Here is a 72,089-nt window from a genome sequence, read left to right on the forward strand (position 1 = left end):
AGCAGGCTGACAGAATCCAAACAAACTCACAAAAACCATGATCAACTTCAGTCGAGAATGACAAAAGTCAACCCATCATAGAGCCGTGGGAAGAGGCGCAGTCAAGCAACTGATGCCCCTTCGAACATGGATAGTTGATGTGGTTTGGGCCTGCACACTAGAGATAAAATGACCTGAGTTCTAGAACTTTGAGACTAGCTTCCTCTCCTTTCCTACAGTTCTCTACTAGTGGGCAATGGAGTCTGATGAAAGGCCTCTTTACAATGTTCTCCACGCAAGTTTAAATGCAGAAGAGGAGAGCTCCAGATGTCGGAGACTAATGTTTTCCATGTGAAATACAGGTGCTTCAGCTGCTATGTCAGTTTGAGGCTGAGATCTTTCAAGATGTACTAGAAAAACACCAGCCCCTACAACTATATGTGCAATTAAAAGCTTCCCGAAAATGGGGACTGGAATGAGATGGACCTTGAACTGCTGTCGAAAAGTGAACCATGGAGCTTCCCTCTTGCCCCGCAACAAGGCCACACTAAATGGGGCTAAATGAGATGAGTCATATATATCCCCACACTCACAAGATGCTATCAGTCACTAATTGTCCTTAGGGGGTGAAAAGTAAATCCCACCAGAGAAAGAAAGTGGATGAAGGCAGCTGTCAGCAAGATCACTTCTAGAAGTTCCTAAGGAATCCGTACTGTGACTGGAAGGAGTGTGGCAGCCTTGTCGAGTGTCCCACTGCAGAACAGGTCTGCTGTGCACTTTGCACAGGACTTTCCCAGTAGGCCAGCTGAGCTTTGTTGGGGCTGATTGCACTCTGTGGCTCCCTCTGCCCAACCTTTCTTCTATATAGGTTATAAGTAATGAGATAAGTAACCAATATGGGCACCTGTGAACAAATCTGCAGTTTGGGCCTTGGATCTATTCCCCTGACTTACTGATTTCATGCAAGCATCAGTACCTCATGATGTCTAGCTTTAACTGCCAACCTGACACAGCTTGAAGTCACTTGAGAAGAGGGTGTCAGTAGAGGGACTGCCAGAGCAGATCGGCCTGTAGGTACATCTGGATTATTAATTGATGTTGGAGGGCCCAGGCCATAGTCGGTAGGCCCATTCCCAGGGCAGGTGGTCCTGGGCTGGATAGTAATTCCAGCTAAGCATGAGCCATCAAGAAGAATTCCTCCGTTGCTTCTGCTGTACCTCCTTGCCTATGCTGAGTTCCCTGACTAGAGGCAATGCTGTGTGGAATCACAGACAGGCCTGGCTTTAAGATCCTGCTTGAGTGCCTTCCCTGGCTTCCCTCAAGGAGGGACTAGGTCTTGGAAGTGTGAGCTACACAAACCCTTTCCTCCCCTAAGTAGCTTAGGCTGAGGTGTTTTATCATAGCAACAGGACGAAACTAGAATAATCCTCAACCAACTCTGGAACCTCAGACTCTGGGTTATCACCGACTTCCAAAGAACAATGGACCTGATACCAATACCCACTCTGAGAACTGTAATGCCAGAACAGAAGATTCTGGACAAGGCAAAAGAGTTTATGTTCTTCTTCGTGGTAGAGCTCCTGAGTGGGAAAGTAGAACAAGGAACAGCAATCGGCTAACCAGAAGAAAGAAGCAGAATCACAATCACAGCTGAGAGAGGAGCCCCTGTGGATAGACCCTGCAGGCTGAGAGATCTGAGATAGAATACAAGGGCCCACATTTCTCTCAGCAGGTGACATCAATTAGAAACATAATCGGAAAGGAGATCAGGCCACATGGCAACACACCAAATAAAGGGACTGACCATAAGCATGGCAAAGGAACATTTACGGGGAAAAATTAGCTCTAATAATAATATAAAATTCTGCTTTAATATCAGAGACACCAATCTCAACACAGTACACCTATACACTTGTGCAAGCCCAAGGGGGTGGGGCGAGCTACCGAACCCAGTTAGAATAGGAGAGGTTAGTACAGTGCTCTGGAAGGGCCTAGCCTCACTGACATGCAATAATGATAAAATCATGAGATACTGATGCTGGCTTGAAGTCAGTAAACCAGGGGGATAGATCTGAGGCCCAAAAATGCAGATTTGTCCACAGGTGCTGGTATTGATCAGTTATCTCATTACTGTTACTAAATGTCTGACATGATCAGCTTAAGAAGTTATGGTTTGTGTGGTTCACAGCTTGAGGGTGCAGTCCATCATGGCAGGTAGATCATGGCTGCAGGAACATGAGGCACCTGGTCACATTGTGTCCACAGCTGGGAAGCAGAGGTGGACCCTGGTGCTTAGCTGCTATTGTCCAGGACGCCAGTCAACAGAGTGAGGAAGCCCACATTTAAAGTGGATCTTTCCATGGAAATTTACCTGATCTAGAAACAGTTGTGTCCAGAGGCTTGTCTCCATGGTGACCCTAGATCCCTTCAGGTTGAGAACAGAGATTAACGATCAGAGGGGCCAATAAGGAGAGGAGAAGTCATGGGGAGAGAAGAACCAGTTCAGTGAGTGGTTCAGAGACAACCAGCCAATAAGCTCCAGGTAAGCGAAAGACTAAGGGTGAGAAGCAAAACTTCAAACATATGACTTAAAGTAAAAAATTGTAAATAAAGCTCAAAGAGAAAAATAACTTTTGAAAAAGAATAATTAAGTTCTGTCAAAACCTTTAAAGTCCTGCACTGGAAAAAATGACAGGCTATGCATTCAAGCCCATGGGGTAAAAGAATTCATGAAGATCACTTATACATATCAATATGTGTCTACACAGAGAGAACCAACCTAATGGGAAGACAGACAAGAGTATGGAAGAAAGAATTATGTGAAAGGAAACCCAAAGCCTTAGCAACATAAGATGATTCTGTCGATCATTAATGATCAGAGAAAAAGAAAGGTAAAGCTGAAAGGAATTAGCCTGGCATCAGATTGGCAGGTTCTAATACCCAACTGTGCTAAATATTGATGAGATCCTAAAGCAATGTTGGTAGCTGGATCTTAAATTGTTGTAATCGATTGGGCAATATCTAACAAAGTTAAAGATGTAATTTCTGTCTAGCCTGGAGTTTCACCCTTAGGAGAATATCCCAGGGCTAGAAAGTTGCTCTGCAGAGGACCCAAGCTCAGTCTCAGCACCCACATTAGGAGATTCACAGCTACCTATAACCCCAGCGCCACCTCTGGCCACCACAGGTACTGCACTCATGAGCACAAGACCAAGCACAGACATATGGGCACACACAACACTAAAAGTAAAGTGAATCTTTTAAAAAGATTATTTTTAAAAACTATATTCTCTATGGAAAATGGTGGTGCATGCCTTTAATTCCAGCACTTAGGAGGGAGAGGCAGGTGAACTCTGTGAGTTTGAGATCAACCTGATCTACAGAGCGAGTTCCAGGACAGGCTCCAAAGCAACAGAGAAACCTTGTCTCTAAACAACACAAAACCACCACCACCAACAAAAGAGTATATTCTAATGCAATTCTTGCAAACCCCAGAAGTTCGTAGAGAAGGATACTTGGACCACCGTCATGTGAAAGAAAGTTTGCTCAAGCCCAGCATTCATTAGAAGGGGGAAACATATTCTACACCTGGGGCACTGTATGGTGTGTAAGCTCTGGTCTTTGCATGTCCAGGTAAAGGAGAATGATGTCTGGAACTTGACTGATTTCCAGAACATACTCTGTCCTGCAGGAAGAAACCCTGAGATTTAACTAATTAGGTATGAAGCAGAATGGTGACATTTTCTTATCTCTGAGAATCTTCCTAGTAGGGAAGTGAAGAATTGTCCACCCTGAAAATTCTGCTAAATTCCTGTTAGAACAGCGAGAGTCTCTGGACTTTGAGTTGCGCTCACCTGGCTGCTCCCTTCTCTTCCCTATCTCAGCATGACCAGGTTCTACTGGAGGGTATACAATTGAGAAGGACCGACTGAACCACAAGATGGTATTAGGTTTCCTGTTGCTGAAAAAGATTATAAAGAGTAAATGATTTCACCAGATTAGGTAATTTGGATGAGTCAGAGGTGTGCCTGGAGGGGCTTGGACTTCCCAGCTAACTGGGCAAAGAATGAGAAACTTTGCAGTCTTGGAAGGTCAAAGAATTGAATTAGCAGCAGAAAGCCATCTCTAACATAAAGCCTAGGTCAGCCACCTCTCTGTTCAGTTTCTTCCAACAATTAAAGAAGACTCATTATTTACTCTTTTCAGAGTAGAAAGGAAGTTACTTCTCCTAAGCCAATCCTTAGGTCAAACCAGACTAAGGAATCAAAAGTATGTAGTCTCGTGCCTTATGGCCCTCAATGCCAGAGTCTCCAGGGAAGGGACAGAAAACAGTCCATCCATACACAAGACTAGATACCATGACTGAGTCGGATTCTTGAGTGGAATTCAAGGCTGGCTTGGAAACCCCTCTGGCTTTCCTTAAAACCTCAACTAGCCAGTAAGCACAGGACCTTGCAGTCCACACTAGGACAACTTAGACACACATGGCAATGTGCACATGAGCATCCACTGCCCCGTTAGTCACAGGTGCCAAAGGTTGGAAAGAACCCAAGAGGCTGGGGGGAGTGAGGCTATGCAATGTGCCCATACACGATGGAGCTATCAGCAGTGAAGAAGAATGAGGGAAGAGTATAGAGACATTCCAACCCAGAAAGCAAATATCTAACCTCTGGTTTGAAGTGACACCCACATGGGTGTCCCACATCCCCAAATAGATCTCCAATCTCTCCAGGCTCCTGAATGAGCTCACAGCACTAGGGGTGCCAGGGAGGACCCAGTTGAAGTCCTCACGCTATGTGGCTCATATTGAACCTTGGTGGCTTGTGTGCTGGAGAAGCAGTCACTGAGAACCATGCGTTCACAGACTCAGCCTCATGTCCAGTAACACTGCTCCTCTCTACCCATCACTGAACCTTCACAGAGGCAGAATTCCTGGAGGCTTTGGTTAATGCCAAGTCAGTCTATGGAATGTTCTCCCCTGTTCCAGGACAATTGTGAATACATCTGCAGAGTGGGTCCCAACAAAATGAGGAGCTACGGCTCCAGGAAATGGGATAGCGGACAGTGACCGAGGTGACATGAGGACAGTGGTTGGAGACTAATGCTACTTCAACTGGGCAGTGCTTCACTGTGCTCCTGCAGACCTCGCTGTGTGTGCCCTGGTCTGGGAACTGGCAGACGGTCTCTAATGCCCTCCCGCCCTGCTTTTAATGGACATTTAGTTCCCAGACTGCAGAAGTTGCCCTGTAGATGTGCCTGCACTCTCTGGGGCATTTGTACAAATGCATGAACATCTCAGCTGCTACAAAGAATATCCCCAAGTCCTCAAACCCACATACTCTTTTCTGTACAGACCTTGCCCCCCAACCCCAGTGACCACTGATCTAACTGCTGTCCCCACAATATGTCTTGTGTAGAAACATTGATAATGTCCCTCAATGTGTGTGTGTGTGTGTGTGTGTGCCTTTATTCTTCCCAGGATCACATTTTAAGATTCAATAACAGGTCATCCATCGGAAGACTTTTTCTTTTTATTGCAGAATACTATTCCATTGTGGGGCCACTCAATGCTGCTGTTTGCTCATCCCTTTCTTATTGCTAGGATTTGGGTGGCTTCCAGTTTTTAACTGTTGTGAACAAAGCTGCCACGGGATCTACAAACAGGTCTGGGGGAAGCATCTGTTTGATTTCTTCTGGATAACAAACCCATAGAAGTGAGGCTGATGAACTGTATGATATATACATGTGCATAGAGGGGTGCTCAACACATTTAGATTTATATATACAACAGCTTTCTTAAAGCTTAGACTATCTACAATAAAATGCAACAGAGTGAGTTTAAATGTATTTTACTCAAATGTTTGGAACAGACAGCCACTGCCAAAACCCCCATTTAGCACATTTTCATCCCAACAAACTCCCTGGTGCTCATTTCTAAATTCTAAACTTACCTCTCTTTGTCCCAAAGCCACAGGCAGTCACTGGTCCACTGTCTGTGCCTATCCATCCATTCACCTTTCCTGAGTACGCACTGTGTGGTTCTTACTTCTGGTGTCTTTGGCTCAATGTGTTCAGAGCTTTGCCCATATTTAGCTCATGTCCACAGATTCCTTTGGCCTGCTGAACTGAGTTTCATGTTGTAGACATGAGCTATTTCCCTGTTCAGCATCCAGCAAAATGGACCGGTGGCTTTCCAGTCCTGAGATCTGGAAGAAATGGGTGGCCATGGAATCTCTGTGTGTTTCATATTTCTTGGATAGAGAACAAGGCGTGGAGAGTTTGCATTGTACGTTCAGCATGGCTTTAAATTAGTTTCCTCTAATGGGCAGTGCTTCATGCTGTTTCTGCAGACCTCATTGTATGTGCCCCGACCTGGGATCCTTTGGGGGTTCTGTTTGGTTTAGTCACAAGCCACAGGTGTCAGGGACCGAGTAAATATCCTGACTCCCTCAAGACAAGTGGTGGTGTTGTCTCTGGAAACTGTCTCTGTTCTGCCACTGAGACCGGTGTCCCTATCTATCCCTTTCTAAGGGAATCTAAGGGGTCTTCACCAACCCTCCCAATCAAGCCCATGGCAGACTAGAGTTCTTAGGCTTCTCAGCAGGTATATCAGGAACCTTGCAGCAGCGTTAGAGTGAAGCTTTTACTCTTGTCTGCTCAGAGCTCAGTCAAACCCCAATCTTTTTGCCTTTGTTTCCCTGGGCACAGCTAGACCTTATATCCACACAAAAATCAGGAGAGACCTTCTGCTCAAACAAGTGTTCATCCACAGTGAGGGCAGATTTTACGCAGAGATGCACCAAAAGAAACACCAGTCCAGCACCAGACCTGTGACCAGGGACACTCTCTGTAACCCAGAAGAGGAGAGGCACCTTCTCATTTGGTGGTCTTGAGACAAAGGTCTGAAGAAATGGCTGGCTCCTCGGGGCCTCAGCTTCAGATTCCCACTGCTGGTGTCACTCCAGCAGCTGAAGCTTTGACTCAGAATAAGTGCAGTGCCATCCCTTGATGGAACACTGGGATAAGAGAACCAGGAATTCTCTGCAGAGCTACAGGTTTCTCTCATGACTTCATAGAGGAGAGCCCCAAAGTAATCCACAACCTGGAGTTCTGAGTAAGAATTTCAACTCCAGAGGTTTTGGGGAGCTATTCGTTACTACAGTGTGACAGGTTCTTCCCTGACTGATGCACACACTATTTACAACGTCACTAAGAAAGTAATATTTCACCAAAGAAGTGACTCATGTCTTATGAGAAAATTATTACACTTCATTGAAGGCATTAGATGAGGCAGAATTAAGTGGAGAGAGATGTCAGGCTCATGAACCATAAAACTAAATATTGCAAACCCGAGAATGCTCCCCAAATTGGTCTAATTCTTCAATATAACTCTAATCAAAATCTCAACAGGGATTTTCATGAAACTTTACAATATAAATCTAAAGTTAATATGGAAAAACAAAAGGCTAAGAATCGCTAATCTACTGTTGAGAAAGAACCAAGTACAGAAAAGCGCTCAAGTCACATAACAAGGAAACATAGTCATTGTCTCCAGTGCAGGCAAGGACACTGCTCCAGCGGGAGGACAGCACAACACCAGCCCTGTGTCCAGGGGCAGGCTCTGAAGCATGGGGCTGGGGTGCAGGGGTGCAGGGAGGACACCCTCTTCTGGTGTCTGGGGAGGGAGGCAAAGCAGAACCCTCTGCAGCATGTAGGGGACAGGGGACAACCTCTACAACTTGCAGGGGAAGGGGACAACCTTTGCAGCGTGAATGGGCTGGAAGACACCTGCAGCATTCTGGGTGGGGGCAGGAGACACTCTTTGCAGAATAGGGGAGGGGAACACTCTCAGCAGCATGCAGGGAGCATGCAATGGGGAATTCTTACTCAGTGGTCTCCAGGTCTCGGGTTTTCTACAGAGTCGACATGGTCTGAGACTGGTTCTTTATTCAATGTTATTTTAAACCACAAAATAACCAATGCTGTTCTACTTGCAGACATGTGTAGGGGATTACATGAGAATGTCCCCCATAGGCTCACGTATCTCAATACTTGGTCTCAAGTTGTTGGTGCTGTGTGTGGCGGTTCTGGAAGTGTGACCTTGTTGGAGGGAGTATGTCACTAGAACCAGGGTGTGGGGCTTTGAGAATGTAAAATCTTATGTTCATTCTGCTTTGTGTTTATGATAAAGGATGTATGCACTCATCCTTGTGCCTGATGCCACGTCTCCCTACCATGATGGACACTTATCTCTCTGGAACCAGAAGCCGAGGTAACTTAGTGGTGTTGGTTGGGATTTTTATCTCAGCAACAGAAAAGTATACAACACATATGTAAGAAAGCCAAGGGGCCGGAGGGAGGGAGAATATGTCAAGGATAGGAAACCTTAGTGGCACCTGAACTTCTAACCGAGGTCATCTATGGCGCTGGTTTTTACAATGCTCTTGATCTGACATTTTCAGTGTAATGTCTTGAATGTGTGTGGTATCTGAAGGTAAGAATGCTAAAGCAGAAACCCAGTGTCCACACTGTAGGGAAGCTTTGTGTCTACAGGCAGTTCTGGTTGAGAAATGACAGGGCAAGAAGACAGCTCCAAGAAGTGGCAGCCCGATGGCTCCCACACTATTCAGTCCTTCCCACAGTACTTCGTATGCATACTGAAGGATGGAGGGGATGCTGGAATTGTCATGTACATAGCCACATGCACGTACACACATACACATACACACACTCACGAAGGGAGAGAAAGAGGAGAGCTGCATGAGCGTGCGTGTTCACAGGTGTATATGCATATGGAGGCCAAAGGAGGGTGTTGGGTATGTTCCTTGATGGTTCTCCACCTTATTCCTCGAGGCAGGATCTTGTGTTTTTCAGCTAGGCTGGCAGCCAGTAACTTCAATAGTCCTCCTGTTTCCCTTTCTTCAGTCCTGAGGGCACAGACATGCCCAGATCCTAACTCCCTTGTTCCATGGATGCTGAGATTTGAACTCCAATCCTCACGCTTGGGCAACATGTGCTTTCGCATGCTGAGCCATTCCTGTAGTCTCCATAATTATATTTCCAAAACAGGAAAATTGTTCTTAAATGTGATTTAAATAAAGTCAAGCCAATTTTTTGTCATCAGCAATAGCTGTCTGAGCGACACAGACTCATACTAACTTGCTTTTCCACAATGTGTACATTTCAAACTCTCCCATCTTGGACATACAAGGCAAGCAATGGGTCTACTACGAGGTTTCACTGATGAAGGGTATTGGGATGGAGTTAAGTGGTATCATAAAAATGTCTACATGCTTCGTTCAGGATTCCAGTTCATCAGGCAATGGCTGCCATTTGATCAGATCACTAGATAAATTGATTACATGTGTGAAAGGAGATGTTCAAAAGAAGGTTGTAACTATTTTAGTTCAGCACAATAATCTTCTTCAGGTCTTTTGGAGTCTAAGAGACTAACAATAAAGGCCAAAAGAATGACATGACCCAGGAATTTGGCTTGAGAGCAGATGAAGTAAGGCTGGACCATGAATTCAGATGCAGTGGATCATGTTTTTAGGTTCAACCAGAGCAACAATATGAAATGACACTTGAAAGATGGGGTACATACAGGAGTTGCTTCAATCTATAGAGGGTGACACCATCCTCATAGCTTGCAGTCGATTTAATCAAGCCATCTCCAATTCTCTCAGTGACTCCACACATAAGAGGAGACCAGGGAAAATCCTTCTAAAACACCTCTTCCAGGGAATCCACTGGACCTGGGCATGACCTTCATCAGTCAACATCCACCTGCCCAGTCCAAGCCGCCTCATCGAAGGATGTGAATCCCTCCTTTGGTGGCACATCTCTATCATTGGGCCAAAAATTGAACAGGAAGGGCTGTGTCAAGTAACACAGTAATGGTGAATAGAGAAAAGACTTGGTTACTTGGATTTCAGGGAGGGAGAAGGGAAGTCAGCCTGTAAAGATCCCTGAGATGGGACATAGATCTGGGGACACCTGGGGTGTGATGGTGGGTTCCTCAGAGGGTATTTGAGGTGCCCACAAGTTTCCTCACAGTGTGGCGTGAGCTTCAAGCCATTTCTTCAGATGTTCTCTGGGCCAGGCAGGAACTGGGAACAGGCACTCCTCAACTAGGCACTCCAGCACAGGAAGCTGTGTCCCATCTCAGCACCGTCATCCCCCCCCCCCCACAAACTCAGTCACACATTTGCATCTGCTGCTTGAGAAAGGAGGCAAACCAGTTTCCTTCCAGACCCACTGTGGGGAACATCCCTTGACACTGAAGAAAATAGATAATGTCCTGCTGATTTATTTCTGTCTCCTTCTGGGCCTGGCCAGCCTAGGGGAAACAGCAACAGACCCGTTCAAATGACAAACACATCACAAAGATGACGCGCCCGTGGTGGCATATCTGGCATCCCGGCGCATCAGCTCAGCTGTGAAATAAATTCTTCCTTGAGATTATGTGAGCTCATTGCAGTGATGTGGCTGAGATTTCCAAATGTGTGTGGCTGCTTTTCTTCTGTGTTACTGCTTACTGAAGCATCCCTGACATGGAACAGCCACACCAGAACATCTGGATGGTGATACAGTGACGTGTGGTCCTCTGACTCTCCATGTGTCCCTCAGCCTGGCCGTGAATGCACAGGAACGAATCATGTGTGGGGGCTGTGGCTCCTTTGCAAGTGGTCCTTTGCTGCCTTTCCTTCTCCTGGACTTTCAGGAGGGCTTTCAGACAACAGGGTACACTTCACTGGAGGTTTGTCAGCTGACAGTGCGTACCTCACTGTACCCACATTGAGCTGACTTACAAAGGTATCGGTCACCCTAGAGACATGTGGCGACACATATGCAGGCATTCTGCTGTTTCTCTGATGCAAGCAGAGAATCAGTTGGAGGGACCTCAGGTCTAGGCTCCTGTTTTAGTACCATCATGCTGGCTTCTTGTAAGCAGATTTCTGCCACCAAGAATAGAGGATCCCATTTTGAACAAGGGACTGACTGATGAACAAATGCTTACTTCTGATTTAGAATGTGCAGAACTTGGTACCTGGTTAATCTTGGGTGTGTGCGGGAAGGGCATGATGCAGGTCATATTGAACTTTGAGTTCTGAACAACTCTCTGGATGGAGGGAGCTCCTCAGGCGAGGAACACTAGAGGAGGAGGGTAAGCAACGGCTGTAGGGATAGGCAGAGACGAGGGAAGAAGACAGAATGGGCAGGGCTCTGGGCTCTAGTCTTGATGGGTTTTAACTCTTTGCAGCTGTCAGTGAGAATCATTCACTCTAGCTAGAAGTGAAGTCTGATCACACTGACTCCCCAACACTCACTCCCAATACCTCCAGCAGCCAGCAATTTTGGGTTTCAATAGGAGGGGGCTTGCTGAACATACCACACCAGCTGACCTACTGATGGCGAATGCCTATGTTCAGAAGGGGCCTTGCTCATTCCTGGCTTTTTCGAAAATGGCCAAGCCTGGGATCCCTGACCGCTCCTCATGCCTTCCAGCCTCTTGCCTTAGACTACAGCCCAGGAAAACAGACATGGGGGTTTCAATGTCTTCTGATGCCCTGACAAGGGCAGCATGTGTGCTCATAGACACATACATACAGATTAGCACATTTGCCAGTGTTCAATAATTGTTATAGTAGAGAATTTCTCCTTCCCACTCTAATTGGACATTAGTACAATTCTTGTCCTTTGACCTGGGTTCCTTGAGTCTGACTCCTGTGTAAAAATGTGCTATAAAACCCCCATAACTATAGGGACTGAAACCCTCTTCATCTCTCTAAAGAAAATTACCAATTGCTTATTTACTGTCATCCCAGACAGAACCATCCAGTGCCATTCCCAGATGGTGCCCCGGGAAAGAAGACGAACCCCCAGCAGGCCTGCTATCCATCACTCCCAGCTTCTCACTCAGGATCCAGTTGATAAGCAAGCAGGCGTGGGCTGATGGGAGCTGCTGCAGGTCCCTCGCTAATGACCTAGTTAGCAACTTAATGGGGAAATGGAGGGCTAGAATTAGAAGGAGGAGCCCTTGCCTGGTACATTTAGATGTTCCCTGAATTTATGGGCCTAGAGTTACTAACCTTTGTAAAATAGTCATTGTTCTTATTACAGAAAACATTCTATTTTTAAAAGCTACAGAATCCTCCTTGAATACAAAACAGCTCTTGCAATTTTCTTTTGACTGATTTGTTTATAAGCGAATGTGTCTTTTTCTTGCTTCAGGTTGTTGTGGTGGGTACCGTAAAGCTTCTAGGGCACGCCTGTGGAGCGCCGAGTGGCTCCTGGAGCATCATGTGGCTCGTGAAGTTGAACTTTGGGCACAATCCACATTTAGCACTGATTACAAATTGCTCAGATATGGTATTCAAGTGAGAAGCAGCTTTGGGAACTGTGTGGGATGCTGAATATGGCTGCCACCCCTAGCCTGGAAGACTGAAGATTTCTCCATCACCTATGTTAGCATCCCACTCTTAACAGTGCTGTGCTCGGCCTAAAGACTGGTTTAATGCTAGGATCCCAGATCAATGGCCCTTGCAGGCCACTGCTCACTGGTTTATACAGCCAAACACTGTCTCACCGGTTTGGTTCATTCTACACATCCATACGGAACAGCCTTTCTGCCCGGCTCAGCAGCTGAAACTGTTGTGATCCAGCCTGGTGATGGGACTTTATGGACAGAGAGTGGGAACCAGAATCTGTCCATGAGATATCAGCATGTCTGAAGCTGAAGAGAAAATCTGAATGACTTACGGAGGATAGATGAGAGAGAGAGAGAGAGAGAGAGAGAGAGAGAGAGAGAGAGAGAGAGAGAGAGAGAGATTCTCTGGTTCCTTGAGTCTGGTTTGTGCTTGTTGGTTATCTGATTGGCTGCTTTGTTGAGAATGGCTAGGGCTCAGGCCTGAGTAGCTGCAGTGAAGAGAATCACTTAGAGAGTGGGGGTCCTAGAATTGCTCATGGAACTCCCACTAGCTTGGTATGTAACCTGACGGCCAACCCATCTTCTGACTTGTTCCTAGACCCAAAGTGGGCGCTACACCCAAGGTATGGTCGCTAGGGCTCTCAACTTCTCTTGGTCATCAGGATGTTCTAAAGTTCGAGATCATGGCTCACCTCATTCACATTTTTAATAGTACAAATAGTGGAGACTGAACTGAGATGCTCCATACATCACCGCTGGGAACACCCCCCCCACACACACACACACATACATCACCGCTGGGAACACCCCCCCACACACACATCACCGCTGGGAACACCCCCCCACACACATACATCACCGCTGGGAACACCCCACACACACATACATCACCGCTGGGAACACCCCCCCACACACACAGCTCACCTGACCTAGCAATTCTTCCTGTAAGTATTTGTGTATGAACTAAAATCAAATGGTCCATTTTCAAGACAAAAGTGAGTTAAGTCCAGTTACAAATACACAGGAACTCCTCTGCTGCTGGCAGCTTGATCAACTAGCCGACTCTGCTGGTTCCCTCCTCCACTGAAAATAAAAGCTCAGAGTTGGAAATGACTGCTAGCCATGTTTGCCTGATGACCTGCAGATGTGACAAGGCCGTGTGCTGGAAAAGCTTTGAAATAAACAGGATGTAAAACAGAGAAAACTCCTAAGTAGTCTTTGTAGTGAAATGGACAAATGTTAAGTGGCAAAGAGAAAGACAAAGCCCAGAAGGCTTGCAAGAGTTCACCCTCCTGATTACTTAGCCAGCCAGGAAAGGGAAGAAGCAGCCTGCGTTCAGCTTATACAATGTCTCTGTGCCTGGTAGGAGCACCAGCTGCTCTGGGCTGACGGCGGACTTTGACGTTGGGGGTTGCTGATGCTTTCAAGGGGCTCATTCTCCTCTAAGTCTGGAAAAGGCCTGCTGGTCTCCATGGCTCCACTATGCTGCTGCCCGCATGAATATCCTGGCAAACCCCATGCATAAGGAAGCTTGGAAGGGCTGGGAAAATGGAGAAGCCAGCCAGACACTGTCCTCCTGGTCTTTAATCAAGAAAGTAACAAAGCTGTGATTTTTTTCCGTGACCTTTGCATACAGTTGTGTTTTATCTTTTCATTTCATTTGTATTGCTGTTAATCATTTGACAACATTAAAACAAAATGCAAACCTCAATTAAAACAAACATTGGGCTCTTGTATCAGACTTATTTATAAAACCTGATCTTCAGCATAAATGTGCCACATGAAGTCTCTGGTGCAGTTCTTTACTGTTAAAAGGCGGAACTCTCAGGAAGGAAGTTGTTTGGGGATCCCATGTGACTACAAATGTCTTCTCTAAGACATTTAGAAGCTTTAGAAAAGTCACCTTGATCTGTGGCCAGAGTCATAACAATGGGGTGGCCCAACAAGCAAGCTTTTTAGCTAATTGGTGCTGGAAATAGCCCCTACACATAGCCTATCTCAACTGTTGTACCTTGCTGTCTTTGGTCAGCAGGCATGAGAAACCAGCCGTCTAAGGGGTGTCCCACTCCTAGGTCCCCTTCCATCTCTTAGGACTTATTCCTGAGGTCATTCACTGCTACAGAGGTTGAAGGCGTTGTGAGGCTGGAAAGTAGTTTCTCTATAACGGTACCTAGCAGCTTCACCCTCACAGGGGCAGTTTAACTGGCTTCCTGGCTCTAGCTTGTTTCGACACCACTGGGTTGTTAAGTATACTGTAATTGTGTGTTGGGCAAAGCATTCTAGGATGTAATTTTCTCATCACAGGCTCAAGGCTTGCCTTCTAGCTGCTCATTAGCCCCGAAAGCTTCCTTTGTGTGGAAATGTGACGGTCTCTGGGAGGTGTTCTATGTTGGGCAGGAACTGAGGGCAGTGTGTACATATAGCGTGACTGGGGACAGCGTTTGCCGGTGCCACTTCTTGCACCTGCCTCAGCCTCTGGGCACGCATGCGCCCTAGCTGACCGAAGCTCGCGGGTGCAGTAGCAGACATCATATGCAGAGAACAAATTCACCTTCGGGGGGCCAAGGGGTCTCTTTCATTCTGTATCTCCACAGTGACATCCCAGCCAAGGGGAGAGATACCTCCTGAAGAAGTTACATCTGACACATCTCAGAGCCGGTTCAGGAAAGGCCCCAGGTGGCTGGTAGTGCTCTTATGAGGTATGACCAGTCTCCTTCAGAGAGATATACTCTTTGACACAGGGTGTTCTCCATTTGTCATACCTTTGGAGTGTTGGCAAGACAACTGTCAGCATCCCTGACCTGGACATCCTGAGCTTGGATGTTTCCCCAGCAACATGCCTGTCCACTGCCTTCTGGGAGCCCTGGCTGAGGGCCTGGTCAGGGCATAAACCTTCCCTGTTTAAATCATCAGGTTTGGTACCCACTGAGAAGATTCAGGGATGGGATAAGCCAGAAGGGTTTTAAAAGCCCTATATGCATCGAGGGGTGTGACTCCCAGAGTAGCTGTCAACAGCTCTGCCGGCAGTCATTTCTGTTGCTTATCAAGGCTTCTTCATTACTATTCAGATCAAGGAAGCATAGCTAAATCAAGAAAAGTATGGGTCATCAAATCATGGCTCAAAAAGAGCCTGGGGGAGGGATGTTTATCTGCAGCGGTGGTCCTGGGCAAGAGAACCAAATTAAGCATGTATTCTGGCATACTTAGGAAGCAGGAGCCATTTAACTTCCCAATGTAGGGGTGATAAAATAAACCAACAAATGTGGGGCACGCCCTCCCTGGTGTTCTGTCTGGCAGTGTGAATAAATTCAATGTCATGGTCCTTTCAAGCCCCGATAGTGTTTATAACTAGGATAAAATTCCGACACGAAATAAATTTTGATCCAAGTTTGGTTTTATTTGAAAGTTATAACAGATAGCACCTCAAAATGCTGGAATTTTGGCACAGCATATTCTTTGGGTTTCCTCGCTTTATAGTTGGCTGCAACCCTGCCCCCAAAGTAAGTGGGATCCCAAGAGACCCATCCAGAGCCATCCGAGAGCACCTGAGAATGTGAATGTGTTCAGGAGACACTGTCAGACTGCATTGGGCACTGTGTTGAGGCTCTGGGCCCTTGTGACACTCTAGTAGGATGTACATACCTTTTCATACAGATTGGCTTGTGACTCCAGAGTCCCAATCAGCTGATAGGTTGCAAGAGCCCTCTCATGATGTGTGGCTCTGGAGAAAAGAAGGACCGGGCTTACAAAAAGTGAGCAGCCTATTTGCTGATACAAGCAATGCTTGAAGATTGGGTTGCTTTGGTTTCATCAACTTGACACAACCTAGAGTCTCTTGGGAAGAGTGAACCTCAGCTGAAGAATTGCCCAGATGGAAGTGAATGATGACCTTGTCTGTGAGAGAGTCTTGACTGATGATTAACACAAGGGTGGTGCCATCCATAGGCAGGCAGGCAGGCCTGGGCTGGGGAAGAGAGCCAGCTGAACGCCAACCAGTAGGCAGCATTTCTCCTCGTTGCTTCAGTTTCTCTTTAAGTTCTTATCTAAAATTCCTGCCCCGACTTCCTTCAGTCCCGAACTGTGAGTTGTAATGAGGAATAAGCCCTTTAAGTTGCTTTTGGCCATGCTGTTTGTCACAGCAAGAGAAAGTCAGCTAGAACAAAGGGCAAAGTCAAATTCAGTGTCATCATAGAACGCCGATTTATGAAATCGAGACTATTATTCTCCCAGGAGCACGCTTTATTCCCTTCATTTAGAAACAAATATGACTTTTTGATGAAGTAGTTGTGGCCAAAATCTTAAAGGAACATGTACCAAGGATGTGTGTGTATACTAACACCAGCTTGTGGCACTGTTTGAGAAAGTGAGGCCTCCTGGAAGGAGGTTCTAGCACTGGCACGTGACTTTGAAGAGGACACTGGGCCCTGGCTCCCCACCTCTTCCCTCTCTGCTTTGTGACTAGCTTGAGGCAGCAGCTTCCTCCTCCACGTGCTCCTGTCATGATGATCTGTCTTATCAAAGGCCCAAAGTGGCCATGTCATGTAATCATGCGCTAAAACTTCTGACTATGCCCAGCGTATGTTTAATAATTTTATTACAGGGCTAGAAGTCTGACTCACATAGCCATAGACTCAAACAATCCCACAGTCAAAACTCACACTGATGCCTAGGTGGAGTAGTCCTCATTCAAAAAGCTTGGCACACAACTGTTCTTATTTCGGATTCTATTTAGGATTCTGCACATAGTTTATATAATGAGACTTCTTGAGATTAATATAGAATTTATTTGGTTTTTTCTTTACATGTGTTTTAGACATATGGTGGAGGTAATTCAATACCACATTTATGTGTGTGTGTGTGTTTGTACATATGTTTTTATACATATGGTGGAGGTAACTCTATACCACATTATTTGCATATTTTGACTGTGACTTATCTCATAAGATTTGATGTGACATTTTTCATCATGGCTTTTTGTCATTGCTAAAATACTTTTAGATTTTGGAACGTTTTAGAGTTTGCATTTTCATAATATGAATAGTTAACCTGTGCTGAAGCACCTCCCTTTCTTCTGACTTTGACTAAAATGCCCTGAAGAGGGCCACTCAAGGGAAAAAGGGTTTATTTTGGCTTACAGTTCTATGGGGATACAGTCCATCATGGTGGGGAAGAAACGACAGTAGGTAGGGCAGGCATGGTGGTAAGAGCAAGAGATTGACTGGTCACACTGCATCTACATCCAGGAAGCAGAAGAAAAAAGAAAGAGAAAGGAGGGGAGGCAAGAAAACCTCAAGTCCTGCACCAATGACACAATTTTCCCACAAGGTTCCAACCTCTAAAGTCTCTACAAGCTTCTCAACGAGCACCAAGAGTTCAAATATGTGAACCTGTGGGGACATTTTACTTTCAAAGCACGGCAGGCCAACATCATGAAGGTTCTTTAAAAAGAAATACATCATTTTACTCTTACGAGAATATTTTAAGTGTACAGATGATGTTTGGATGCATGTATGCACAGTGAAGTGGTTACTACAGTCGAGCAAGTGAGTACAGCCACTATTGTACATCCAAGTTACAGTGTCTGTGTGTGCATTTGCTAACGTGTGATATGATGCCTTTATCTGCTACTTGTCAAAAGCACTCAGGCTTCTTCTGAATCTTAACTACTGAGAACAGTGCAGCAGGGTATGCAGGAGGACACCTGTCTCGGTGAGGTGCTCAAAATATATGGAGGATCTCACTCATATCTAATTTTATAAATCAGAGAAGCCGAATGAAGAATGGTGGGTACTGGATAGGGAAGAAATAGGGGTTATAGGTCAAGGTTGCAACTGTGCCTGATGGATGAGGTCAGAGGGGAAGCTGAACACTGAGAACCAGTTACGACCTGCTGTGTTCCTCACAGGAAACCTGCCCAAAGCATGAATGAATTCTGGGTGGTCTTATCTGACACACACACACACACACACACACACACACACACACACACACAGAGAGAGAGAGAGAGAGAGAGAGAGAGAGAGAGAGAGAGAGAGAGAGAGAGAGAGAGAGAGAAACACTCTATATAGGTATTCAGCTTTGTAAACCAAGGCCATCCTTCTACCTAGTACTTGCACAAGAGAACAAGGTGCAGGAAGATGAGGCCGAAGTGCCCCTCTCAGGGACCAGTATGGATACAGTGCTGTGATTTTCAGCAGCTGGGTGGGAGGAGTGCAGATGGCGAATTCAGAGTTATCCTGACAGGGAAAGTCTTTATCCAATGAGGACAGTGAGGTGCCATTTTCAGTTTGTCATAAAATAGTTACTGCAGAGTGTGAGTCTAAGAGTCCACATGGGGAAAGTTGGCCAGGCTACAACCAGGCCTATTCACATTTTTCTCATTCTCTGTTGGTGGCTTGTGAAGTCTTCCATGTGCTTAAAATTAATTCCTATTCACCTCACGTGTCATTGGCAAAGTATGAGTCCAGGTTGGTTGAACCATCTTCCTAGGAAATAGGCAGCTCCCTGCAGGTAACCTGACAGACAGGGGCCTTCCCTCCTGCGTTTGGCCTCCTGGGGTGGCAGGAAAGTCCTTGATTTCCAGAAACAGCTCTGACAGTTACTAGAAGATTCTTCCTCAAATCCAGGGTACATTCTCTTCCCTGTCATTTCTGCTCATAGTCATGGGCTCTGAAGAATAAAGCCTTCTCTCCCCTCTCAGCTATGTGGGGCTGGGAAGCAGGCTTGGGGCCTTGAATGTCTTCCCAGAGTTTCTTATCCCAGGGCCTTTAGTTCCTCCCTGGTCATTGAGGGTATTGTGCCTGATGGGCATGGCCTGGGGATAGACTTGCATGTGGGTACCGGGGACCAGGATTTTGATGGCTGCTTCCCAAACGAAAACAAACTGCATCAGATTTGGCTCATATTTGGTACCTTGGTGGACTAGACCCTTTGCTATAAGGAATTTTAAGACATTTGCTGCAGGACCAAATTCAGAATCTTCAGAAGCACAAAAATTGCTGGGACTCTCTGAGAGGCGAAGTTGGTGTGAGTAAGGCCATCGCACAATTAGTGTTCAAGTCAGGTGTTCATGACGGCTCTTCTCCAGGATGTACCTCCCTTACATGTCCTGGGGCTCCACTTAGAGTTTCCCTGTTTCTTAACTTCTCACAGCTGCGCTGGGGGTAAAGAAAGGATATGGTTTTTCCTCCAAGGCCACCAGGTTCCAAATCTCTGCTCCAGTACCTGTAGCCCTGGCCTTACTGTCTCTCCTTATAACAGGTTGTGGTAAGATGACCTTGGTGGTTGGTGAGAGTGGACTTTAAGGGAACCAGCAGGGAAGTGAGTCCCAGCCTGGTGGGGACTGTCACTGATGGTGTCGGTTTATCAGTGTGGCTTGCTGCTTGTGGGAAGGAACAATGGTTGAGACATAGGCTTGGAGATCCTTCTGCATGCCCCAGCCTCTCTCCTGCATGGGTTCTCCATCCCACCCCTCCCCTCCTGAAACCCATATGTGTCTCTGAGTGCAGCCCACACAGGACTCTTCCGTGAAGATTTACACCATGTCTCAGGGACAGACTGATGCATCTGGGTCTTCCCAGCAGTCGGGGAAGCGGCTCCTTCGAGCACTGATTAGAATCGTGCCCAGGCTGGGGCATCCTTGCCCAGCACCCATCAGAGTGACAGCATAAAAAAAGTGAAAAGGACTGAGTTTGAGGGATGAGGAGAGAGACATGTGCATAAGACATGGGCAGATGTCCCTTCCTTCCTGCAAAGAGAGGACTTGGTGAGGCAGAGGCCGGAGACGGGTGCCATCTGGTCCTTCCCTGGTTATTCTGTGTAGGTATAGAGAAAAGCCTTCCTAGTCCTGGCTACATGAGGTATAGGTGTGAGTCACCATTACTTATGATTTAGCTGTAACATGGATGGACTGTGGTAATGGTTTATGCCAATTCCTTCCCCTCACACATAAAGTAAGATGGAGCTAGTTTTGAAGAGCACGGTGTAAAAACAGGAGCTCTGCTGCTGACGGCGTGAACGAAATACATCTTCCCTAACCATGGAGGAGTTTGCATTGTCTCCTGTGTACTTCTGTCAGGCAAAGCAGTTTGCATAAATACAACCATGTAACCAGTTGATGTTTCTCAGAAACCTGGCTGTGTCTAAGGCAGTTCATTAAAGCACTTTTGATTGACAAGCATCTGTTCAAAGCCCGAGACAAAGTGTCAGCAGGAAGGGGCCCCAGGCAGAGAAATCCCAGCAAGACCAACTCTGGGTACCCGAGTATCTGCGCAGGCTTCTCAGCCAGACATGGGCTCTGTCGCTGTCTTCTTCAGTGTCTGGACTGTGAGGGAACTGCTTCTGCCATGCCTGCCCACATCTTGATGTCACCTCCCCCTGACATGGACAGCCAAAGGTGAGGGGATCAATCCAACTGCTCTCTCCTGGACCTCAGGCCTGGGATTCCTTCATGGTGAGTCTCTGCTCTGCTCTGAAGGCTGAGGTCAAGCACTGCACTCAGCAACTGCTGGTCTTCATTGTTGTTGCTGCAGCTTCCTCCCTTCCTTCCTTCCTTCCTTCCTTCCTTCCTTCCTTCCTTCCTTCCTTCCTTCCTTCCTTCCTTCCTTCCTTCCTTCCCTCCCTCCCTCCCTCCCTCCCTCCCTCCCTCCCTCCGTCCCTCCTTCCCTCCGTCCCTCGCTCTCTCCCTCTGTCCCTCGCTCCCTCCCTCTCTCTTTCTCTTTCTTTTTCTTTGAGCAAGCATCTTGCTTTCTAAACCAGGATTGCCAAAGGCTCACCACATGGCCTATGCTGTTCTTTTTTTTTGTTTTGTTTTTTGTTTTTTGTTTTTCGAGACAGGGTTTCTCTGTGGTTTTGGAGCCTGTCCTGGAACTAGCTCTTGTAGACCAGGCTGGTCTCGAACTCACAAAGATCCGCCTGCCTCTGCCTCCCAAGTGCTGGGATTAAAGGCGTGCGCCACCACCGCCCGGCATTGGCCTATGCTGTTCTTGAATTCTCAGTGATCCTCCTGCCTCCACCTCATTTATTGAGCACCTCTTCTAACATATCATCTTTGCAGCCAACTGCAGTGGCTAGTGTTCATAACCCTAGCACATGGCTAGCTAAGGCAGCAAGGCCACCTGCATTTGAATGTCTATGGCAGGAGCCTTGGGAATGACCAGAACAACTACAAAAATGGAACTGCCTAGGAAAAGGTCTGCCAGAGTGAATCTCAGACTCTGGGTGCAGAACTAAATGGAAAGAGTAAAGGGTGGGTGGAGCCATAACTCAAAGAAGGGAAGTAAGGAATAAATAAAATTTTGAAATGGCAGAAAGTGACTGAAGGCAGATTCAGAAAGTCTGACAAGATAGGCAGATGAAACATCAGCCACTTGGGTCTGGGGAGGCATTCTTTGGTGACAAGCATGGCATGCAGAGGAGTCTAAGCTCCCACGTAGGGTGTGTAACAGGTGGACACATGCATGCATGCAGAAAGAAGGGCTTAGAAAGACAACTGTAGAAGACAGCCAGGAGCAGATCCACCTGACTACCGATGATAGGTTGTTTACCAACTATCCCCTTCCCCACCATCCAGGCTCACCTTCCCAGTAGAAGCCATGTGACTCATTTCTCAGGGTTTGCACTGAATGTTTCAGGTTGACAGTGTCTGCTGGGGAGCACCTAGAGGGGGCTTCTGTGAGAACAATCTTAAAATATACAGAAATCACTCTGCTGTCTGGAAGTCCAGACCTCTGGGCAGGGGTGAATCTGATACAGGGCCCAGGGTACCTGTGATGCAGAATGGTGTCTTCAAACGGCAGTGTGTTCAGCCATCTTAGTGGAACAGAGGAATGTAATGAATAGACCATTCCAGTATGGGCTTGGACCCCTGGGGACACTTTCCAGGAGTGGTTAGCTTTTCCTTAAAAGGTCTGGTAGAGTTTGGTAGTGAATCTGGGTCTTGGCCTTTTTTCATGAGGTGACTATTTATTGCTGCTCCAATCTTACTTCCTGTTACAGATGCATATTCATTGCTTACATCCTCTTGAGTTAATTTTGGTTGGTCATATCTAGGAATTTACCCATTTCTTCGGAATTTTCCAGTGTTTTCAGTACAAGCTTTAAAAATCTACCCCCGTGATCATCTGGATTTCATTGGAATCTATTGTATTTTTCCATCTCTAGATTTATTAGTTTGGACCAGCTCTCTTTCTTTTGGTTAGCTTGGTTAGGCCTTTGTTAAGCTAATTTTTCTAAGAGGCAACTCTGTCCTATTGATTCTTTGTATTATTCTTTTGCAAACTCCAAGTCATTTATTTCTACTCAGATATTTACTGTTTCCTTCTGTAAACTTTTTCTGGTTTTGGCTAATTCTGGTTTTGGTGTGACTCTGACCCTCAGCAAAGCTACTTCTTTGAGATCTCTTTGAGTTTTTAATGTAAGCTCTCACCGCCGTGTGGAGCACCTAGCACACATGTTCTCTTGCTATTAATTTCAATTAGTTTTATTCCACAGTGGTCTTAAAAGACAAGCTAATGTTTAAATTATTTATTTATCTGTTAAGGCTTGCTTTGTGGCCTAAAATCTTTAGAGACGGTTCTATGAACTGCCAGGAAGAATGTGCATTCTACGGCCATAGCATGTAATAGTCGGAAAATGTCTGTAAATCCATTTGATCTCTGATGTAGACTACATCTGAAGTTTCTTCATTGGTCTTTCAGTCTTGACAACTGACCTATTAGTGAGGCTGAATATTGAAGACATCCACAATTATTGTATCAGGGTCCATCTGGTTCTGTGTGTGCATGTGTTTGAAGTCAGAGTTGCCAAATCTTAACACATACATGTATTCAACTGTCCCATTTTCTTGATGAATTCTTGTTGTAATAAGGAGCGGCGGGGCTGCGTCCCCAGCACCCAGCCGCCCGCATGGCTAGCTTATGCCCCGAAATAATTACACGGAAACTGTATTCTTTTAAACACTGCCTGGCCCATTAGTTCCGGCCTCTTATTGGCTAGCTCTTACATATTGATCTAACCCATTTCTAATATTCTGTGTAGTACCACAAGCTGGCTTACCAGGGAGAATCTTAACCTGCGTCTGTCTGGAGTGGGAGAATCATGGCGACTCCTGACTCGGCTTCTTTCTCCCAGCATTCTGTTCTGTTTACTCCACCCACCTAAGGGCTGGCCTATAAATGGGCCAAGGCAGTTTCTTTATTAAATGAAAGTAACTCCTCCATCATTTCCCCTTTTTTGTTTAAATAAAAAAGGAAGGCTTTCACTTTAACATAGTAAGATTACATATAGCAAAACAGTTATCAAGCAAGAATTACAGTTATAATATTTATATCTATTTTATCACAACTAAGGAAAACTATAACTATCTATCCATTCTTCAACTCCATCAAAGACTCCAGAAGGATATAATATTACCTAAGTAAACAAGAAATAAGAAACTTCAAACTTTAGAAATGACAGAGACATCTCACTGCCTGGACAGTCACCCAAAGTTCTTTTGTACTGTTGGGGCATCCATCTTCAACCTTCAGGCCCATAGTATCCAGCAGACATTTTCATCAAGCAGGAAATTCCAAAGATAGTTCAGTCACTTTTTGCTGTGTCCTGAAGAATGTCTTGCAGACTCTTTTAGGAGTCAGGAACCCCGAAAGACCATCTCACCTTTAGGCAAGTTCAGCAGTCCTCTCTGTGGGTTCTTTGTGTCCAGTTTATGCATCAGTCCAGGCAAGAGCAGTTTCTTGCCCAAATGGCTATAAAACTCCTTAAGGAGCCTCTTCGGTGCCCATCTTCCTCTTGAAGTAGATTGGTGCTGCCAGGAGCAGACGTGTCTCATTGTCATGAAAAGCCCTAAGTTATTGAAACATTTAAATGCCATATTCTGTAGCCTTTGAAAGATATGAAGAATGCCTATCTAACTGAAATATATCTATACACATCTAGAAAATCTAACTAACATGACTACAAGCTTGACTATTATTGATGATTATCCATTAACAACCTATATTCATTACATTTTTAAATGAACTATACAATCACAATACCTTAATCAAGATTAGAAATACATATACATATAACAAAATTGACCTTAAAATCTATACCAATGCAAATTCTTCATATCTATATCATATCCCCCTTTAAATGTAAAAGAATATTCATAAACAATATTTGGGAATATGGGCGCAATTTTTTTCTCTCCAAACTGCTTCCTGCTGAATGGGGGCGCTGTATTCAGATCTTTTATGGTGTAACCTGTGTGTCAGGGTCATCTCAGTCGGCAGTTGAGTGAAGTAATTTTCTGAAGGTGTTCACAGCAACCTTTCAGGAGGGCGTGGTCTATCATACCATATCGGGATAGACGCAATCCACAGAGTCTCATCCTCTGTGAAAACAAAAGAAGACCCTCTCCAAAGCATCATATCCTTAGACCCATATTCTGAAATCATAATACCCCTATATCCATTCTGGTTTAGCTTGGCAGCCCATATAATGAAATGTCTCTCTGTAGTTAGCTCCTTCACAGTCAAAAATTTTAAAGAAAACACAATAATACAAAGAATCCAGACTCTCTGTGAATTTTCCATTTTTACGTGGCTTATTTTTCTTTATTTCTTTTAATCTATAACTATCTGTACTCTGTCTCTTTAAAGAATTTACCCCCCTTTTTTAAGACATTAACTTTATTCTTTATATATTTTTTTTCTCTCTCAAGCCTATGTACATTCATCCAACAGTGTCTGAATCAGTTCTATTGTGAATCTGTAATTTTTTTACTATCCAGGAGCATTTCTTAAAATGTTAAGCACTTCTTAAAAACCTAACTTGCACCATTTAGAGGTATTACGGTACTGCCTGTGTCCTGCCCAGTCTAAACCTTAACTGCGCTGTTATTATGGTAATTACGGTAGTTCCTGCCTGAGACCAGCAGAGTTCAACATGGTGGAGCTGAGCCTCCTGCCTCAGAGCCATTTGGTGCCCCTGGCCACACACAGTTCCAGGCACACAGCAGTTCACATTGCCATCAAGCAAGCCGTAGCACTTCAAATGCTCTGTTTAAAAGCTCTGTCTCCCGCAGGAGCCAGACAGAGATCGCAATGGTGGCACAGCCCAGAAAGCTGGCATTTTAAAACAGCCAGTTTCTTCCTGCTGCTGAGTCAGGACAATTTCTTTGCAGCATGCAACCCATAAACAGCAAAAAGCTGTCTTAAATTCTCTCTCTGTCCTTTTTAAGCCCTCTCAGGTTTTACGTGGAGTTCATTAGCACGTTGGGTGCCACTCTGTTGTAATAAGGAGCGGCGGGGCTGCGTCCCCGGCACCCAGCCGCCCGCATGGCTAGCTTATGCCCCGAAATAATTACACGGAAACTGTATTCTTTTAAACACTGCCTGGCCCATTAGTTCCGGCCTCTTATTGGCTAGCTCTTACATATTGATCTAACCCATTTCTAATATTCTGTGTAGTACCACAAGCTGGCTTACCAGGGAGAATCTTAACCTGCGTCTGTCTGGAGTGGGAGAATCATGGCGACTCCTGACTCGGCTTCTTTCTCCCAGCATTCTGTTCTGTTTACTCCACCCACCTAAGGGCTGGCCTATAAATGGGCCAAGGCAGTTTCTTTATTAAATGAAAGTAACTCCTCCATCAAATTCTTCCCTTTATTTTTATTTATTTATTTTTTTAAAATTTATTATGTATACAATATTCTGTCTGTGTGTATGCCTGCAGGCCAGAAGAGGGCATTACAGATGGTTGTGAGCCACCATGTGGTTGCTGGGAATTGAACTCAGGACCTTTGGAAGAGCAGGCAATGCTCTTAACCTCTGAGCCATCTCTCCAGCCCGAATTCCTCCCTTTATTAATATTTAATGGTCTTCTTTATTCTTCCTGGCTAATTTTGGTTTGAATTTTCCTAATCAGTTTTGATTTATTTGACAAATTTGGTTTGTTTGGCATCTTTTTACTGACAGTCTGGGCCCTTGACAGTGAGGTGTGTTTCCTAGAGATGGCAGATGGCTGTTCTTTTAGTTAAGTCAGCTGGTCTGCATCTTCCAGTTGAAGCATTATGACCACTTCCACTTAGGGCTACTGCTGGGAAGGGCCTTGCTAATTGCTATAACTATCCTAACTTGAACTGGACACCTCTCTGAAGACTTCAGATGTGATCTGAAGGCCTGTGGATACCTGCAGGCTCAGCTCTAGGCTTGAAGCTTGGAATTACAAGACAGAACATTTAAGCTGACCCCACAGCTCACTCATTCCAAGCCTGCTGTGAGGTCTGCGGAGTCCCAGAAAGCCAGAGAAGGAAACACATTTAGAGATTTAGAGAATAAAATTCCAGTCCTTTTCACTGTGGAGCTATGGTCTGGACAGTTTAGAGAAATTCTTCTACACCAATTGCCTGATGACTGGTGGGGCTGCACTGGACATTTGTCCTCTGACATCAAGTTGCCCGGAATATTTGTACACGCCTGCCATCACCATTTCCCTCCGGGGCTCTACATGCTCTAGTGACCAGACACACAGAAAGAGCGCCGTAGACCAAAAACCCGAAGATCATGTTCTTATTAGAGTGGGTTAATTGCTTCTCTGGTAGAAAGATAATATTCGGTTGTTACCCGGCAACTAGCTATAATTGCAGTGCCTCCTTCTATGATTCCAGGAAATCCAAGAAAATATTAAAGGGCAATTTATCAAAGAGTCTTCTCTCCCTCTGTGCATAAGCTAGCTGCATTTATCCTGGGAGAGTCTCAAAAGTATTGTAACATTTTAAAAAATGAAGCGGTAGGAGCTGGAGAGATGGCTAGGTGTTACGAGCACTTACTGGATGAGGACCTGGATTTGATTTCTAGAACCCATCCACATCTGGAAGTTCATGACTGTCTGTAATTCTAGTACCAGGGGAATCTGATCCCGCCTCTGTGTCTTTGAAGGAGTCTACAGTGCAGGTGGTCCATACACATGCATGATAGATAGATAGATAGATAGATAGATAGATAGATAGATAGATAGATAGATAGATAGATAGATCTATCGATAAATAAATAGATCGATTGATAGATAGACAGACAGTCGGACATACAGATAGATCCCTCATCCAAGCTCATACTCTATATTAGATCTATTCTAGAGCATAGCAGATGGCAGTTTTGGACGTAAGGCTTATAGAGAGTTATCTTCTTCTGTACATCATAGCACTGTTTGACTATGTAATTCAGGGTTAGAGGGCTGGGCTACCCACTGCACACTGCATGGGGCAATGCCAAAGCTGCTGGTTATGGTCAGCAATGCATTGAAGCATCTATACCTTGAAGCTTCATAAGAACCATGGGGCAAGGAATTGTGTGCAGGTCACTACTAAGTCTATTTAGGTAAAGCTCGAAAGAACAGTATAACAACACACAGTTCACACATTCTTTCCTTGTCTTAATATTTGAATATTTGACCAGATTAGACCCACCTTCTCTTCTCCTGTTTCTCTTCTGACTTGACCCTCGGCCTAGTTCATTGTAAACAGAAAGTCTACCACTGGGCTCCACCACCGGTCCTCTCTTTACTTCTAGAGACAGGGTCTTCCTAAGGAACCCAGGACGACATGGAGCTCATTCTGTAGCCCAGACATGAGGTTAGAAATCCCCCTGCCTCAGTTCCCCAAGCAGCTGAGATTACAAGACTGTACCAAGAGATCAGCCTGCCTTTTTTTCTCTATGCATGTGGACACATGGATATATTAACTTTCTGTTTGTAATTTACATTTGGTATTTTCTGAACAACTCTAAAGCAACATTTAGACATATCACACCACTTTAGGTTCTGATAACATAACTTTATCCTAAGAATAAGGTTGGGCCTATTCTAACCTCAGCGCCCTTTATACAGAAGAAGTGCAGGGGCTGCCAACGGGGGGTTTCCATCTGTTGAATGTAGCAGGATGCGGTGTCCTGGAAGTCAGGCAGAGGCCTGGAGCTGAGATGTGTAATCTCACCAGGTCTAGGTAGATTTGGGGATAGCAAAGCCTTAAACTTAGAGCACAGAGTTCTGCACTTCATTCTTAAGTTTACCCTGAAGCAGACAACATACTTGATCGAATACATTTTTAAATTTCTGTCCTGCTTCGTGATTTTTAAAATTTAGAATTCTCATTTCAGGTCTGAATTTAGCTGCCACATATTTTGACCTCCTTTGTAACATCTCGACCACAGAACAGTGCTGTGACCTCTGATGGTTCCCTGTAGTGAGAGTGGTGGCATTGGGCTGGTCATCCTGTAGATGGCCCAGTACCCTAGGTTTGCCTGACCTTTTTCTCACATGTAGATTCAGGGTACACAGATTTACAGAATGGTGATGTTGTGTTTTTCCTGGAAATAGCACCACCATTTCAATTTGCAGCATTGTTGGCCATGCGTGCTCCACCTCTGGGCTCCTGGGAGAATTTTTATCAGAACTTAAAATGACTTAGTAACCTGGTTGTGGCCCCTGATGCAGTTGTACGCACTGTTCTTACTCTACTGCTGGCTCTTGCCTGTGTCCCTCATCACACAGAGTCTTTGGAAGCCATTCTGCCTAGCAACTGGCTGCCTACTGTGTAGCTACTTCCCTTCCTCCTCTGCTGCTGGGGTGTCATCAGTGGCCCCTCTGGCTATTTGTGTCCCACTAGGCATAGTCAGGATTACTTTGTTGATACTCCAACTGTCCCCATCACTGTCAAGTCCCTAGGGCTTCCTCCTGGGTCCCTCATGCAGGGTTTTGTTCTTCTAGGACACGGGTAAAAAGGCACTGTTTCTGCTGGGCCACAACTGGAATGTACCATGTCATCCTGACAGCAGCCGCCTGGCAGGCTAGGGCACCTTCCTTTGTGCTTCTGTGATCAGAAGGGAAGGCAAGCACTCTTCACATGCCTGAGGGCCATGTGTAGCCTTGCCCTCTGCCCATGCCTCCATGCAGATTTCTATCAGCTGCCTGGTCTTGGTTTTCTTCAAGTACCAAGCAGTTTATGCCTATGGAAAAACTAACCATTTATCTCCAACAAAAAACTTAAATAAATAAATAAATAAATAAATAAATAAATAAATAAAAAGCTGACTATGCAGCTGAGAAATGCCTTCCTCCAGGCAGAATTTACGGCTATTCTTCCTGTTGCTCTTCTCTCCCGCGCTCTCGCACCCATTAGCTTTCCACTGCATCTGCATGGGAGGGGCTGCTAGCAAGCCTCTTGGCTTTGTGCAGTATTTGGTAACATTTCTTGTTCATGGCTGGTGGTGGTATGTGTGTGCATGTAGTTTTGCAATGTATTCAGTGCCTCCTCCACTGACACACAGCATCTGTAGAATGTTCCCTCTTTCCATAGTAGACAGAGATGTTGGGGCTCATGGACAAAGGCAGTGTATGTCACAGGCAGTATCTCTTGTCCCCACAGCACAGCTCCTGTTCTGGTTTTCTCTGTGTCCCTCTCATCTGTCTGTGAGTTAGCTCTCATCACTTTGAACAAATTCACTTTTCTGTTATGTATGTATCTCTGTGTTACTGTGAATGCATGTCATGTTTGCTCAGGTGCCCACAGAGGCCAGAGGAGGACACTCGATCCCCTGGGACTGGAGTAATAGGCAGTTGTGAGCTATCAGATAAAGGAACTGGGCACCAAACCTGGACCCTCTGCAAACCTCCCAATGTAGTATTCATTCTACCTCTGAGCCATCTTCCCATCTCCCCAGAGTCTGCTCTGCCCAGAGTCACACTTGGCTTCTCTGGTCGTTACATTTTAGGCTGTCCTTGCAGTAACAGCATTTTCAAATTTTCTGTATAAACTTCAAAATGGTCACCAGAGTATAAACAAATAAACAAAACTAACTAGACGCCTCCCTCCCAAGAATGTGTCTATGGCTTCAGCTGCACAGGCCGACTCTGGGACTCCCAGTGTGCTTACCAATGTCGTAATATATGGTCATTCTTTCTGTTGATTTTCATTATTGCACCCGTCTCCTCTTACATGTCTCAGCAGCGATCTGGAGGATCTAGCCTGTTCTTCTCTCGGTGGGTGGAAAAGACTCCCATTGCTCCCCTCCTATTGTGGCTTCATATGAGGGGGTCTTGTTTTGAGAATTCACTGTGTCCTGCTGGGGGGGGGGGTGAATGAAGACCCTGGATTTGTTTTCCCTGGTTCTTATTTTCTCCAGGTCTCCTTAGGGGCTTTATTTTTTTTCTCTTTAACCTCTATTTAAGTTGTTTCCCTTTGTGGTAGAACTGCTTGGGGTTCTCTCACAGAGCCCAGGTACCCTTGTTTTTTCCTGTCCTTGGGTTGAGTGAGCCCTTAGTGCTCTCAGGTTCGTTCACCGTCCTGCCAGGTCTCCAAGGTTGATCTAGTTGCCTTCACTGAGAGCGATACCAAGACTGAGGATGCTATCACAGCGCCCGTGAAGACGGTGGTATGCTTTCTCTCTGGATCCATATGGAGAACTTGTCAATAGATTTCCTGAACTTAACCATCATTGCATGGCCGGAACAAATCCCTCATAGCTAAAATAGTTTTTTAATAGTATTTTTGACTGTGTCAGCTAACAATTCATGCTTTTATGTTGACTTTCATGAGATCATTTTCCTGCTTTATTATTTCTTGTGCTGTTTTTATCAGGTACAAGTGCCCCTGGCACATTTCTCAAGTGAACATGACTTAGAAGATTTCCTTTTTTGCTTGAGTTTTTCTTTTAATGCTAACTCTTTGAGGGCTTTGGAGAAGTTTCATGAGTCTTGGGCCTGGCAAGTTTCTCCTTGTTTGATTTTGTTGTTACTTCGGAGAAATGAGTTTGCTTAATCTCTTTTCCTCTGAGGTCACTTTTCATAAATTATAGTTTCCTGAGAGTTTATCTTTCTCATTTTAAAACCTCCAATGTGTTCATACCAAGTTCTGCTAATATGCTTATCTAGTTGGTTTGCCTGTTTATTGTGTTTATTTAGAATTTTATTTATTAATTGTACTTATCTCATCCTTTGGTTTGTTTTCTACCTCACTGATTTCTTTTGGCCAATTTTGTACTCTTATTTCCAGCTTCTTGAGTTGGCAGCTTCTATTTTATTTTTATTCATATCAAGGAGTGCGAATTTGCTTCTAATCATAGGCCTCATTGCATCAAATGGCTTTTAATTGACTATATTTCAATATATCATTGTATATTGAAAGAGATGACCACTCAAACACAATTTATAGCCAGTTGGAAGCCTTCATTGCAGCTGGCTGGAACTTCGCTCGGATATTCAGGACCTAAGCATAGCCCCAAGCATTTGGACCAAGGGGATTTTAAAGGCAAAATCCATACCCTCATATCTCACTCATAGCTGCTTAGGGTGATTGCACAAGCAAGCAGTTTAACAGAAGCTAAGCTAAGTTATCTGGGGGCCTGTTGACATCAGGTTCCTAGAACAGAGTCAGGCAACTTTTCATGGGCTTCTCCATCAAGGAGGTCAGACTCTAGTTAAACATGAAATGGCTACAGGAAGACTACAAGATGGAGGAACCTCTGCAGTGTCTTGCATTATCACAATATCATCTTTTTATCCTTATTTTTCAGAATTTCTGCAGTTTGGGACTACACTTCCCATCATGAAGAGCTGTTTTAGAGACATATTTGGGCATCTAGAAGGGAGCATCTGATGTAGGTGGGTCATCTGTCTATGTGTTACTTTCATTGGTTAATAAAGAAACTGCCTTGGCCCTTTGATAGGACAGAAAATTAGGTAAGTGGAGTAAACAGAACAGAATGCTTGGAAGAAGGCAGTGAGGCAGACACCATGGAGCCAGCTGCCAGGTCAGACATGCTGAATCTTCCCCAGTAAGCCACCACATCATGGTGCTACACAGATTATTAGAAATGGGTTAATCAAGATGTGAGAATTAGCCAATAAGAGGATGAAACTAATGGGCCAGGCAGTGTTTAAATGAATACAATTTGTGTGTTGTTATTTCGGGGCATAAGCTAGCCAGGCAGCCGGGAGTTGGGTGGCAGGAATGCAGCCCGCTGTTCCTTCCACAAGCATCTGTCTAGAAAGGGGACCATAACTGTCACTTTGATTGCTCTGTGGTCTGTAAACACCCATGTTATTTTCCATTTAAGGAAATGCGTGCCACTCCCTTTGTGACTGAACACATGTCTCATTATTTTAATTAATGTGTGTTTGTATGTGTTGGGGTCTCTGCACATGTGTGCACTTACCTGAGGAGGCCAGAGGGGGGTATCTGGTAGATAACCTGGAGCTGGAGTTCCAGGCAGTTGTGAGGCACACAACATTTTTACCTCTTATTTCATGTAGAAGTCTTGCGATTATAGAGGTGCCCTACCACACTCAGCTTTATGTGGGCTTTGGGGATTTGAACTCAGGTCCTCAAAGTTATTTAGCAAGTGTGTTATCTACTCAGCTGTAGTGTCAGCCCCTCCCTTACTTGTGCTATTTCTAGTTCTTTTCAGAACACATAACATTTACATACGATAGTTCTTGTAGAATACTAGTTTCAAGTTTGTGTACATTCCCACTTCCTGTTTTCATGTTTGAGTGGTGCTGGTCCTGCAGTTGCCCCATCTTTTCTGAAGACAAGCGTCCTCTGATGTCTTCCTATTGAGGTGTCTACTGCTATTGACTTATATTTACTTGTAAGACTCCTAGTCTTATTTTCATGTTTCTCTATTTTTCTGTTTCCACATTAATTGATACTTCCTTGAAGATCTCATGTATTTACTGAGAGCACAGAACTGCTCAGTCCGGGTCAGTGTTTTGGGGGCACAGTAGCCTTTTCCCTTACAGTAAGCTTTTTTTTCAGATCATACCTGTGTTACTTTATTTAAATTTTAATTAAAGTCAAATGCTTCTCCCATCAACTATCCCAGTGAGACTTTTACACAAGAGGCTTTACTTCCCTAAAGACTTGGAAGGAACTTGGGCAAGAGGTCTGAGAAAGGGCATGGGGCAGGGACTTTAAATTCCATACATGAGTAATATGTTTATATAATTTCCACCCCTTCTTTTCTACAATCTATCTCCTCATGTGCCCCTCCCTTTCAGATTTATGACCTCTTCTCAAATTATAAATGTTGCATGCACATATGTGTATGTAAATGCAATCCAGGGAGTCCATTTAGTGTTGCTCATATGCATATTATTTAGGGCTGACCATTTGGTACTGGGCATTTACCAGGGTGCTAGTCCCTGGAGAAGATTGCATCTCCTTCTCTCAATTGCCTGTAGCTCAGGGAGCATCACTAAAGAAGAGACTGAAAGACTGTAAACGCCAGAGGATCAGGACATCTGCTGCAAGATAGAGCCTTCTATATGTGACAGAGAATCTGCATTCATGAAATCTCTACGATATGGTTGCCTAAATAAGACCAGAGCAAGGACAACACCAGTTGACATGCCAACATAGATGGGAGAAGTTTCACAAGTCCCTACCCTTAGGTGCAGATTATATGTTTAAATATTACTTCTGGGATAGGAATATAGCTCATTGTCTAGGGTGCTGAACTAGCATGTGGGAAACCCTGGGTTTGATCCTCAGCACTTCTTAGGCCAGGTATGGTGGTACGTGCCTGTACTCTCAGCATTCAGGAGATGGAGGCAGGGGAATCAAATGTCTAAGGTCACTCTTAACTATATTATGAATTTGGGCCAGATTGTATGAGACACTGCCTGCCTCTAAATCAATCAAGCAATCAATCATTCATTCTTTCAGTCTTCTGACACACTGATCTCGTGTTCCCATCGTTGGGGTCTACAGTTGGACCTACCCTCATTGTTTTCATTTTTTACTTCCGTCACACTTTAGTTATCCCCTCTGTGTTTTTCATTTTCTTGATTCCTTTCAAGAGTTGGCTCAGCCAGGCGGTGGTGGCGCACGCCTTTAATCCCAGCACTCGGGAGGCAGAGGCAGGCGGATCTCTGTGAGTTCGAGACCAGCCTGATCTACAAGAGCTAGTTCCAGGACAGGCTCCAAAACCACAGAGAAACCCTGTCTCGAAAAACCAAAAAAAAAAAAAAAAAAAAAAAGAGTTGGCTCATCACTCTTTGTTAGCTGTTCAGCACAATTTGTGATACAATCTCTATTCAAAGGAGACCTCTTTGCCCTTCCTTAGCATCCCTGTGCTAAATAGCTCTCCTTTGCCTATTTTGCTGCAGGTATTTGGAATTACATCTCAATATGCCTTTCCCACCATGACTGTTAATAAAAATCTTTTTTTTTTTTTTGAACTGGCCAGTGTGTGATAGTTGAACTCTGGTCCATGACAAAGGACCAGCAGTTCAGGTACGACATTGTCATTAGGAATGTGTTGGAAATGCCAGCCCCAGTCTATTCTGGCAGGATCTGGTGTATCTCAGCTCTCCTGTATCAACTCATCTCCCCCTCATCCAGGGAGTGCATGTCCAAACAAGGAACAGAGAAATAGCCTTGCACAGCCTCCTGCCTGTGTCCACAACTGAGATATCGAATCTTCACTGTGTACAGCTTGATCCATGGTACCATTATTAATTCTCTTCTCTGAGCACCTACTAACTGTTTCAATGCTCATACAAACAGTGGCCCTCACAATGCCCCTAATGTCATGAATTGGAGGAAAGTATAATTTAAAGGGCTTTAGGAGTCTGGGAAAGAATGAGGAGCTAGGCTTTTATTCTGGGTTTTTTTTCTTCCACAGGGACTATGAACTCAAGGCCAGGCACTATGTCACCTCGATCTCCATACCCGCTTCAGTGCTACTCGGAGCCTAACTTACAGCAGCTGTTTCCTTAATGTGGGCTCTTATGAGGAACCCCAGGTATTCACCCTCTGTTCAACCCCCTTCTCTCCCTCCAAGTTACCCTGAGGCCCCCAGGATGCTCTTCCCTGCTTAGAGATGAATGAGGCACTGTCTACGAAAACCCAGGGGCTCACACAGTGTAATGGCGCCTGTGGCATGCCCCAGGCCAATGCGAGAAGGAGCAGCAGACGGCAGAGCAGGCCATTCATCCTGTGCAGTAACGGAAAAGCAAAACATCCATTACATAGTTTTTTTAAGTGTCATTCCTACTTGCAAATGTGCTGTGGACATATGTCAACCAAGTGTGCCTCTGGCACAAAGAATGCAAGTGACTGGAAATATTGTAATTCAAGCTACAGTGCGCATCCTGGTTGACAGCTTTATGACAGGTCTCAGAGCCTCCATATGCTGCGAGGAAGGGCTGAGTGGTTTCCCTTCATTCCAGGCAGTGGAAGGAGCAAGGAAGCAAAGGGGTTAAGGGGTGTCCTAGTTAGGGTTACTATGAAATACTATCATCAAAGACAATGTAGGAAGGAAAGGGTTTATTTTACTCATGGTTCCACATAACACTTCATTATCAAAAGCAGTGAGGGCAGGAACTCAAGCAAAAATGGAACCTGGGGGAAGGAGCGGATGTAAATGCAGTGAAGGGATGTTGCTTATTGGCTTGCACATCCCGCTTTCTTATAGAAGCCAGGACTGTCAGCCCAGGGATGGCATCATCCACAATAGGCTGGGCCCTCTCCCATCAATCAACAATTAATAAACTGCCCTACAGACTGGCCTAGTACCTGATCTTATGGAGGTATTTTCTTAATTGCGGTCTCATCCTCTTGGGTGACTTCAGTTTTTGTCAAGTTGACACGACACTATCCAGCATGGGGGGCATACCTTAGACACCTACTGTGTACCTAATCAGTGAAGTGAGCAATTTTTATTTCATCATGCTAAGTCTTCTCAAGGAGCAGGAGGAGGAACCTTATCCTCGTCTCTCTCACCCAGAGTCTCTCTGCTTCTCTGCTACATGGCTCCTGATTTGAGAGCCAGGATTTTTTTTTTTTTTTTTTTTTTTTTTTTTTACGAACTGCTCAAAGTCATGGCTGATTTTCCCTGTGCAGAGAGATGGCATCCTGCTATCTAAAGGTTAACAAGAAAAGATTGCAGAGACAACTGGCCATGCCCCTGGCCAGACAGAAGAGTCTCCTTCCACTGAGCTAAGGGAAGAGGTTTCTGTGTTCTCACAAAGGGCCCGGAAGGGAAGGAAGTAGGAGATGGGGAGGGGACGGAAGTGTGGCTTTGATGGGATAGGACAGGACAGAATGGAGCAATGTAGCTGAGGGCAGGTGACGGGACTTCAGATGAGAGACAGGTCGAGTCCTGAGGGATGTTCCCTTGTGATCTTAGACAGGATGTGATTACTCTGGAAGCCATTGCCCTGACCTGTAAAGGACAATATTCCCTACGGGGTTATCCCAAAGGCACCATGTGGTGCCGGAAGTGGAACACAGATAATGCGCAATGAAGAATACTTGTTTTAGTATCGACACTACGAGGTCCCGGAAAAAAACTGGCTTCCCTGAAGTTTCAGATGTACCTGTTTTGCCTAGCAACTAAAGGTCCTTCTCTGGACTGTGTATCAACCTGAAGACTTCTGTATACATTCACTGCCAGGCTTCAAAGCAGAACCCTCATGATCTGAGCTCAGTGAAGTCTCCATGGGAAATATTATTGCCAAACTTTGGAGTGTTTTTATTATTTACCTCACTACAGATGAGTATGTGTTGTATCTCTAGGAGTATACAGAAACTCATCACTTTCATTGGATTCTCAAAAGCAAAGACACACCGTTTAGGGTGTCCTATCAGAGGCACCCAACAGCATAATTCTACACTTATCAACTCACACAGTTTTCTCAGATGCACACAAGTCAAGACAGCAAAGAAGCCTTGTGTATGGGACTAGGTACTCCGACAGAATGATACAAAAGAAGGGGCTTTGTATACTTGTCTGAACACTTTAGCGTTGCAGACCTCAAGCTCGCTCTGTGCCTTTTAGTCTAGTTGTCGTGAGAGATGCTAGGCTCCAAGTTGGAGCTTCTTAAGGGGAGATACCTGGAGTTTCAGCAACCCAAGCCTGGGCTGTTTGGGCTCCACCATGTCCTAACAAAAATCAGTTTTCTGAACCCACCTGGACCTGCGGGTTCAGAACCTCCAGAGCAAGGAAGCAGGCTGCAGTGGAGCCCCAAGCTTGGTCAGGTATAAAAGTCACTGTCCCAGGGGAGGGCATGTGGAGGGTTACAGGATGGCGCCAGGGGTTACACCCAGGAAGGTAGGCCGGGGACGAGAGGAGCCTCCATGGTGGCTCAATACTTAACTGAGTTATCACACACTAAATGACCTCTTTATATGCCTAAAGTGTTTAAAACCCATCTGCTTGTTTGGCCTGTGGAAAGAATTTGTTGTTTATAGTTAATATCAATATACAGAAGCAATGTAGGCAGAGAAAATGATTTCCATATTTCAATCACATAACAAATGAGATCCTGCAACAAGAAGCTGTGTTCCCGGAGGTGCAGCACTCTGCAGAGCAAACAACAATCTATTTTGCTAGTAAGCATTTGTCAAGGCTGTGGAAGACCTTGTTGTTGAAAGTCCTGGTTGTTTTTGGTAATACAACCCCAATCCCAAGCCTGAGGGAATTCTGCTCCACAGCCAGAGCCTCTGCTTGGGACTCATTAGGGCAGAGCCTCCTCCATTCCAACTTATACAGAAGCCCAAAGCCCTCCTTTTGGCTTTGTCTTGTGACCCTGTCCTTGGCCCACTGCTAGGGCTACGTGTAACTTGCCTTCCAAAGTTCATGGGCTGGAGGTTTGGTCTCCAGTAAAGCAATATAAGAGGTTGTAGGACCTTTAAGAGGTGAGCCTGAAGGGGATTAGTGAGGCCATCGTGAGTGTCACTAATGAGAGGGGCTCGTTCTTATCATCATAGCAAATGGATTAGATCCTATAGAAATGGACCAGTCACTGGATGCGTCAGTGAACTGAGGCTCACCAGATGGGGCAATTGATCTTGGATCTTTAGTCTCCAGAATTATGATGAAACAAACCCCCTTTTCCCTCTTGATGAAGTGTCCAGCCCCAGGTGTTTTGTTATAGCAGTACCAAATAGACTATGACATATGTATTGCCTAGTTTGGGCAAGATTTTGTTTAAGTCAGTTTTACAAGATTCTTCTACTATGAAAGCCCCTCCATGTCACTTTGCATCCACCCTGTACCCTTGATCTTTGCTAATAAATATTAGTGATCTTATCTTATTTAATTTAACATTTAAATTTATTTTGGCTGAAGTCTGTCTCCCTTTTTAGAGTACCTCTAAATCAAATATGTCTTTGCAGCCTGTATCTAGGGTCTATCACCACTTCTCTCTAACATTCAATACTGCCTGCATCTATCACCTCTGACAAGCAGAGAGACGCTAGTGTTCATTGTCTAGAGGAGGCTCCAGAATCTTTCCCTGTGCAGGTGGCTCTCTACAAAATCTCTGCTACCAGGAGAATTAAAAAAAGAGAAAAATCCCCTTTGTTCTAGCTGCATCTCCATTTCTGGATACATTCAGGCACTCACACATCTCCATATAAGTCAATGTTGTGGCAAGCGTTCTCCAAACTCTAGACACTTGGTGCCACATTTTCCTGCTCAAATGACAGTCTAACAGGTAGCCGTGGGACCCCCAGAAGCCTTGGGTTATGGTTCGGAAGGAAAAAGTTCTTCAGGCTCGAGTGTGAAAACCATCATGTGGCCGAGTGTGAGAACCATCATGTGCTGAGTGGCGGCTGTGGAACCTTTCGGAGGGGGGCTATATCTGGAGGAAGTATGTCACGTCACTGGAGGGTGGGTTCTGAGGCTTGGAGCCCAGACTTCTTTCCAGGTCCACTTTCTCTCCATTTCCCTTTCCACTGACCCATGAACTGAGGAGCCTGACCAGACACTCTTGCTTTCATGAAGCAGGACATCTCCCTGTCTGACTGCATTGCCCTAAACTACGATCTAAAATTCACTTTGTCCTTATTAAGTTATGTATTGCCAGGAGCTCTGTCACAGTGATGAGCAAAATAATCATTATGCCTTGCCATCCTCTTCCCACAGCCTCTGTTACTTCCATGTGAACTGTGACTACCTGCAAGCGAGGACATAGAGAGCCACACGGTGCCTCTTAACTGTATACACCAACGCTGATGAGAAACTTACTCTTCCACCAAGCTCCAATGTGGAGAAAAATCCCAAGGGCCAGGGTCTAACTCTGAGCTAAGGAGCGGTAGAAGAAGCCATTGCTACAGCAGAGCTTCATGTCTTGCCACTGAAGCTCACAGGATGTGCTGTGATGTAGAGCAAATGGCCTGCCCGTATTGGCCCCATGGACGAAGACTCAAGATGCAACCCGCGCCCTGGATTACATCACATCAGTTCTGAGAGGCCAGCATCTTCTGGGGACAGTGACTATTACTTACTGTTCATAGTATACACAAATGGTCCCGGTCCCCATGAGCCCTCACATGTGCATTCAGATGATGTTTTCTTGGGTGCCATTCCTTCCTTGGAGCTCTCATGTTGTCCAGTCTTTCAGGTAGCTTCTACCTCCTTCAGGACCTGTGTATGCTCAGTGGACAGATGGCATTCTGCCTTAATTCCCAAACTAGGACCTCTAAATCTCACTGAATCTTTGGGAGTGTACAACAGTTGTAGGGCATTAACTCCAGAACTGTATTTAGTCCCCACTCAAGCATTGTTCATGGACAACTGGCCTTTCCTTTGCTTGACCTTCCAGAATCAGCTACCCTTATTCTAGGCTCCACTGTCTCATGTCCTCTTAACCTGATGTGGTCTTATCTAGTGTCCTTGCCCAGTGCATGTAAACCTTGATCATTGAAGGTTTCCTGATATCCAGATACTAAATAGGATTGTTTTCTAGTAAAGAAGTTGACACTTAAAATGGATAGGGCTTTGCATCTCTGAAAAGTTTCACATGCAGAGGTATAAAACAAGTATAAATGGAGCAAGGCAAAATGTGACAACGCCTAGGAAATACAGATTCTTAGTAAGTGCCATGAACTTATGTGCTAATAAAAGCATCATCTTTATCTCTAGAAAACCTGAGTTACAAATCAACTACAGAAAATGCAGTGATCTTATGTAATGAGTCAGTGTTAACAGTCATCAGCTAAGTACACATGATGAGCCAGTCTCCATGAGGAAGCTGACTGATGGCCTTTGTGGTCTTCGATGCCATATGATGTCTCTTAGGGAGACATCCCATCTCCTCTAAGATGGCCAATACTTTGAAGTCATGTCTTATCACCTGACAGGTCCATTAAGAGTCATCTGCATTTTGAAATCTCTTCCTTGGAACTGTGAAAGGCTATTGGGCTCAGAAGAAAGAGGCCTGTTCTGTGATAGCTATGAGTTACTAGAAGACAGTCAAGTCAGGCCCTTCTGTCTACCCATTTGGCGAAGTTTGGTCTTTTCTGTCCCCCTCAAGAGGTTTCCAGGAAGGTCAAAGTTTAACCTACTTTTCAGACACTGAGGAAACCACCTGTAGTATCAGACATCCTCTCTTGCCCCCTGGCCTCTGATCTCCTCAATTCTCCACTGTTGTTATGGTCTGAATAGAAAATGCCCCTCCAAAGGCTCATGTGCTGGAGGCTTTGTTCCTAAAAAGTTGACTGGATCATGAAGGAGTAGACTTCATCACTGAGTTAATCTACCAATGGGTTCACAGCTAGGTGATCTATTAGAAGATGATGTCAGCATAAAGAAAGTATGTCACTTGTCTAAGTATCTTTTATATTGCTGTAATAAGGTGCCATGACCAAAACATCCTAAGGAAGAAAGAGTTTAACTGAGCTTACAATTCCAAAGGGATATAGTCCATGATGATGGAGCAATGGCACAGTGATAAATTAGTTAAGCAGCAACTGGGAGCTCACATCTTGATCCACAAGCAGGAGGCAGGGAGTGCCAAATGTGAAGAGCATAGGATTTTGAAATCCCAAAGCCCACTCCCAGTGACACACCTCCTCCAACAATGCCACGTCTCCTAATCATTCCCAAATGGTTCCACTGACTGGAGACTCAAGAACCCAAAATATAAGCCTATGGGAACCATTCTCCTTTAAAAGAACACATCACTGGAGGTGTCTGTCTTTGAAGAATGTCTCTGGTCCTTAATAACTTTCCCTCCCTTTCTTCATAGTTCCCATAAGATGAATGCCTATTCTACATACTCTTTTTAAAAATTCATTTATTTATTTTGTATCCTGACTGCAGTTTCTCCTCCCTACACTCTCTCTAGTCCACTGTCCCCCCTCTGACACCCCAATCTATTCCTCATCCATTTCTATAAAGAAAACTGCAGGGCTCCGTATATATTGACAAAACATGCCATATCAAGCAAGACTAAACACTTCCCCATGTATTAATGCTGGGCAAGGGGACCCAGTATAAGGAGTACATCCCCAAAAGTCATTAAAAGAGACAGAGGCAGCTTTTGATAGCATTGTTAGGAGCCCCACAAGAAGACCAAGTTGATGTGGGATGTCCTTCTGTATATGTATTGCTTTTATTGGCTAATAAATAAAGCTGCTTTGGCCTATGGCAGGGAAGGATATAGCCAGAAAGGAAGAGATATGTATAGAGAAAGTATGCAGACTCAGAGAGATGCCATGCAGCTACTGAAGGGGACAGACACCAGACTCTTACCAGTAAGTCACAACCTCGTGACAATACACAAATTAATAGAAATAGGTAAATTTAAGATGTTAGAGTTAGTTAATAGGAAACCTGCACTAATAGGCCAAGCAGTGTTGTAATTAATATAGTTTCTGTGTGATTATTTAGGTGAGGGTTATTTAGGCCAGGAAACGAATGAGCAGTCTCTGCTTACACCAAGTTACACATATATACAGAGGGTCTAGGTCAGTCCCATGCAGACTCCCTGTTGTCAGTTTAGATTCTGTGAGCCTCTATGAGCTCAGGTTAGTGATTCTGTGGGTTTTCTTGTGATGTCCTTGACCCCTCTGTCTCCTACAGTCTTTCATCCCTCTCTTCAACAGGATTACTTGAGCTTGGTCTAATGTTTGGGCATGGGTCTTTGCATCTGTTTCTATTGGTAGCTTTATGAAGCCTCTCTGGTGACAGTTGGGCTAGACACTGGTCTACAAGTATAGCAGGTATCGTAAGATATCACTGCATTAATATTTTTTCTCCTGTTGTGCTTGGTTCTATGTCTTTGGGGCATCCCAGCCTCTGGGTATTGGCACTCCAGGCAGTGTCCGTGGTGGGCTCAGTCTTGTGGCATGGTCTCAGGCTAGGCTAGTCATTGGTTATCCACTCCCTCAATCTCTGTGCTACCCTTACCTCAGCACATCCCATAGGCAGGACAGACTGTAAGTCCAATGTTAGGTAACTGGGTTAGTGTCCTAATCCCTCCACTGGAAGTCTTGCCTGGTCACAGGAGAGAGCCAGTTTAGGTGATGTATCCACTATTTCTAGGAGTCTTAGCTGAAGTTATCCTTGTAGACTCCTGGGAGTTTCCCTTGTGCCAGATTTCTACCTGACCATGAAATGCCCCCCATTTCTAGTCATCTCTTTCAGTACCCTCCCCTTGATTCCCCACAAACTGATCCCTCACGTTTCCATCCACACCCACCCCAGACCACCCACAAAATCTCTTCTATTTCTTCCCAGGAAGATCTAAGCATCCTCTGCCCAGGCCCCCTTTGTTACCTAGCCTCTCTTGGTCTGTGGATTGTAGTATGGTTATCCTTTACATTGTAGCTAATATGCACTTCCTAGTGAGTATGTACCATGTTTGTCTTTCTGGATCTGGGTTATCTCACTCAGGATAAGTTTTTCTAGTTCCATCCATTTGCCTGGAAATTTCATGATGTCCTTGTTTTTAAAAGCTGGGTGATGCTCCATTGTTTAAATGTACTGTATTTTCTTTATCTATTCTTCAGTTCAAGGACAACTAGGTTGTTTCCAGGTCCTGGCTATTGCAAATAAAGCTGCTATGAGCATAATTGAGCGAGTGTCCTTATGGTATGATTGAGCATTCTTTGGGTAAATGACCAAACAGCTGGGTCTTGAGGCAGATTGACTCCCAATTTTCTGAGAAACTATCACATTGATTTCCAAAGTGGCTGTATAAATTTTCACTTCCCCTTTCTCCACATCCTCTCCACCATGAGCTATCACTTGTATTTTTGATTTTAGCCATTTTGACAGGTGTAAGATGGAATATCAGAGTTGTTTTGATTTATATTTCCCTGATGTCTAAGAATGTTGAACATTTTAAAAGTATTTTTCAGTCATTTGAGATTCTTCCATTTAGATCTGCACCTCACTTTAAGATTGGATTATTCTATTTTTTGATGTCTAGCTTCTTGTGTTCTTTATACATTTTGTAAACCAGCCCTCTGTCAGATATGGGGTTGGTAAAGATCTTTTCCTTTTCTGTGGGCTGCTGTTTTGTCTTATTGATGGTGTTCTTTACATTACTGAAGCCTTTCAGTTTCATGGGGTTCCATTTATTAATTGTCAACCTTAGTGTCTGCACGCTGGGTGTTCTATCCAGGAAGTCGTCTCCTGTGCTAATGCATCTCAGATTATTTCCCACTTTCTTTTCTATCAGGTTCAGTGTATCTGATATATGTTAAGATCTTTTATCCACTTGGATATCCACTTTGTGCAGGGTAATAGATATGGATCTATTTGCATTCTTATACATGCCAACATTCAGTTAGACCAGCACCATTTGTTGAAAATGCTTTTTCCCCCTCCATTGTATAATTTTGTCTTTGTCAAAAATCGTGTTCACAGGTGTGTGGATTTGTGTCTGGGTCTTGATTCAATTCTATTGATCCACCTGTCTATTTTTATGCCAATACCATACAAATTTTATTATTATAGCTCTATAGTGGAGCTTGAAATTAGGGAATATGATGCCTCAAGAACTTATTTTATTGTACAGGATTGTTTTAGCTATCCTGGGTTTCTTGTTTTTCTATACAAAGTTGAGTATTGTTCTTTCAAAGTCTGTAAAGAATTGTATTGGAATTTTGATGGGAATTGCTTTGAATCTGTAGGTTGCTTCTGGTAGGATAGTCATTTTTACTATATTAATCCTACTGATCCATAAGCATGAGATCTCTTTATATCTTCTGATATCATCTCCATTTTTTTCTCAAAGATTTTAAGTTCTTGTCATATAGGTCTTTCACTTGCCTTTAGAGTTACATCAAGATACATTATGTTATTTGTGGCTATTGTGAAGGGTGTTACTTCCCTGATTTCTTTCTCAGTCAGTTTATTGTTTGTATATAGGAGGGCTCCATGCTCTTGTTCTTTGCCATACTCCCAGGAATGATGATGCCAGCAAACCCTATGCTGTAACTTCTGATACTACAAGCCAAAGTAAATTGTTTCTCTTTTAAGTTGTTTTCCTTGGGTATTTTAGTTAGAGGCGGAAAGATGACTTACAGCTCCCCACCCTGGCAGGCCTGCAGCAATGATCAAATGGAACTTCTCTAGGAAGAAGGATCCAGGAAAAGTGACAGTGATGGTCCAGATACTGCTGTGAAGTCATCTCCGTGGTAAGAAGGGAACTGGTCTGAACATCCCCCAAAACAGTCTGAAGAAGGAATGTTGCTTCTTTGCCATTTTCCCTGTGACTTTCCTGTGTCAGGGACCCACATTGACCTGTGAGCTACCTGAACTTTCTGAATGTTCTCCCAGGATTGTTCTCACCCTAAGTACATGGGTATCAGAAACCATGGTTATTGTCTCATTAGGTACTCAGTCATTATTCGGAATTCCTTAGCTTTCCATAGATGTTAGATATAAGCTACTGGGCTTCATCAAATGCTATTAGTTAAGTTAGAATTATTCCTACCTCAGCCAAGCTGTGGGAACATGGTACAGTATTTCTAGCAGCTATTTAGCATTCTTCACCAGACCTCACTCCAGATCCAAAGACTTGTTGCAGACCCTGGGGTAGTGAGTGCTATTTGATGCACAGCTGAGGGCACCTGAGCTCTCTGAGTTGTCCACCCCAGGCTGTTGGGCCATCTTTGGCACACTCTGAAGCAGATAGGAGCACATTCCTCTCGCCTAGATACATTAAAGAGTTGATATGTGCCTGGTACATGCCTTATGTCTGTAACCTGCTTATTAGGAAGATGCTGAGGCCGCATCGGTGTGGGAGTGGGATTATCTGAACCCTGCTGGGACTTTGATGTCTAGATATACTCTGCATGTGTTCACCTGTCCGACTTCACAGAGCTATGGTACGTTTTTCACTTCCTGTCAGGGGGAGGGGAAGAATGCAGGTTATAACTCAGGGTCTTGTTTGTTAGTAGAGTGAATCTGTCTGTTTACTTCTGATTCTGGGTAATGGAGGAAGTTCCTCATCTCACAGAAAAAGGCACCTTTCCCACAAGTGCTCAATCTGCGAGGGAATCAGGTATCAGCTTCTCTGGAAAACAACATTGGTCAAACATCCAATCCTCTTCTGAGAAGAGCTGACCCTAGGGGACTGAGGCAGGGAAGCTGTTCATGGTGCTGAGCTCCAGTCCAAGCCAAGAAGCTGATTGGAACTGTTTGTGGTTCTGAACCCCAGCCAAGACAACAAAGTTGCTGGTGGGTATCTGTCCGTGGTTCTGAACACAAACGATCCCGTGCTGCCTGTGTTCCTTAACGCCTATAGTTCAGTCTTTTTTTTTTTTTTTTTTTTTTTTTTTTTGGTTTTTCGAGACAGGGTTTCTCTGTGGTTTTGGAGCCTGTCCTGGAACTAGCTCTGTAGACCAGGTTGGTCTCGAACTCACAGAGATCCACTTGCCTCTGCCTCCCAAGTGCTGGGATTAAAGGCGTGCGCCACCATAAGACAACAGGGAGCTGTATGTAGTGCTAAACTGTCAGCTCCAGCCAGACTGTGGACTGAAGGGTCACTCTCTGTGGTACTGACATAGACTACTGCTCTTCAACCAAATGAAGCTTCCAGAAAGGGCACAGAACAGGCCCTGGCCACAGAGGGGTAAGAGACTTGAGACCAGGAACAGAATTTCCAGTATGATTTCTGTCTAAAAAGAACTAGAGGAGAAAGAAAAAAGGCAACTTGCCTCAAGGTGAGAAATACAGAGTCTTCATAAAAGTGACTAGAAGGAACAGGATTCTTTGACCTTTCTACAGCTTGGGATCAGGGAGCCCAAGGGCAACTAGGCCTGAGGAGTAGGATGACACTGAAGATGACCCTGGGAAAGGGACTCTTTGGCTTCATGACTGCATTGTCCATGAAGATTCTGTTTCAAATGCCTTCTACCACCTAAGTAAAATCTGAGAGACATGGCAATGTTTCCTCTGTCCCTCATGTTTTGGGGAAGGCCAACTGCCTAGTATTGTGTTTGAAAACACAGAAGTTGAAGGTGCAGAATCTGTGGGAAATCAGGGAAGCCTTGTACTTCATAACTTCTGTTACCTCTCCCTGTCTGGGACTAGTCAAACCAGTCTGGCCTGCTGGAAGTGTGAAAACAAAACCAAGGCATGTCAGCAGGTGAATGGTGAACAAAGATCCCCGTTATCTGTGGCATATGCCCGTGTAGAATATGACAAGCTTGCTGACTTCATGAAGAGGGCAACATGTGTGAAGGTGACTAGGCTGAGCATCATTTACTTTATGTCTTATTGGAGAAAGTGTACTCACAATCTGAAAGAGTTAAAACTGGAATTACTAGGAACTTGAGGAATATGCCAGACACCCTTTAAATCCATCAAGTCTGATTGTTTTCCTGGGCTCCTTTTAACCCCAGGCTTTTATACCTGATGTTTTTCCAGTCCTGGAATGTTGATGATAGCTGTAGCATCTAATGTCACAGAATATGATCATTGCTGTGTCCCATACCATCAAAATGAACAAAGTCTTTAGTATCTCACTCTGTCATGAGAATTAAAAAAAAAAAACTTTCTGACTGTACTTTGTGTCTTCTTCCATTGCGCCTATTTTTAAGGTCATATATGTTTGTAGTGTTGGAAGCTCACAGACTCAAATATTGGGAGTGTTCTCTAGACCAAGGACAAGAGTGTCCTTCCTCTACTGTTTTTGTATCATGGGACTTCCTGAAGCTAATGGGGAAGTAAATGTCAAGCAGTTGTTGCTTGGGCATCTGCACTACTCAGCTTTCACCATAGAGTAACCTCCCTTTGGGGTAAAGGAAGACAATGGGTTGTGTCCCTGGTGATCCTTGTATAGACTAGATAGGCTTCTACGAGTTCACAAGGGGCCACTTTCCAATATGCAATACAAGGCTAACTTGCTCAGAATGGTGTCCCAGGAAAGATAATTGAGATATTAAAATAATAAGTTTTCCAAAGTCATAGCTCAGTTATTGACAATGGTAATTGTCTTAGTCACCGTTCTGTTGCTCTAAGGAAACACCACATCCAAGGCAACTCTTATGGAGAAAGCAATAAAGCATTTAATTAATTAGAGGATTGCTTATAGTTTCAGAAGCTTAGTCCATTATCATTATGGCAGAGAGAATGATGACAGCAGGTGTGGGCTGGAGAAGTAGCTGAGAGTTACATCCTGATCCACAGGTGGAGAGACTGAGAGAGAGAGAAAGAGGAAGGGAAGGGGAAGGATAGGGAGGGAGGGAAGAAGGGAGAGGGAGAGAGAGAGAGGAGAGACTAATCCTGACATGGGTTGTAGAAACCTCAAAGCCCACCCCCAATGATACATTTCCTACAACAAGGCCACACTTTCTAATTCTTCCAAACAGTTCTACTCCCTGCTAGTCAAGCCATTCAGATCAATGAGACAGACTATGGGGGACATGCTTACTTGAACGATCGCAGCAATGTTTTTAATGTTTTATTTTATGTGTATTTTGTCTGTGTATATGAATGTGCACCACATGCATGTCTGGTGATCACAGGGGCCAGAAGAGGGGGTCAGATCCCCTGCAACTGAAGTTACAGGTGTTTATAAGCTGCTGTGTGGTTGCTGAGAATTGAACTCTAGTCCTCTAGAAGAGCGGCAATAAGTGCTGTCAACTGCTAAGCCACTTCTCTAGCCCCTATTGGTAATATTTTTTAAACTAAGAACGTGGTTGTCTTTGTCGAGGCTTCCAATATTATTAATCCAATTATCAATACTTCTTAGACAAATTAGATGATAAGAAACATAGCTTACCACCTGAGCTAAGAGGCAACATAAAGGGAATGATCCACAAACTAAGGGGCATTTTCTTCTTCCTGAAAAAGGTTCATCCTTCCTGAGGGGGCAAGAAATGTCACAGCTTTTTGGAAAAATACAGTGGCTGAATAGTTCAGAAAAAAAGTTTACATAAAATATGTATAGTGATAGCCAGCACTCTATATAAAATTTTAAAGGAAAACTTTTGCCTTGAATCCAGCTCTTCTCTCCAGGGACTAAGAGATGGCTCTGTGTAAAACTGCTTGCCACTCAAGCACGAGGGCCCAATTTCAATCCCCAACACACGTATAACAAAGTCTGGTGTTGTGTTGCATTGCGTAGTCCCAGGACAGGGGTGACAGAGTTGAGTTGATCTTTCAGCTTTTCTGGTGAGTTACAGGCCAGCAAGAGATTTTGTCTCAAAAAAATATTGGTTAGGGATGGGTATATATTTAAAATGTGAATCACTCTTTGTGCAAGTATGAAGACATCAGTTTGTATTCCCAGCACCCACATAAAAGCCGGGTGGGTGTGGTGACTTATCTGTAATTCTAAAGGTAAGGAGGCAGAGGCAATGAATCCCTGGATCAAGTTTATTCATTCATTAAGCTCTGGGTTCAGAAAGAGACCTCAACTTAGTAAATAAGTAAATAAAGTAGCAAATGATTGAAAGACATTGATGACAGCTTACAGCTATACACAGAGAGGAAGAGACTTGGCTTTTCTTACTAAATGCAAACTATTACAATGCAGCATTTCCTGGGTGGGGTAGGTGGTGGATAGATAATGCATAGAAGAAGGCAGCTAGAATGGGCTCATCCCATATACCCATCCGTAACTAGTATGCCTTTCTGTCTGCACCGCATCTTCTTGTAAGTGATATACGTACATTGGAGTAGCGACCATCTGGAGACAAAGCCATAGCTTACAAAAATGGCTCTAATGTGCTGGGTCACGTGACATCGTTGCTGCCTTCTCCAAAGAGCTCCTGCTGCCTTGTCTAATGCAGTCAATAGTTGCCTGTACTTCCCCTGGGTTCCTCTGTGCACAGGACTGAGTCCCAGCCATGTAAAGAGGAACATTTACATGGGTGTCCAAGATGCAATGAATGGAAAGACAATTCTGCGAGTAGTCATAAGCCCAACATGAACAGCTAGCAGGGTTTGGCCCCACCCACACAACTGCAGTGACCCACTTCCCCATGTGGCAGTGTATGAAGAGGGACTGTGAAGAGGCGTTTTGAATCGTGAAGACCCTCCCACACAAAAGCTTGAGGCAAATCCGACAGTTCCAGGTGCTCCCACATATGTTCAATTCTGTTTCCACATTTCTACGGTGACAATACGGTCTGTGGCCCTCACCCGCCACAGACTGTCACCAGTGTACCATGCTTTCCTTTTGTGGCAAACCTATCCTCAGTTCAGAACAGATTTGAGACACTGCCCGCTGTCATCTTGTGTGTTTTGCAGAAAAAGGAATTCCTCCCTAAACTAGTGGACTTGTTTCTGGAAGAGAAGCCACTGAGAAATCACTGAGAAAGCTGATCCAGTTCCTTGCCCTGACCACATCTGACAGCTGTCCTGGCTGTGGGGGACCAGGAGGGAACATTTATCACCGGGTAGCTTCATTTCCCCATCAGATCCTGAGGCAGGGTTAGCCATTCCCTCATCTCCAATTGACAAGCCTTCGTCACTTTCTGAGGTTGAGAATTGAGCTGTGCGCTCCAAACTCACGGATTAACCTCCTAGCAGTCACGGCGGAGCAGCCCTCAGCTGGCTTGTCAGCACAGGTCTCATCTAAATCAACCTTCTGAGCTCTCAGCCCACACCCATGCTGTGACCTCCCCTCCCTTCTCAGCACTCTCTCTGCATCTCTGGTCAAAGGAATCTCCCTGCCACAACACCAAGGGAGTCCTAGTATGGACGGCCAGAAGTTATCTCTGTCTCTTGGTGCAGGCCTCTGAGATGGGAACTCTGTACCCAGCTTGGGAGAGCTGTGGAAACCTTGAGTTATTAATTATTTTAAGCCTCATTTCAGTTATCTCATTTATAAAATATGGCTTTGTGGCATTTGTATGAGAACTAATTTAAGTCAAGAACTCAGCATGGATGTGGGCTTGTATTAAGGGTCCAATCTATCTTCGATAGCTTTGTTTCTCTGTATTAAAAAGAGAATGAAGCATGGCTGGCGTCTGCCAGGGAGAATTCAGTGGGATCAGAATTTTCCCCTTTTGCCACATACTAGGGACCAGCTGTCTGGTTCTGAACACAACGTTGCTTGCGTCCAATGTCTGTCCTAAGGGCACTCAAGCTGCCCTCTGCCCTGTGGAATAGGCTAGGTGAATGGAGGTTAAATTCTGGGTTAACTTGTTGGTTTCTTTGTGTTATTCAAAGTGATGACCAAGGATCTCTGAAGATGATGGTGTCATTCTTTGTGCAAGCACTTGGGGAAGAGTCGGGGAGCCACAGATGAAAGAATTGTCCATTTTAGGTCCATTAGAACATGCATCTTTCAAACTTCCCCTTTATATGTCGTGCTAGGGCTTGAGCCCAGGGCCTTGTGCATCCCAGGAAAGCATTATACCACCAACCTGCCACCCCACTCAAACTCTTACTTCTATTGGAACACCATTTGAGGGTGCTCAGAAGCTCCCCTCTAACATCAACATGAGAATTGATCCCCAAGGATGGTTAGTGAAGCTATTTGTTCTGCTCTGCATCTGCCTCTCAGGGACCTCAGCCTGCTTCCATCACACCCAGGACATCCTACTCAGGTTCCCTATGCCCCTAGTCTACAGTCCCTTCACCTGTGCATTAGATTGCTGTGTTCTCTGTTCGTACATCAGTCATTAATTGAGAACTTTAGGTCCTAGACTAAGAGAAACCGAACGACCACGCAGATACACCCTCACCTTTCAGGGTAGTAAGGTCCAGTGGAGGACATAGATGAGACAACTCACCTAGTCCTTGGGCTAAGAGAAGTGGGTGTGGCCTATTGTTGGAGCAAGTCTGGAGAGGGCTGATTCCAGAAGAGGGACCAAAGACAACGATCTGGTTCCATACTTATTCCCTGAGCTAAGGCAGCTGCCATCCCCACAATGGGACAGGTAAAAAATGATGTTGAATAGGGAGAAAAATCAGTAAGGCAGAGACAGGGTTGCCACAGGTGGGAAACGCAATAACTCTGACGTTTTGATGAACCGTCTTGGTGCACAAGAGATACCGTATTTTTATGGTGCTGCAGGTACATTGTAATTGATCAAAAAAGCCCTTTCTACATGGAACGCACTCGGGTCCATCGCTGATCCAGCCCATAAATCACATTGATCGTGTCTCTCAGTTCATGTGCTTGACTCAGGAAAGCAATGAAAAAGTTTTTTGATGGATTTGCTGGCATTTGCTTAGTCTCTAAAGGAAGTGGTATATTGGAGCCTGGGGCGGAATGCATGCATCTTTTCTTGAGAGGTTTCAGGCCATCCCCTGAGGGGCTTTTCTAGGGTCCCTAAGTATGAATGCAAAGCTCTCACCTCAAAGGGCCACTGGAGTTTATTTTGAGCTAGATGTGGCTGACTGTGGCTAGGAGTGGGGGTTGGGTGGCCATGTATAAGCACTGAGATAAACGTCTATTAGCTGCAGAGCAAAACCAGCTGTGCATCGGTGCATTTACCACACTGGTGAAGACAGCGAAGCAGGGGAATTTCCACTGTAGGTCTCGCACGCTATCTGATGATACCCTTAGCATCAGGACTGATTGAAGTTGACTGAGTTCCCTAAGAACACATTTCAAAGTTTTCACCTCATAGTCAACAATAGTAGACCAGGCACAGGGCTGGGCCACAAATGGTTAAGAGGACTAAAGAAAGCTGGCGATAATTTGGCTCCAAGTCTGTATCAATTTAACTCCACACAGCCCTGAAACTCTAATCAATCATTCCGCCCTGTGGAATCTTTTAACACAGGTGTGAATATTTTCTCTCTCTGGGAATTTCAGTTCACACAGGCTCAAAGTCAGGGCTACAAGAAGCCTGCAACTGGGGGGGTTGAGCTGCACTGGCTCTGATCACACTGGTGACCTTGGTGACCTGTGCTTCCCCTGGCTTATTGACCCGCAGAGAGTGCTGCAACCACAAATCCACCTCATGATCTGGACCCACGTTTTCTCGTATGTTCTGGTCCAGCAGAGAGGACACCGGAACAAGTTTGTCCCCGACACACTCTTCTGATGGGGGAATGGGAGCTGTTTTGTGAAAACACGGAGGGAATGGGAAGAATCCATCCCATAGACATAGTGAGCACAGAGCCTCAGAGTTTGAAATTATGGGGAGCACTGACCAAGAAGTGGGGGTGTGAGACAACTAAGCTGTGAATTAGGGGGAGAGAAGCCAGATAAAACCTTTATAGACACCGGGGCCTGAAATGCATTATTTGGCATCAAGCAAAAATAAAAAAATAAATGCTTTGTCAGGGTGCAGATAAAACACAAATGGAATCCAAGGTAAATTGCTCCAATGACGTTTCATTCCACATGGCCTGGGAATCTGTATCAAAATGAGACTGCAGGGATGGCTGAGTTGTCCCGAGTGGTAAAGAGTCAGAGTGAGACAAGACTTGGGGACACTCCCCAGCCATAGCCTGCAGAGACTCCACTGTGAAGTCTGGAAATATTGTGGAGTTTTGCCTTCTGTGTTGAACCCTTGTGTCCTTAGGATGTTGAATAGCCCGTTGGCCGTGCCTTTATCCTGCTTGCCGATTCAAGGGGAAAGGCAGCTAAGAGACAGGTAACATGGAAGACAAGGTTAACACACAATTCAGAAGTCGTCTACTCCAGCACCAAGTTTTCCAAGATCTTATACTGTGAAGTATTAGGTGAGAAATTTAGTCACACATCTTCATACAAGTGGACTATGACCATACTGACACACAGGGAATAGCCTAGACCCAAACTGAACTCTGTAACCACCAATCTACAGGGTGACTTGAGTGATATTTTACTCTACTGGGCTCTGGTGCCTGTGAGGCTCAAGGGTTACAATGAGAATGATGTCTATACCCCACATTGACAGTTGCTAAGGAAATAAAGAAGATGCTCCATTTCCCTGGGGAACTTGCATTCTGGTCGGGAGAAGAGGTGAGATAGATACACTAATTTAGAAAGACTATCCAGGACTGAAATTCAGTTACCCCCAAAACCCAGGGCAGGGATACTTCAATCCATCTGGCTTGCCTGGACAACAGTGTCAGAGTCAATAGTAGGAAGCAGGAGATGAGTGATCACAGGCCAAGAACCAATGCCTTCATTGAATGTTCAATGGAAAATGGGGTTTTCCATGACACCTGTGTCACCTGCCATAGGTTAGGACAGATCCTAAACTATCCACGAGGAAGACCAAAGAAATGATGCTTTGGATATATGTCAGAGTTCATAAGCCCGAGGGATCTGGAAGCAAGAAGTTTCAATACAGCCTGCAAAGAGCTTGAACCCATGGTAACATGTTAAAAGTAATGGCAGACCATGGAAGCTTTTATGGCAAGACTAACAGAAGTCATTTAGTGTACAGAAGAACATGGGGGAGCCTCCCCAATGAGACATTCATAATTGGTAAATAAAGTAAAAAAAAGAGAGAGACTAATGAGTTCATTTTGGAAATAGTTTGAAAACTTTTTAAAGTTTAAATGTACAGCTACCATTTTATCCAGCAAATCCTTAATTAAAGACCTTTCCAACTTAAAAATTACAGCTCATAGGACCCATACACATTTTCTCACAGAACATTATTCATAACTACCTAAATATGGAGGCAAGTTAGCTGCTCACCACTTGAAGATAGGAAATTGATGCCCAGGGCAATGCCAAGGAGCCTGAAGACATCAGTCAGTCACAGAAAAGCACATGGTTTGCCACTCCCTCTGTGAAACACAAACCATAAGCAAATCTCTCAAGACTGTCTGGACTTTAGGATGGGGAAACATCAGGATGAGGAAGGTACCACTTTTGCTTGAAGTTCTGTAATGTGAAATTAGGTTACGATAGTCCTTACCCTACGAAGGTGGGCAAAGAAAATAGATTGTGGCTGCTGGGTGAATTATGTCTAATGGGAAGTCTATCTCAATAAATCAATGACAACGAATTTACACACACACACACACACATACACACATACATACACACACATGCACACTTCTTGATGGTCAGATGAGATGCAGGAGATGCTCAGAGTGAGCCGTTAGTAACTAAGATGATGATCAAGAGGGATGCCCAGTCCATGTGATTCCTCAGAGTTAAGCAACATCTTGGAACCTCTGTGGGGTGCAGCAAATGTTAGCGCTACCTTTGAGAGGCTGGTCTTAGAGCCCAAAACAGCACCAAGGTAGAACCTGAGTGGCAGTCTGATTGTTACTCTTCCCACACATAATATTTTATAGGTACATTATTTTATTGATTATGGAGGTGTATGAATCCCATTTCACAATTTTGCATGAATCCTGAAGTGAGAAATAGGTTCATGGCAATTTCTAGCGTTGTCAACCCAACACTGTGAATCATATGACCAGAAATAGCGCTGCTGGGTTTTCATTCAAGAGTAATAAAGATTCATGTTCACAAAATACTTGCTCCAGGGTATTCATTTATAGTAGCTTTATGCATAGTCCTCCCCGGATGGGTGGACTACAAATGTTCCCCAGCAGGCGAGCAGGTGGAGACTGAGGCCCATCCTCACACTCACTCATGGAAAGCAAGGGGTGGCCATTCACCCACTGCATGAGATCGCAAACACATTTTGCTATGTGTGAGAAGAGAAGGCAGTCGCAAAAGGCTCTACAAGCAAGGGTCATTTACAGGCCATTCAGGAGGGAAACTAGGGGAACAGAAAGCAAGCTTCCAGAAGCAGGGGACAGGTGGACTGAATGCACGTGGTAGCAGAGGGTTCGGGGTGGGCTGCAGGTGTTCTCGTGGAAGGCGATGGCTTTGTTTGTAAAATATCAGACAACAGTGTGATCTTTCACTTAGTATTGCTAAGTGACCTGGTTCACTGAGTCATGGACGTGGACATGTCAGAAACGCTGATAAGCCAAGGCAAATTCAAGAAACGCATTATAAGGCCCATTTTAAAACACCACTCTTTCCATCCATCACACTGGCAAAGGGAAACCAGGCTCACAGAGGGGAGAGCCAATAATGGAGGTATGGGGAGCTGGCCTTGTGTCTTAGGGCCAGACTTTCTGGAACACTTATTTCCCGAACTGCTGTGGGCGCCCTGGCCAATCAGGTGAGCAAGGGGGAATCCCTGGGCTCTGCCAAGGATTGATGCAGGTGCAGACTCACCCCAAAGGGTCTGATTAGAAAGGCAAATTGGTGGACTTCACAAGAAGACCCTGGGGCACCTCTGTCCTGAAATGAAAGGCAAAGAGCTGGAAGCCTCATTGGAATGCGCAGAGCACACTCTCTTCTGCGAATTGCCACAGGCCAGACTGGGCCTCAGAAGCACCTGCAGGCTGGCTCCTTTGAGCCCCAGCCTCTCAACACTGCTGCATTTGAAGGACAGAGATGGCATTCGCACTGTTCAGCACTAACTTGCCACACCAAGCTGCCAGGTTTGTGCGTTTCATCCCAACCATTCTTCAGGAACCCGTGAGACTTGGCACATGGTTGTGCTCATTTCTACAGGCGAGCAAACTGTTACTCAGGGACATGATGCAACTCGCTCCATGGTGCAAGCCCAATGGGAAAGGCAGTGCTGCCTATGCTGGGTCTGTCTCTCTCCAAATATTAGTGCTTTTTAGTTTCGGAATCTTATTCTTCTATGCAAAAGAAGGCGAGAGAAAGGAACACCAGGACCATCCTGTGGGCTACATAGCTTCAGGTCTCATCTTATTTAAGCCCGCAGGACAAGCCCATATTTTTTTGCTGCAAGACTTCAAAGAGTGTCTGAGAGAAGGTATTTCTACTTCTTGGCAAGTTTTTAGTGATTAAATGACCCAGCTGTCACTGGAACTTGCAGACCACCCTGAAGGTTACCAAGTTAGGGAAGACAGAATCCATCTGGCAAGTGGGACTTGCCTGAGAGTTTCATGATTCATGGAGTGGTTATCAAGAACCGACAGGGGAAGATGCAGGTACTTAGTAAAGGTAACCCAGAAAAGCATCACCGGTCCTGCAAAGAGCCAACAATGTAAATAGTCGATCCTTCGTCCCTCTTTCTGCTACCTCACACATTCACTAAGCCATCCCAGGGAAAGCCTGCCATATATAGGACAGGTGTCCAAGAAACCCACGAAGAAGTAAGGACAAAGATCAAGTTGCAGGGCTTCTTGGCACCTCACTACGAATCAGGGATGTGGGTCTGTCCAGGTTTAACCAGAGACCAGGAAAGTGACACTGGAATGACTCATGGGTGTAGTGGGCAAGACATTTGGTACGTACGTAATGGCAGGGACATCTGCATCCATGTGACTGGGAAAGAATGGCCCCGGAGGCTGAGTTAGGGATAGGATGAGAGGGGAGGGTGAGGTGGATTTATTGTTGGCTGTGGGCTATGCTCCTTCAGATCACTTCTCTCTTCCTACTTCGCTGTGACCCAGCTGTAGTAGGCCTCAGGGTGTTAGGACACCTTGCTGTGGCTAGAAGACTGAAATGTTAGGGTGCCCTGCTTCAGACCTGGGCTAAGGGTGTTACACCTGCTGAGGAACTGGGTGAGGGATTGTCATGGTTAGCTTCAGCTGTCAATCTAATGCACACCTAGTCACATGGGAGGAAAGAACCTTAGCTAAAGAACTGGCTCAGTTGGATTGGTCTGTGGCCATGTTTGTGATGCACTTCTTCAATTGTTAATTGATGTAGGAGGGACCAGCTCATTCTGGGTAGTGCCATTTCTTGGCAAATGAGTTTGGAACGTGTAAGAAAGCTAGCTGAACAAGTCGGGGGAGCAAGCCAATAACTAGTACTCTACCATGGTCTCTGCTTCAGCTCCTGCCTTGAATTCCTGCCTTGGCTTCCCTTGATGACAAACTATAACCCAAAAGCCAAATAAACCCTTTTCTCCCCACGTTGTTTTTCATCAGTGTTCTCCCACAGCAACAATGGAGTGGAGAAAAATACATAACACAATAATAATAATTTAAAAAAGAAACCAAACTAGACAGGGATCTCCCTGACTCATCTGCAGCTAAGGGTAGATTCTTGGAGAAAGCTGGCTGAGAGGTACCTACACATGGCCATTGATTCAGTAATGAATGTGGTTCTAGTTTCAAGCTAAGTAAAGAGAGAACACTCTACAAATACTCAGTTTCTGAGAGCATGGGTCTCAAAGGCCTGGGCACCTGAGCTACAGTGCTACATCAACTGCTTTGGCACAGGCCCACATGGACACATGAACCAACACCTGGGATGTCTGATCAGAGAAGCCACCTGGCTATGTGAGCTACTAAGACACAGGAGCTACAGGGTCTTACAAGTCTTCTAACCTCAGAACTACCTGAACACAAGAGTTACCTGGACACTTGGGCTACCTGATCACATAGGCTACTTGGTCATTTGAGTCACCTAGCAGCACCTGACTTCATAAATCACTCAGCTATATGAGCAACCCGGCCATATGAGTCACCTGATATGACCTCCATGGCCAAGGGCTCCCTGACCACTGCTTGAATCCCATGGACACACGAACCACCTATACCACCTGACTACATGAGCCACATAGTCGTACAAGTTACCAGACCACATAAGTCACCCAACTACCTTGTTCATTTGGCATGTCAGCCATCTTACCATCCAGCCTCTGGTGCATAAGGTGTAGTAAGCATTGGAGGTTAGAGTACTCCATACTGATCAGTTCTTTTCCAAAAACCAGCTTCTAAAAATCACCCCACATCCCCGAAGGATATAGTAGAATTTGGCTGCCCCTCACGTGTATTAATTATACCCTTGAGTCTGCCCTCCTATGCACGCATAGCCAGATGCCCTGGTGAAGAGCCATGGATCCAAGCATATGGGCCATGGTAGACAAGCATGAGTTACCATTATTCTAGAGGTGCTTGGAGCCAGGCTGGTCCTCAACTTTTCCTGACACCATGATGTATGGAGAAGGATCATAGTTGTCTAAAACCAGGGCCTTGGCTTTCAAGGCTAGTAACTGTCTGGGGGCCAAGCCCTTCAGGAGATTTCATATTCTGCTTATTCAAACTGGCCCTTCCCAGCCTTCAGGGCCGTGATTATCAGTTTCAGGCCACTGAGTGCTAGGTCTGTGACACATTAGAGACAGCCTGTTTCCTTTGTGCTACATTGCTTGATTAGCCTCTTGCTAACTCTGCCCCATTATTCCCCTGTAAATAATGTGTAAGGTTGTGTACTTCTTTGTAAACTTGCTTGGCATGAGGAATCAGTTCATACAAGTTCTCCTGATCCCAACTTCCCTATCTTTTTTAAATTTTCTCATCTCCAGTCCTTTCCCTCAGGAGGACTTGTCACTGAAGGATGAGTGCTGGCTTGTGTAAATGGAGACTGCACTTTCATTCTCGGCCATCCAGACCCGAATAATCACACAGAAATTACATTAATTACAACAACATATGGCTCAGGCATATTCCTAGCTAGCTCTTATATATTAAATTAATGCATTTCTATTATTCTATATATCACCACAAGACTATGGCTTACTGCTAAGGTTCTGGTGTTGTCTCCTTTGGCAGTTACATGGCATTTCTTTGACTCTGCCTTCTTTTGTCCTGTATCTCTGCTTGGATTTCCTACCTTGCTATATTCTTCACTGACATAGATCAAAGCAGTTTCTTTATTAACTAATAGTAATAAAACATATGTATAGCATAGAGCAGAATCCCACATCATCTCTCCTTTTCTGTCTAGATAAAAAGGAAGATTTTAACTTTAACATAACAAAATTACATATAAGCCGGGCAGTGGTGGCTCACGTCTTTAATCCCAGCACTTGGGAGGCAGAGGCAGGCGGATCTCTGGGAGTTCGAGGCCAGCCTGGTCTACAAGAGCTAGTTCCGGGACGGGCACCAAAGCTACAGAGAAACCCTGTCTCGAAAAACCAAAAAAAAAAAAAAAAAAATTTACATATAACAAAAAATTATCAAGCAAGAATTACAGTTATAATATTTAATCTATTGGTATTAGGCAAATTTAAAGAAAATACTCTATCTTATCTTTGTGAGTCTAAAGTTTTGTATCTAATTTATCTTTTATTATAATTAAGGAAAACTATAACTGTCTTCAACTACATCAGAGATGTCAGAAGGATATGATATTACCCAAGTAAACAAGAAGTACATTATAAGCAACTTCCAAAACTCTAAAATTGACAGAGACATCTTGCTGCCTGGACAGTCACCCAAAGTTACATTGGGCATCCATATTCAACCTACAGGCCCATAGTTTCTGGCAGACTTTTCCATAAAGCAGGAAATCTGAAGACTGTTTTGCTTGTACTGGCAGTTTGTCAGTCACTTTCTATTGTATCCTGCACAATGTCTGGCAGACTCTTTCATGAAGCAGGAACTCTGAAGGAATGTCTCACCTTCTTTTGGCAAGTTCAGCAGTCACTTTTCTGTGAATCCTGCATGTCCAGTTCATACAGTATACCATCAAGTAGTCTGGGCAAGAGTAGTTTCTTGTTCAAATGGCTAGCCATGTCACATTGAAGGCAAATTCCATAACGATTTTTTCAATGTTCATCAACCTCTCCGAAGTAATTGGTGCTGCCAGAAGTAGACATGTCTTATTATTGAGAAAAGTTCTTAAAACATTTTAAATGCCATATTCTGTAGGTTTTTGAAATATTTGAAGAATAGCTATCCATCTGAAATATATCTCCATACATATAGAAAACCTAACATGACTACAAGTTTGACTATTATAGATGACCCTCTATTAATCCATAATTTTAATTATACATTAAATTTTTAAATGAGCTTCATAAATATAATAACTTATATAAAAGTAGAAATACACATATAATGAGTCATGTAGACACAACCCATGGCATGCTCAGAGGACAGAAGCTTGCAGCAGTATGTAAAAAAAAAAGTGGGAGAGAGTGGGAGATGCACCCTGACCAGGCAGGATACAGAGGACTCTTCTGCCAGCAGCAGACTCAATTAGTATTAGGAGACCAAGGGACATTCTCACTTGCTGGTTACCCACCATCATGCCTCTTCACTGACCCCATCTATGCATGAACTATCTACTATGAACTTTGAAGATCAGTGGGTTCTTGGGAGACACTACTTGGAGACCAAAATGGTACCTTGGGACTGCTTGTCACAAAGCAAAGGTAACCACAGACCATCAGCTCAGCATGGTCTGAGCAGAAGATTCTCTGAAGTAGCTTTTCTGGTCCAAGGTTGGACATTGTTATTCCTACTCCAGCCAGGGAGGAGCAGCTGTCCTGCTGTACTCCCATCTCTCCTGTATTAATGGCCTCTTTTATTTTTAGGCTTTGAAGAAGAAGAATAAGTGTCTCCATGCTTGTGGCTGAAATGCTTCAAGTCTTCCTAGGGGACTTATAGCGACATCAGAGCAAGGAGTTAAAGCTCAGAGTCTGACTTCAAAGGAAAAGTGAAGTGGGACCATGCTGCTGACCCAAATGCTGTTGTGTGTCACCTCAGAGGCCGACTCCAGCTGAGGATGATTCTCTGCACAACAAGGCCCTTGTACTGAGCACGAGGATTTAGGGAGTGGGCCTCTTTGATAGGGTTCCCACAAAATTTTGGTGGTTTTTTTAAGGTCCCTAGTCTTCTTCCTGAGAACAAGCATGGGTGTGTCCCCTGGGGTACAGGGTCTGGAGGGTTAAACACCCATAACTCAAGTATGGGGAGAGTGGGCTCCCCATCACACACTCTCAGATCCACCATCTCAAGAGGTCTTGGTCTCTCTGCCTAGCTACCAGGACAGGCTAGAGAGTGATCAGGATTATTTCTTACCTAAGGAAACAGACAACTCTGTAAAGCCGATGTGTTATGTGAATAAACACTTCAAAAGCTTGTTCAGTAGACAAATGTCCCTCCTGTTATGTTGGCTAAAGGATTAGAGAAAGCTATTACAAGTTTGTCTGAATCACTTGTGACTGGAAGCTGATGTACAACCCGGACATTGACACAACCTCAGACAAACAGCTATTCATACTATAAAGCCAACGATCATCCTTATGGGCATATAGTCATTTCTCAGAGCTCATGGCTAAAAGCTGTCTTCTGACACACCAATTCCACAATCATACTACAGATGGGTTTTGGAGAGCGCTTGCTGGGTCTTGTGGGTACTCAGGACTAGGGAGGAGGCACTAACCTAAGTGCTTTTGATTCATGTAGGGATGGGAAAATGCTAGAAACACTAACCAAGTCCTGGACCCTAAAGTGAATCAAGGGCCATGGTTGGGAAGTAGCTAGCACAGGTGAGATGGACTGTGGTCACTGGGGAAGGCTTCCACAGTTTTCCTCTGCATGGGGGAGGTGGTCAGCATGTTTTCATTTAAGAGGCATGGCTGTAAATGCCAGGCATCATGTACCCGTCATTTATGGTGGAAACGGTTTAGTCTACCCCACTGCATTCCCTACACCAACTAAGCCATTGCTGTCCATGTTATTTTCAAAATTTTTGCTAGTCCAGAGGAACTGCACAAACACCAGGGTATCTGTGGGTGATTCATTTATGTCTCCTGTTTCTTACAGTTCAAATTGCCTGAAGGAGTCAAGGTTCCACTCAATGAGCCTCCTCAGCTTGTTAGATGTTTCCAGACAGACAGTGAGGGCATAGTCGTGAGCAGTCAGCATCCGTGGATGTCTTCTTGCAGAGCGGATGGCAGACTTCCAGGCTCTGGTGCCCTGGGACTTCTTACTCTGAGTCTCAGCCTGGACTCTAAGACTTTATGTTCCTTCCTATGGAAAGGAATAGGCTCTTCCTGATGTCTTGAAGGGAACCACGTGGTAAATAGTGCATCCCTTCCTGTGGCCTTGTGGCCCTGTGACCCTGTGGCACTGTAGCAATGGGACTCTGTGGCCCTGTGACCCTGTGGCCCCGTGTCCTGCTGGGCAGGAAAGCCCTAGTCAAGACCTTGGTGAACTGTTACAGACTCCTCCCTAATTCACAGCCACTCAGAAGAAAGTTCTGCTGGAGACTTGTATGAGCTGTAAGAAACAAAGACTCATATGTGTTCCTGGAATCTGTAACCCTGTGTTACAGTGGGAAGAAAAGACTCAATTTTCTAACTCCCACAGACAGGAGCTTAGCTTCACTCAGATGTTGTCAATCAGAGGTGAGAGCAGTTAGACCAGAGACCATCTCTGAATGGCTTTGATGGCCCTTAGAGATCAGTAACAAGGGAACCCAGAGGATGCCACATGCTGACAGATCTGTAGCTACCAGTATCTGGGGTAGGATGGAATCCAGCTTTTGAGAACAAGGAAAAAGAAGGCGTGTGTCCATCAATCTAGTATAAGAACTAACTTATTTATATTCCTCAGTACTTCAGTTTAACAGGAGAATTCTTAACTGAGTAAGTCCACTTGGCACCCAGACTGGTATTTGGGATCACAGTTAATGGAATATATTTTCAAGAAAAAAAAAAATCTGATTTTCCCCACCTGTTCTTTGTTCTAATAATTTGTTCAAAATGTGAATGCCCTCACCCACAGGAAGCCCTGCAAGGGATTAATAGAGGAATCCTGCTATCTGGACCTTCAGACCTTGTCCTGGCACCTTCCATAGTCCTGACTTGGCCACACTGGTTGAGTGCTGAAATGAGCCTGTCCCCAGGGAATCTCAGCCTGGGGTGAAGGATGGCATCGCACACTTCTTCCTGGACATCTGGGGAAGTAGCTGAGGTCTGCATGGGCGGCATATAGAGTGAGCATCTTCTCAGTGGGAGCTCAGGGAGTGTGAGTGACATGCAAGCCTACAGAGTAAGCCATGTGGAGGGGGGAGCTCACAAGACACTGGTGGGTGGACAGAAACGCTGCTGAAAACTGGGAGCTTTGAGCTGAGTTCCTCTGAGACAGAGAGAAACACGGACTCATAGCTTGAGAAGTTAAGAACAAAAAACTGGGAGGGATGCAATTGGATTGTTCTAATTCTTACTGTGCCCATTCTTTTTTTTTCTCCCTGCCTCCCTTTTCCCTCCCCCTCCCCCCACTCCCCATTCCTCACTCCCCTTCCCCTCCCTCTCCAGTCCAAAGAGCAGTCAGGGTTCCCTGCCCTGTGGGCAGTCCAAAGTCCTTCCCCCTCCATCCAGGTCTAGGAAGGTGAGCATCCAAACTGGCTAGGATCCCACAAAGCCAGTACATCCAGTAGGGTCAAAACTCAGTGTCATTGTCCTTGGCTTCTCAGCAGCCCTCATTGTCCTCCATATTCAGAGAGTTTGGTTTTATCCCATGCTTTTTCAGTCCCAGTCCAGCTGGCCTTCGTGAGCTACCAATAGATCAGCCCCACTGTCTCAGTGGGTGGGTGCCCCCCTTGCAGTCTTGACTTCCTTGCTCATGTTCTCCCTCCTTCTGTTCCTCATTTGGACTTAAGCCAAGGGATATTTCATTCCATCACATAAAGAAGGGTGCCAGGTAGCTGACTTCCATGGGATTCATGCTATTGACTGGATGCCTGGACATCATCCGTAAATTATAACTCAACATTTCTCTGGCCTTTGACCTTTTATAAAGATGGTTTCTCTTTGACTCCCAGTCCAGCTGTAAGAGTGTCTCAGAGCAGACTGTCAGCAATATTCTACGTAGTGGGTCAGCCAGCTAGGACCCCACTGCTCAACTGTGCTGTGAAAAACCATAGCCTAAACCATGGCAAACCAAGGACTGAGACTTCATGAGGGAAACTGAAACATGATTAATAAAAGCTTAGAGAGAGAAATTGGGGTTCAACCTGAAGATCTGAAAAGAAAAACAGACAGCCACTGGCTCCTACCTCAGTCTTAAACAGCCATCCTGTCTCCCAGAATCTCAGAATGAGACTGTTTCTGAGAGCTGTCTTGCCCTGTCTTATATTCCTCCCTAGGGCTGGGATTAAGGCATGCACCACCCGATTTCTATGGCAACTAGGGTGGCTACTGGGATTTAAGGTGTGTGTTACCATAATCTAGTCTGTAAGGCTGGGCAGCGGGACTGTTTTACCCTCAGATCTTCAGGCAATCTTTATTTATTAAAATACATTTGAAAAGCCACGACAGGATACTTTGCCAAGCATCTCTCCTGGGGATCCCAACCAATGAATGGCAAGGGTTCTAGGTTCCCTCCTCTCCCAGATTCATACCTGCTCTCTCCTGTGCAAGCAGTGACCATCTTGCCACATTTCCCCAGTTTATCTCAGCTTCAGTTGATAACCAGTAGTCCCCTCTCCACTGCCCAGGACATCCAACTCCAGGTCTCCTAGCCTGGCCAGGTAAGAAGTCACTTCTGGCTAAAGTGTATCTTTACTGTCTTAGACCACTTTTGATCTGTCTTATGGTTCTAGGACAGTCTCTAGGGACTTGTAATATCCCAGCTAGTCCCTGAGAAAGACAGAGCCAGTCCGCAAATCCCACCGCCAGCCCCAGCTTCAGAAGTGCAAACTACACAAAGGAGCCATGACCTTATCTCAGCCTTCTTACTCTGCCTGGCTTCCCCTGGGAGCCAGGTGGGTTCTATCCTTAAGCCAGGTGCCAAAGCCCCACCGTACTGGGAATGAACTGAGAGCTTGCAAACTTCCAGACGCCCTGGCCTCCCATTAGGGGCTGATTTAATTGACTTGGATCAGGGCTTGGCTCAGGCTTTTTGGTGTCTCTTCATAACCTGGTGGGCGATTTGATGTGTAGACAGGACTGAGAACCCTTATTAAGTCAGACCTGCGGGCTTTCTCCTCTCTTTTGGAGTAAGCCTCTGTGCCCCAGGGCTCCTGGGCTCGCCTTTTGATAAAACTGAAGCTCTCTGGAGCCTGGAAGTCCTCAGAGAGACCTCACTCAGGACTGCATGGCTCTGAAGAGATTTTTTTTTTAAATTTAACAGTCAATCAAAGATCCCTTTTTGTTTTTACTGTCTCACCTTTAAACACAGAAACTTTATAGTGTGTGGGTGGAGCCCCGAGAGTTATTATTATAGGGGACTGAAGCCTCTTGTCATGACCACTATGGAGTCTGTCCGGAGACAGGCTACACCTAACATGCTGGGGTATAGCTAGGTAGTGAGAAAAGTCTCTCTTTGCCGATTCAGTCCGAGTTCCCCAGCACACATGGCATTCTGGGGTGAGGATGCGGAGTCGTCTAAGGGAAGGCCTACTCTGAGAGTCACCTTCTCCACACAGGGGCCTAGATAGCACATCCAACTGTGTGCTCTTCAAACTTCAGTGCTTGGAGTGGACCATGCAAAGAGACGTCTACCAAACACAGAGTCTGGCTGTAGACAGAGTGCAGGAAATTGCCCCACTCCAACCCCGGCTGTGCTCACTGGCACATACAGTGGATGAACAAGGGATGGGGCAGAGGTTTGGCTGAGCATCCAGAAGAACAAGTGGAGCCTCAATTAACCAAGGTGATGAGAGTGGAGCTCTGAAGATAGTGTTCACCAGAGGAGGAGTCCTAAAGATCATCCTATTCTGCCCTTTTCATGGGGCTAGGGCTTACCTCCTGAGTAGGTTGAACACTTTAAATCCAGGGCAGATATCTGGGGTAGAGATTCTCTGAAACACACCCAGAGACAGTCAACACTAAATTTCCTACTAAACAAGTAGGGAAAGTTAAGATTACTCTGAAGAAGCAAAAGGGTGACATTTCTTCAAGATGTCCCTGTCATGCAAATCTTGAGACTGGAGACTCCTTTCTTCAAAGACGCAGGACTCCCAGCACCAGGAACAGGAAAGGACCAATTATCTTGGCATCAGCAGAAGTTCTGAGAAGAACACTTTGCCTTGAGGGTTAACCCGGGCTCTGGGTAGACCAGTCCCTCTTACCCCCAGTGCAAAGACAGGTGGAATGCACACACTGTGTCTTTGTTGGGTCATCTATGACTCCTAGTGAGTATCTCTGGGCATGGGAGCTCTCCACTCAATGACTCCATCTCTCCTGCTATGAGTCACTCCTGTCTCCCCATCCTTTGTTGTAGCTATGTCTGAAGTGTGTCCTCCTTGGTCTGTAGTCAGATTTCAGCACAGTTATCTTCTCAGGATGGTGGGGAAGTAGACAAAGCAGGAGTGAGAGCAGGGAGGTGTCTGTGGGGGATAACCAGAGCAAGGAGGATGTGTCCTTCAGTAATGGTCCTCTGTTGCGGGGTATTCATTCACACTGCAAACCCCAAGTTAGTATAAGTATTAACTAAATAAAATTAACCTGGGGTCAGGAGGCTACATAACAACTGGTTGACAAAAAGCAACCATAGAGCACAGAGGGCATCTGGGAGAGATGGAGAAACATAGGAAGAATAGAGTGGGCTTTGGAGTGGTGCAGCTTTCTGTAGTTTTTCCAGAGCAGAAGCATGGGTCTTCTATGGGCTAGCAAAGAGAGAGGCCTAACTAGTTGCTACTCAGCCTCTCTGACCTCACAATTTCAAATCTTTGAATATCAGGTGTTATTCATAATTAGAACAGCTACCTTTAGTGGAAGCAACAAGGACCATGCCTGCGGGAGCAGAATTCTCACCAGGCTAGAGAAACAGACCAGTAACTGCGGAGCGGCAAATGCTGGCTGAGACAGCAGTAGATTAAGGCACAGTCATCGTGCCAAGGTTAAAACAACAAGCCCCACTAATCTATCTGCAGAGGTAGGAAGAGTCCAGTTACATTTGTGGAGTTTATTTGTGAACAACTGTGGTCTTAAGCTGCTAAATTGAGGACGGTTCCCTTTTGCCACTGAGACCAAATGGACATAAGAAAATGAAACAGGAACACGGAAGTATTCCCCAGTGCTCCCCATGTTCTCTATGGTGATGGTTTGTCCCGGCCCTGCTCTCAAACACCCCGTTATCTGGAAAGTCCCAGAATTTGACACCAATTCCAATCCAACCATCCAGCTTGCTTGCTGCCTCTCCCAGCTTTGCCTTCCCTAATAAATGAGTTGGGTTTTCTGAAAAGACTCCTGTTTCAAAACACATTCTGAGTTGCACCAGCAGGCATTGAAATGCAGGGTGCTCTGGCCTCGCCTCCCAACCTCAGATCACAGCCCCATAGCATTTCTCAAACTGTCAGCATAGTGAGGTCTTTCCTGGACCCACCTCTCCCCTGCTGTGAGCTGGAAGGGTTTTGGTGCCTTTCAATATATATATATAACGAAAATCTTGTGTCAAGTTGAAAGCTGTAAGTCAAACAAGTAATTTTGAGAACACGCAGAAACTTTGGTTTATGTTTATACAGAATAAAGGCTCCTCGCCGAGCACTGAGCTGTAGGCTGGTTCTACATAATCCAATAATTTTTTTCCTAGCAAATTGGTTCTTGATGTTAAACCACTGAAAGCACGGTATCAATCACCTTCCCTCTTGCTGTTTCTCTGCTGCCTGATCCTTTTGCTCCTCCAATAGCTGCAATTAATTATCCACGCTTCAGTCCTTGCCAGCAGAGCTTGAGCTTCCCCCTCGAGGGGGCAGAGAGGCTCATGGCCTGACGTTCAGGAGTCAAGCCAGAGGTCTGCAGCGGGGTTCTCCCTTCATCTGGGAGCCCGTCAATCTCACAAAGACCTTGATTCCTTTAAAGTCAGTTGCATTTTCTGTTCTGCCTTGCTGTGTATTGTACAATCTTGGTCTTGTACTAACTTTAAAAAAAAAAAATTCTCTTACAGGGAAATAGAAGGCGATTGTGTTGATTATGTGCAGCTATGTGAGAACAAAGAGGCTCATCCCAGCCCTCGATGGAAGCTTTGCCTGATGGGCCGCAGACATACTGGGAGGAGCAGTTGAGCCTGGGAACTGGGAATGCACCTGTTCTTTGTCTGGTGAATACTCAGTAGGGCCTGGCAAGCCACCCATAATCACACATTTTCATTTTGCTGCTGGGAAATAGCCGGGCTAAGAGGGATGAATGGAGCTTTTGAACAGCTCCACGTGAGATGGGAGTATGTTCGGCTGCCAAATGAATTTTGAGCCATAATGAAGAAAAATGAAAGTATTAGTTCTTTTGATTTAGGGGTTGCAGATAGGAGACGGCAGTAGTCTGTTCCCATCCTCTGTTTGTTGTTTGGGTTTTTGATTGTTATTTGTTTACATGCCGGTCACCACTAGAGATCCAGAAGAGACCTGCCACCATTGCCTTCTGGTGTTGCTATGTAGAAAACTTATCTTCTCCAGGAGTGAATTCAAAATCACAGAGACATGGAATTGCAATATGGAGCGCAGGAGAGGGGCTAGCTTCCTCAACAGACACAGAGCAACTGGGGTTGAGGACTGTGGCCCCTCCAGGAGTTCTGACACGATAGGTAAAGAGGAAGAGGATTCTCTGCTCAGGCTGAGTGAGGAACAGGCACATGTCACTTCCCACCTCACAGTCCTGACTCTCTACTCCCGCTGAAGCTTCTCAATCAATTTCTTCTCAGACTAGCTCCCTTTCTTCTTCCTCTACATCAGGCATTAGGAGCCAGGGAGCTTCCTGGTCTGCAGACATACAGAAAAGAGAGTCTAAATACATTCAAGATAGCAACTTCCACCTTTTTCTTCTTCTTCTTCTTCTTCTTCTTCTTCTTCTTCTTCTTCTTCTTCTTCTTCTTCTTCTTCTTCTTCTTCTTCTTCTTCCTCTTCCTCTTCCTCTTCTTCTTCCTCTTCTTCTTCTTCTCCTCCTCCTCCTCCTCCTCCTTCTTCTTCTTCTCTTCCTTCTCCTTCTCCTCCTCTTTTTTCTTCTTCTTCTCTACCCTCACCTTGGACAGAGACTTTTCTCTATTAGAGGGAACTGTTGAGCAGAACTTTCAAATCTCCCAGCAGCATAGTGTTTTGGCTGGATGCAATCAGCACCCATTGCTTTGTCTAGATTATCTAATCCCTAGCAATATCCCAAAGAATCAACTCCTGAGAAGAAAGAAAACTCATCCAATCCCCAAACACAAAGCATCCTCAGCTTTCTGAGCAGGTTGAAACACCATCTTTGGCTTAACTTTCCAATCTGGGTAGTTATGCCTGTTATGAATTTGCTGGGGTCCCAAGCAGCTTGCTACAGGGTTCCAGTGGCTGGTCCCCAGCCATGTGTCAGCAGGCTGGTCTTACAGACAGTGAGTCACCGGAAAGTGCAAGTTCCCCACGGTGAGTGGTGTGGACAGGTGGTGGGTGGGAGGCACATGGACAGATACATCATACAGAATAGAATTGGATATTTATTAGTTGAATTATGGAGGGGAAGGAAAAAGGGGAGAAGGGGGATGAGAGAGAGGGGGGAGAGAAAGAAAAGGACAGAGAGAGAGAGAAAAGGGGGAGTGGAAAAGGGAACAGAGAGAGAAGTCAAGATGGTGAGGGAGGGAAGGGCTTCAGGGAGTGGGTGTGGCTTGTCTCTTAAAGTGAACAATCATAACATTCCCAGCTCGTTTTTATAATAAAAAGCAAGAGATTAGACACCACAGGTTGATGAAATTGGGGCAGCAGATTCTCAAGACTGCTTCCGGCTTATTTGTGGATGTTGTCTTTGGGGGGGGGGGCTGAGAAGGCTGGGTGCTGGCCACATCCTGGCATAGCTGGTCTCTTTGCTCCTGTTGGGTGTTTGTGGTATGGAAATATCTGGTGTCTCTTATACCCGTTTAAGGTAGTGGCAGAACAAAGAACAAAGTTAAATTAAGAAAAAAATTTTAGGACCAGGGAATTATGGGAGATGTAGCTGACCTGTTTAAGGTGGATCCTTTAATTTGGCTCCCTGGAACTCACAAGAATTCTTTGGGTTTGTGAAAAAAGAAGTTTTAGACATATACATTGTATAATGACTGTGATATATTTTTTTTTATTTTTTTTTATTCTTTTTTAATTAAAATTTCCAACTGCTCCCCGTTTCCCATTTCCCTCCCCTCCTCCCACACATTGCCCCCTCCCCCCACTCCCCTCCCCCATCCCCACTCCTCTTCTCCTCCCCCCAGTCCATTCCCCCTCCCTCTCGATACTGAAGAGCAGTCCAAATTCCCTGCCCTACAGGAAGACCAAGGTCCTCCCACTTCCATCCAGGCCCAGGAAGGTGAGCATCCAAACAGGCTAAGCTCCCACAAAGCCAGTTCATGTATTAGGATCGAAACCTAGTGCCATTGTCCTTGGCTTCTCATCAGCCTTCATTGTCCGCCATGTTCAGAGAGTCCAGTTTCAACCCATGCTTATTCAGTCCCAGTCCAGCTGGCCTTGAAGAGCTCCCAATAGATCAGTTCCACTGTCACAGTGGGTGGGTGCACGCCTCGTGGTCCTGATTTCCTTGCTCATGTTCTCCCTCCTTCTGCTCCTCATTTGGACCTTAAGAGCTCAGACCGTTGCTCCAATTTGGGTCTCTGTCTCTCTCTCGATCTATCGCCAGTTGAAAGTTCCTGTGCCATTCTCCTTGGCCTCTCGTCAGCTCTCATTGTCCGCCACATTCCGAGAGTCCGGTTTTATCCCATGTTTTTTCAGTAGCAGTCCAGCTGACCTTGGTGAGCTCCCAATAGATCGGCCCCACTGTCTCAGTGGTTGGGTGCACCCCTCATGGTCCTGACTTCCTTGTTCATGTTCTCTCTCCTTCTGCTCCTCATTATAACCTTGGGAGCTCAGTCCGGTGCTCCAGTGTGGGTCTCTGGCTCTATCTCCATCCATCGCTAGATGAAGGTTCTATGGCGATATGCAAGATATTCATCAGTATGATTATAGGATAGGTTCATTTCAGGTTCCCTATCCTCAGGTGCCCCAATGAACTAACTGGGGACATTGCCCTGGGCATCTGGTAGCCATTCCAAGTTCAAGTCTCTTGCCACCCCTTAGGTGGCTCCCTTACCTAAGGTATGAGTTTCCCTGCTCCCCTATCCAACCATCCTTTATCCCCAATCACCCCGATTCCCCCACTGAGTCTATAATCTGTGATCCTAAAGAAGCTAAACAAGAGGGTAAACCCAAGGAAAAACATATAGATATCCTCCCAGCTATGGGAAATAGACATGACTGATGGGCAAAAAATTGGAATCTTGGGGGTGGGGTGGGATGGGGATGAGGGGTGATGGGGAGAGAAAAGTGTGAAGGAGAGGATGAGGGGAACTGGGGTGATATATTTTTGTACAATGAAAAGTATTTTTAAGACTATGGAAGGCAGTATAAGAGAGAAATTTGATCTGAAATTTGTTTGGTGAGGTTGTTTTCCTTAACCTAGCAAAACCTCTCAGCTATCAAAAACTGTATCAGAGATCTTTGAGAAGAATAAAATTTTATTTGAATTACTGATTAAAAAAATGACAGAGAACTTACTTGGTTGGCACACAGAGCTACTCTTTTAGGGTCCTCCATTATTATTAAAGGTCACATTTGCCTTTTGCTGTTTAGTGCAGGGCCTGCCAGGCTCCAGAAGATCCTGTGGGCTAAGAAATCTGCAGGAAGACAGACCTACCTTGACCTGAGCAGCTAGGCTATCGATTCCAGAGATTCGGTCTATATCAGGAGATCTTCAGCTTACACAAAAGGCAGTTTTGTCCAGCGCAGATGAACATTGTTGTGTGTCCTTTTGTCTTCTGTCTTCTTTGGAGGAAGTAGAGTTTTGCTGCTAGGAGCCAACCCG

This window comes from Chionomys nivalis, chromosome 8, assembly GCF_950005125.1.
Source record: "Chionomys nivalis chromosome 8, mChiNiv1.1, whole genome shotgun sequence".
NCBI lineage: Eukaryota > Metazoa > Chordata > Mammalia > Rodentia > Cricetidae > Chionomys > Chionomys nivalis.